General features: G+C 50.5%; 4 protein-coding genes across 8 annotated transcripts; 2 read left to right on the top strand and 2 right to left on the bottom strand.

Moving 5' to 3' along the window:
- Window positions 1–4,707: 4,707 nt before the first annotated feature.
- Window positions 4,708–19,184, top strand: HEPACAM (hepatic and glial cell adhesion molecule). Of its 4 annotated transcripts, none has more exons than XM_054693176.1 (8): window positions 4,709–4,746; window positions 4,882–5,430; window positions 15,373–15,714; window positions 16,443–16,724; window positions 16,982–17,081; window positions 17,602–17,831; window positions 17,975–18,045; window positions 18,882–19,184. In XM_054693176.1, the coding sequence occupies exons 2-8, from the start codon at window positions 5,346–5,348 to the stop codon at window positions 19,182–19,184; spliced, it is 1,413 nt and encodes a 470-aa protein (XP_054549151.1). In that variant the 5' UTR covers window positions 4,709–4,746; window positions 4,882–5,345. The 4 variants fall into 4 exon arrangements, with proteins under 4 accessions (XP_054549153.1, XP_054549150.1, XP_054549151.1 ...); XM_054693177.1 differs by having other exon boundaries at window positions 4,716–4,746; window positions 5,325–5,430; XM_054693178.1 differs by having other exon boundaries at window positions 4,708–5,430; window positions 17,602–17,675.
- A 748-nt stretch (window positions 19,185–19,932) lies between these two features.
- Window positions 19,933–20,723, bottom strand: HEPN1 (hepatocellular carcinoma, down-regulated 1). The gene is given in 3 exon segments (XM_054693902.1): window positions 19,933–19,938; window positions 20,261–20,470; window positions 20,661–20,723. Coding segments are annotated over 3 exon segments (279 nt in total).
- Window positions 20,724–28,513: 7,790 nt separating this feature from the next.
- ROBO4 (roundabout guidance receptor 4) lies at window positions 28,514–42,685 on the top strand. 2 transcript variants are annotated; one of them, XM_037505536.1, is made up of 18 exons: window positions 28,514–28,673; window positions 29,112–29,441; window positions 29,714–29,871; window positions 30,055–30,175; window positions 30,446–30,573; window positions 30,659–30,887; window positions 31,122–31,234; window positions 31,884–32,052; window positions 32,199–32,384; window positions 32,497–32,539; window positions 34,705–34,841; window positions 34,949–35,212; window positions 39,017–39,124; window positions 39,309–39,462; window positions 39,621–39,866; window positions 40,011–40,369; window positions 41,688–41,894; window positions 42,032–42,685. In XM_037505536.1, the coding sequence occupies exons 1-18, from the start codon at window positions 28,604–28,606 to the stop codon at window positions 42,040–42,042; spliced, it is 3,033 nt and encodes a 1,010-aa protein (XP_037361433.1). In that variant the 5' UTR covers window positions 28,514–28,603; the 3' UTR covers window positions 42,043–42,685. The 2 variants fall into 2 exon arrangements, with proteins under 2 accessions (XP_037361433.1, XP_037361432.1); XM_037505535.1 differs by having other exon boundaries at window positions 39,618–39,866.
- A 1,484-nt stretch (window positions 42,686–44,169) lies between these two features.
- ROBO3 (roundabout guidance receptor 3) lies at window positions 44,170–59,956 on the bottom strand. Its single transcript, XM_037504338.1, has 28 exons — window positions 59,797–59,956; window positions 56,270–56,596; window positions 55,813–55,970; window positions 55,253–55,373; window positions 55,019–55,157; window positions 54,588–54,715; window positions 54,211–54,335; window positions 52,886–53,057; window positions 52,374–52,579; window positions 52,074–52,155; window positions 51,612–51,777; window positions 51,237–51,407; window positions 50,619–50,736; window positions 50,227–50,452; window positions 49,902–50,023; window positions 49,490–49,661; window positions 49,192–49,377; window positions 48,220–48,243; window positions 48,096–48,138; window positions 47,781–47,920; window positions 47,264–47,458; window positions 46,921–47,062; window positions 46,552–46,764; window positions 46,024–46,175; window positions 45,787–45,897; window positions 45,427–45,594; window positions 44,714–44,910; window positions 44,170–44,409 (listed from the first exon to the last, which is right to left on the bottom strand). The coding sequence occupies exons 1-28, from the start codon at window positions 59,954–59,956 to the stop codon at window positions 44,398–44,400; spliced, it is 4,176 nt and encodes a 1,391-aa protein (XP_037360235.1). The 3' UTR covers window positions 44,170–44,397.
- Between the last annotated feature and the right edge of the window lie 3,751 nt (window positions 59,957–63,707).

The following is a 63,707-nucleotide window of genomic DNA, read 5'->3' as shown; positions in this document are numbered from 1 at the left end:
TTCCTACTGATGGTGACTTAGAGGTGGAATCCTCGGCTTTGTTGGTGATCAGCCTGAGTTTCTAATCCAAGTTCTGCCACTTCATAGCTATATGACCTTAGCAAGTACCACCCTCTTGAAATTTTAGGTTTTCCTTTTTGTAAACTGGGATTATAGTCTCTACCTAAAAGAGGTATTGGGAGAATCAAATGAATAAATATATATGAAGTGCCCTCTTCTCTCTGACTCAACGATTTGACACATGGGATACCTCCAAGTGAAAGTCAGGCCAGAAATTGGGGGATTCACCTCTCCTTGTCCCTCAGAAGCAGCCCTCAGCCCATATCTGATAGAATTAATTTCTAGCTGCCCATGGTAAAAATTTGCTTCATGTATAATTCATTGTCTTCCTTCCCTTACAAATCTCATCCCCCCAGCATCTGCCTCTGGGGAAACCCAAACTATGACAAGATGCCAGTATTTCTCCAAATTTCTGAACACCTAGATTCTCAGGATTGTCTCTGACTCCAGATTCCTATGTCAGTGGAATTAGTCATTTAAAGATCATATCATGACTTCATTTTTCTCTTGCACACCATGTTGAATCAGACCTGGAACTCAGTCCAGTCCTTTGTCTCAGTATCATTCTCTCTCTCTCTCTCTCTCTCTCTCACACACACACACACACACACACACACACACACACAGAGTATCATTTTCTATGTTGCATAACAAATTTAGCAACTGAAAACAACATATACATATTATCTTAGTTCTGTGGTCTTAAGTGCAGGCACAATCTACTGCATCTTCTGCTGGAGGGCTCCCCAGAATTCAGTTAAGATGTTGGCTGGTTGGCATTCCTTTCTGAAACTGAGAGTCCTCTTCTAAGTTCATGTGGTTGTTGAAAGAATTTGGTTCTTGGGTTATAGGACTGAGATCCCTATTTTCTGGCCAGCTCCTGACCAGGCATTGCTCTCAGCTCCTAGAGGTCACCACAGTTCCGGGCCCTGTGACCTTTTTACAACACAGCAGGCCACATCTCCAAAGCCAGCAGAACAATGTGTCTCATCTGCCAAGTCTGCGTCCCATCTAATATAACCTAATTGGGGGTATGGCTGTGCTATCACCTTTGTCATATCTATGAGCTAGAAGCACGCACACATACTGCATTTGTGTGTAGCAAACTTCTAAACGTTTTGTAGAAGACATGAGGAAGGGTTTTACAGTGAAACAATGTCCTTATATTGAGCTTCTCACCCATTTTCTCTCTCATTCCCTCACCCTACCTTCAGTTCTCTCCTTTCTGCTCTTTCCCATCCCCAATTTCCTATTTATTTAGAATGTGTAGCAATTTGTTTTTAGCTCCTCGACCACTTATGCTTAATGTTTTATCTTCTACTCTATGTGGCATATCTAGATTTTTTTTTTTTTGCATTAATGACAATTCCCTCTGTAATAGGAATTTTGAACCAGTTGTTGGAACATTTTGTTTTCATTCTGCTACTAAGGCTTCTTTCCCACTGAGTGGAGGAGGTAGATATAACTCAATAACAAGAAGTGAATGAAGGGAGGGAGGGGGAGAGCGCTAAATGTGAAAAATCATTGCTGATGTTAAGATATTAGCGAGGCAGAATCTCTCTATGATATTGTCAGTACGTAAGCATTCTTTCTGGTGCTTAGAGACAAAAAAATGGGCTGAGTGGGTGGAAATTCTTAAATCTGGTGATAGAGTTATTAAAGTTGGTTCTTATTGACATATCCTGTGTGTGTATGTGTGTGTGTGTGTGTTTCATCACTACTTACCGACACTATTTAGTAACTTTAGGAGTTACTAAATTATCATTAGATAGCAGTTTAACTCTGAGCAAATTACTTCACCTCTCTGTCCCTCATTTCCCTCCGCTGAAAAATGAAAATGTGAGGTGGGGCCGTTGCTCTGTGATTGTCCTGCCACTCTTACTAGACCTTTAGTCCTTTGAAGATGGAGATCATTTTTATGATCCCCTCAACCCCATCCCCCACCAGCTTTTTTGTCGCCCCAATTCCCATAGAGGTCTGGTAGGGTTGTGACTCAGTTAAAAATCACTAACTGCTCCCTGTTCTATAATGATGGGATTCTTCTGAGTTTAACCTGGCAGGTGTGTGTGTGTGTGTGTGTGTGTGTGTGTGTGTGTGTTGTGGTGTGGACTCCATTCTGAACTGTAGGGGCACTATCTGGGGGTTCAACATGGAGTTCTGAGTATAACAGGCCAGCACCAAGGTGGGTGCAGACATGAGAAGTCATTCCAGAGCCCCAGAGGGAATACTAAATGAATGGCCTGAAGCAACTGCACAGTAGAAGGGCCAAGAGGACTGGGCCAGCTGCTAAGAAGAGGACAATGGCCTTGGAAATGAATTTGTGGAAGTGCTCAGAGGAAGAAGGGTCATAGGTCTTGGCCAAGCAAGGGCATTAGTGCTGTCAGCCAGACAGTCAGCCCGCCTGCACCATTATGTGAGCAGAGCTCAGCACTGGGCCTATGAGGAGACCCCTAAACATCAAGTTACAATCCCTGTCTCAAGAGATTCTCCAGGCTAATAAGGAGATGGCCCTGGTAACCACATTTTCTGATTCAGAAGTCTTACTTGCAGACTGACAAGTATGAATCTACTTTTGAAGTGAAAGAAGTATAGCATTTATAATCAAGATGTCCCTAAAATAAAAATTTTTTAAAGTCTATATTATCAGGGGCTTGCTTGGTAGCCCAGGGGTTAAGTCTCAGATTTTTCAAGCAATCACCAGCCACTGCAGCCTGAGTTTGATCTCCAGCCAGGGAGCTAACCCACATGGCACAGCAGATCTCCCTGTCTTGCCCGCTGCTCCCCTCAGCAGTGTATTTCAGTAGATCTGCCTTGTTCTGCTCCCCACTCTATCTCTGGTGAATCCTCTCACTCCCCGCACCTCTGGCCTACACCCCAGTTCTTCTATGCATAAATAAAAAATAAATTTTTTAAAAAAGCCTATATTGCACACCAGTAGACACACACACAGAGAAAAACCTAAGAAACACACCAAGAGGAGATAAAACTATTGATAGAGAAGCCAAGTCAGCTGAGATCAATGTTAGGTGTTACAAGTAAGAGTAAGGTGTCTTGACCTTATATCTCTGTAACCCAATATTGGGTCTGTAGCCCCCTCAAAGTGAATCCCATTTATTTCTGGGAACTCATCTGTGTTCATAAACTGGTCTATCATCTGCAGTCTTATTGGATACCCTCCCTGCTCTCACTTCTTCCCCCAGGCCCCTTCATAGTGTTCTCTTTTTTACAATTTTTTTTACAATTTTTCCTTGAATTTCAAAATCAATACTTCCCAACTTTTCTCCCCATCCTTTAGCTGAGATGGGGCTATGAGTGAGTCTTCAGCCTAGTGACCTGGTCTACTTAGGCTTTCTGCATTATATAAAAAGATTTTGAGGAGGTCTCTCTGATGGCACAAGTGGTTAAACACCGCACTACGAATCAATCCAACGCCTCTACAGCACGAGTCTGATTCCCTGCCAGCCAGGACATGGTACAGCAGACCTCTCCTGCTTGACCGCTGCTCCCCTCGGCAGTGTATTTCAGTCAGTCTGCCTGTTCTGTTCCCCACTCTGTCGGTGGTGAATCCTCTCACCCCCCGCATCTCTGGCCTATACCCCAGCTCTTGTATGCATAAATAAATCTTTAAAAAAAAAAAGATTTTGAGAGACCACTGCTGCATTTATGAGGTTAGAGATCATCAAGAGGGAATTGTAAACTTTGGTATCACCAAGATACAAAGATTCCTATGATAATGAAAAGAAGAGACAATTAAAAAAAGCTTAATATCAGACAAGTGCATATGAGGTGGACATGCATAATGGAATACTACACAGCAATCAAAAAGGTAAACTCATGCCATTTGTAGCAACCTGCATAGAGCTAGAAGGGAGTGTGCTAAGTAAAATAAGCCAAAAGAAAATGATAAATACCAAATTGTGTGACTTATATGTGGGACATAGAGAAACCAAACAAAGGGTCAGAAAAGGGCAAACTCTAAAACCAACCCTTGATAACTGACCATTGATCTTAGGCTTTCAGAGAGGAAGAATAGGGGGAGAGCACAATGGCCTGTGGTAGAGGACTATGGGTGCTTTGGTAGAAGAAGGGCTGTGGTGACTATACCTGAGGGGAAGAAACCCTATACTGTAAAAACAGTAGCAAGGATATAAAATAATGGTACTTCAATAACAAATATAAATAAATAAGAAATCAGAAAATTATATTAATTTATATTTTTTTAATTTAAAATGTCATCTTTGTAACAAAAAATATGCTAGGTACTGTGCTGTACTAAACTTTCATCAGTCATCCCAGTAATTACCTAATGTTGCCCCCATTTCACAGATGTGAAATCAAGAGACTCACAGAGGTTATGAGTCTGTCCCAAAAGCACACAGTTAGTAAGCGGATATTTCCCTGACAACCATTGTGAGAAGATGTGGACACATTAATCAGGGGTCAGGATAGGGCTAGGGTTTTTTCTCCTCATCAAAGCCTTGAGACAAGAGCAGATGGAGAGGCTGTGAAACTGGTAACAGAACCCCAGAATGCTGGCTGTTAGGAAATTACCTTCATCTTTGCTCTGACATGTTCTAGAAAACTGGTTGGAGGCAGGGGAATGAACACAGTGGCATCTGGAAAGAAGGCTCCAGCATCTATGTGATTCTATGAAAGAAGAGAGAATTCCAAGCAGGACCAGAACAGGTGTGAAAAAAATAGAATTCAAGCCATTTTCCAATCTTCTTTTGGGGTGGAACAGGGGATTTTCAGTTCTTCAGAAGTTCTCTGGACAGCCTCTCAATCCCAGCTTTTTAAAAGCTCCTCTCCCTCCCTTTTCAGAGCTCATTGGAGACTTGTGCTTGGCACACACCCTCCTCCTCAGGAACAAGGAGGGAGAGGTGGCAACAGAAAAGGTTGGGACACAAGGTCCTGTGTAGTGTGCATCCCAGCCCAGCCCCCTCATTAAGCCCAAATCATCATCTCCCCCTGGTAGTGGGGTTCAGCGCAGACAGCGGAAGAACTGCTGGACCTCTGGGACCCACTGGATTGGAACCTGCATTGGAGATTATCTCCTGAGCGGACACCCCCTTCTGAACTAGGGATGTAGGACTTTGAAATTAGAAAATGCCAGGTCTGAAAGAGAGGAAAGAACAAGTCAAGCAACACACAGAGCTCTGTGTATTCAGAGGGAAGTTGGCAGGGTTGTGTTCGGGCAGAGAAACTCCGAGTGGTACAAAGGGACGTGCCCAGAGTGGAGAAATCATGCTAATTGTCTGCACCAGAGCTGGAGAACGCCACCCAAAATGAAGAGAGAAAGGGGAGCCCTATCCAGAGCCTTCAGTGCCCTGCACCTCGCTCCTTTTGTCTACCTTCTTCTGATCCAGACAGGTAGGAGACCAGAAGGGTAGGAAAGGGTCTAGAGAAGGGACCTGGGGCTTTCAAAGGAGAGGGAGGGGGGAGCTGAGGGCCAGAATGCCGTTGGGATGGGAGGAGGGGAGAGCTCAGCTGCCGTGGGAAGCATCTCAGTGAATTCAGGCATTAGTGCTGAATGTATTTCTTCATTCTGTGTGCCTCCCGCCTGGCCCCTTCCCCCTCCCCCAAAAGGCTGCATGACTTTGGAGCTCCCACAGCATTGAGTACATTCGATGGAAGGCAACGAGCCATTTCTTATGGGATGTCTGCTTGGCGTGGGCCCGTCCAGCATTCTTTCCAAGGGATGGTGGTGGGGCTTGGACGGGTGGGAGAAATCTTGCTTTCGTGCCTCCCCAACCCCCCACCCTGGCTTCTCTATAAAATAGCAAGGGAGATGAAAGAAGCTTTTGAGATAATGAGCCTCCTGATTTTGATGAGTAACACCAACCTTTCCATAACTCGCCCCACGCCATTGACACCTTCTTCCTGTACTGCCCCCTACCAACTCCTTGGAGAATCGATCTTATTTTTAAATACACTTATGTGCATGCATACCACACACACACACACCACACTCACAATTCCAAGAGCCTAAGAATTAACAATTTAATGGGGCAGATACAGAGATCATTTTCATAAAAGACAGACAGTGCAGTGAGCCAGATATGCCCAGGATCAAAAAGAGGTCACCTTCCCTATCCAGGAAGCTCGTGCTGGTTGTGCAGGGTGGGGATGGAGGGATATCAGAGGAGGTTTCCTGGGAATGTCTGCACTAAATTTTAAAAGATGGGGAAAATATGTAGATGTGGGAGTGGGCATTATAGTTGGGAAAATGGGCAAAGACTAACAGCTTGAAATAGCCTTCTGTGTTTCAAGTTTCCAGCGGCTCACCCTTGCTAGAAAAGAAGTTGTGAGTTAGGCAAGAGCTTTATAAACCGTACTAAGGAAACTGGAATATAATCTGTAGACAGTGGGGGGGCAAGCAAAATAAGAAACTCTGTTTGCCAGGGCTATTATAACAAAGAACCACAAACTGGATGACTTAACAGAAATATTTTGACTAATGCTTCTGGAAGCTAGAACTTTGAGATCAATGTGTTAGCCAGGTGATGATCCCTCTGAAGGTTCTAGGGAAGTATCTGGACCTATTAGCTTGTCGGTGATCCTTAGCTTCTGGCAGCATAACTTCAGTCCTTACATGGTAGGTGTGTGTGTGTGTGTGTGTGTGTGTGTGTGTGTGTGTCCATATGTCCCCTTAGATTAGGGGCCCATTCTGCTCCAGCAAGATCTTAGTTTACTACATTTTCAATGATCCTTTTGCCAAATAAGTTCACATCCTGATGTACTAGGGGTTACAACTTCAAAATATGAGTATAATACAGTTATTATAATACTCCAGAAGAGAAAAAACAGAGTTATAATTAGAAGAGAGCATAAGGCATGTTGAAATAATGTTTTGGAGGGAAAGTCAGGACCTAATGACTTTTAGGAAGTGGAGCCTTCAGAGAAGGAGGTGAGGTTTCTGTGATGCTTAGTGTAGTGCATGTTGAGACTGAAATGCCAATGGAACAACATGGGGAAATGGTAACGAGGCCACAGGTGGAAGGAGAAAGGGCAGAACAGGAGAGAGATAGGTGGAAGCTATAACCAGAAGGTGAGATTTTAAACAAGGAGGACAGATAATAACAGGGAAAATAAATGAGTTGCAAATGGAACACTGAGCAACCCCAAGATCTGCAGAGAAAAATGAGGGGGGTGGGAGCAGGGGCATACAGAAGCCCATTGGGTAGACCAAGAAGGAACAGTCAGACAGATGGGAGAACTAGAAAACTGTGGTCCAGACAGTCAGGGGGGTTGGGAGTTTCCCAGAGAACCAGCATCACGTGTATCAAAGAGGGCCAGTATAATAAGAACCAAAGAAGTCCATTGGGTCTGGCATGAAAAGGTTACTATTAACCCTGGGGAAGGCAGTCTCAGTGGAAACTACGAGTTGAGGAAGTAATGGACAATGAGGTTTTGGAGACAATGAACTGTGAATAGTATGTGCACAATGAAATATACAGACCTAAATTCTTTCAGGTCATAAAATGTTAAGGAAAAAAGTATAGAAAGAGCTCGTCAGTCAGATCGAGTAGGCAAAAACCAAAGGTGACAAAGAATAGTCTGTGTGAGAAAATGTAACTTAATTAATACAGCAAGGAAAAAAATTTTATGTTAATAAAATTAACAATAATAAGGGATGGGAGCCTCCCTGATGGCTTAGGGATAGGAAGTCTCAGCGCTATCACCACTACAGCTTGAGTTTAATTCCCAGCCAGGGAGCTGACCCACCTGGCACAGCAGACCTCTCGGGTCTCCTCGCTGCTCCCCTCAGCAGTGTATTTCAGTAGATCCGCCTGTTCTGCTCCCCACTCTGTCTCTGGTGAATCCTCTCACGTCCTGCACCTCTGGTGTACACTCCAGTTCTTCTACACAAAAATAATAACAGTAAAATAAGGAATGACCTGTGACAGGAGAGACATCAATGCAGGGTCAGACCATTGTATTTCTGTGGGCTCAAGACCCATAAAGAGCTGAGAGTCTATAAGGACTTTCTGCCATCCTCAATATATTAGTTTGGAAAATGCCAGTTTCTGTGACAAATAAATCCCAAAATCTTTTACGACATGATCATTCAGTGCAGTTCCAGACAAGGCCCGAGATGAAGGACTCTGCCCCATGAAGTTCTTTAGGACCAAGATGATGGAGCTTTATCAACTTTGACATGTGTAACAGGTGATATGGTCACTTCATTTCTTTCAAGTAGAGAATTTAAAAAGAAAGAAATGCTGGATGGAGGTTTGTCTAAAATAGGCCTCTGAGTGGTACTATTCACACCACTGGTTCTACTGACTAAAACTCAGTATAAGTCCATATCTTGGTGCAAGGGAGGCTGGGAAGTGTAGTTTTAAAGACTGACACAAATAGAGGGTCTGAAAACCAAGATTTGCTTGAATCCTTTGTGTTTATGGTATCAACCACTGAGCTATCCTTAGGCAACCAACACATTCAGTCTTTAATGCCCTGTTCCTAGTTTAAACAAATAAATGAGGCCTTCTGAAATTCATTACAGCCCAACTCCTAAAAGACTCAAATAAGGCTTTTCTAGAAGCTAGGATGTTAGCTTACAGATATAAACTAGTGTGCTGGAAATCTAGATAATCTGGCTTGCAAGACTTTATTCCCTGGGATCCTAGAATTGTTCCATCCTCCAAGGCCCAAAAGGAAGAAGGTCCTTCCTTGAGTTCTAGCCTTTTAGCCTTAAGATCACCTTCACATTGTAGGTGCTGATTTTTTCTATTGTAACTGAAGTTTACATATAGGAAAATGCATTTCATATAAGGATATAGTTTAATGAATCTTTAAGATGGAAGCAAAACCTAATAATCAGCCTTCAAGATCAAGAAATAGAACATCTCAGCACCCAGAAGCAGCATCCCCTTACTAATTCAGTTACTATTGCCCTCCCCCCAGGGATACAGTAGTATCCTAATTTCTAACATAGGTTAATGTTGCATGTCTTTGAACTTTTTTTTTTAAAGATTTATTCATTTATGCATACAAGAGCTGGGGTACAGGTCAGAGATGCGGGGGGTGAGAGGATCCACCAGAGACAGAGTGGGGAACAGAACAGGCAGACAGACTGAAATACAATGCTGAGGGGAGCCGCAGACAAGACAGGAGAGGTCTGCCTCGCCATGTGGGTTCCTTTCTGGCCAGCCGGGGATCGAACTCATGCTGCAGAGGCTGTGGATTGCTTCATAGTGCTGTGTTTAGCCCCTTGTGGCACCAGGGAGGCCCTGAACTTTATATAAATGGAATCATACTTATGCATCCTTTTGTGTATGACTTCTTTCACTGAATGCCAAGTTTGTAAGATTCATCCATGGTGTGAAATTATAGTTTGTCTGGTCTCATTGCTGGATACTATTCCATTTTACCAATATAACAGAGTTTATTTATCTGTTCAACTTTGATAGACATGTTGGTTACTTCCAGTTTGGAGCTTTATGAATAGAATCGTCCAACATTCTGGTACATGTCAATTGGTGGACAACATTGTCATTTCCTTTGTCTAAGAGAATTGCTGAGTTATATATGCATGGTTAGTTTTAGTAGATCTGTCCAAATAGTCTTTAAAAGTGGTTATATCAGTGAATAGTAGGTAGTGGACAGTGGCTGGACATTTGGTGGTGGGAATGGTGTGATATATACTATCCCTGACGTGAGAAATTGTACAATGTTACCTCAATAAAAAGGGGGAAAGAAAAAAAAAAAAACACTATGCCCTTTGGAGACAAAAAAAAAAAAAAAAAAAAAATAAAAGTGGTTATATCAATTTGCACTCCCACTAGCAGTGTATGAGAGTTCCAATGCTCCCTATCTTCACAATTATGTTTTCTTTTTCATCTTAGGCATCCTCATGGGGTATGATGTGGCATCAAATTAGCTTTTAAAATTGCATCTCTGTGGCTGTTAATGAAGTTGAGCTGTTTTCCATTCTTTATCAGTCATTTGGATGTCGTTTTTTATAAAGTAACTGTTCTGGGTCTTGTGCCCATTTTCTTTCTTTTCTTTTTTTAAAGATGTATTTATTTATGTATACAAGAGCTGGGGTACAGGCCAGAGATGCAGGGGGTAAGAGGATCCATAAGAGACAGAGAGGGGAACAGAACAGGCAGACTGACTGAAATACACTGCTGAGGGGAGCAGCGGGCAAGACAGGAGAGGTCTGCTGTGCCACATAGGTTTCTCCCTGGCCAGCCGGGGATCGAACTGGCACTGCAGAGGCTGCAGACAGCTTCACAGTGCTGCACTCAACCGCCTGTGCCACCAGGGAGGCCCTTGAAATGTTTTTGTTTTACCTTTCACATTTAGATATACAATCGATCTAAATTTGATATTTGTGTGAAGTTTAGAGTAAGGGTCAAAAATCATTTTTTTCACTGCCCAGTTCTATTTGTTGGAAGAAATCCTATCCCCAAGGCAGTGCTATTCTCCCCATTGTCAAAGTCGAGTTATATATAAATCTGGTTTTGCTGTCTCTATTCTGTTCCACTGACCTATTTGTCTATGCTTGTGCCAATATAGCAAAGTAAACCTCTTGAGATTTTGATTGGTAATATATTAAAGCTATAAATCAGCTTGGGACAATTGACAGCTTAATGATTTTCCAACCCATAAACATGTTGAATGCCTGTGTACCATCTTGATACCTATTAATTTTGTATTCATTACTGAACATCACATTTTAGATACAGATTTAATGGCTACCCAATCCCCTCTATTCCTGGATCCTAAGAGCCTTCTTCACAACTTTTTTTTTCCTGCTTTTCTCCCATATTCCTGGGTAATGAATACTTAAAATGATTTCACACATTATTGGTCCTTGTGGGGCTTAATAGAATGACAATATAAGAATGAGAAACAGTAGCCCCAACAATCAGTGATGCTCCTATACAATAGGAGCAGAGGTGGGGTGCCTATGTATATGGGGGTGTTTTCTTACAGCATCGTTCATTAGTTGGATATTAAAAACAAAAAGTAGAGAAAAATATTTTTTCCTTTCAGAAAACTGAGCTGTCTGCTGCACTTGAATTATTGTATGCAGTTCTGGTCACCACACCTCAAAAAGGATATATAGTTGGTGAAAGTCCAGGGAAGGGTAACTATGATGGCCAAGGGGATTGAGGGACTTCCTGGTAGAGACAGATCCAAGCAAAACAAAGAACCCTTCAGATAAGAAGAGATGTAATTGCAGTCCATAGTGTTGGAGAATGTAAATAGGTGTAGATAGACCAAATCCTAAAAAACACAATTATACAACCTCACTGACACTTTCAAAAGGGAAATTTAAGGTAAAGGAAACACTTGCCCAAAAAGGAACACAAAAATGAGTAGGTGATGGTTTCTTTAAAGGAAGAAACTATTAAGGGAACCAAGGCTATTGACAGGTACATTCTTAGACTTTCATATAAGATGAAAAATATTCTCATACTGTCAAGCTTGACATTCCTTATGTCACAGCAGGTCAAAATCCTAATTGACAAGGAGCCACCCACCTGACCCAGTATGGCATTGTTTAAGTTGACAGGTACATCTTGCTGAGATGTCAATTTCCTTTTGCCCGGCCTCCGGGGGGGAACAGAGACATTCTACATAATGATGCCTCCGAGACTCTGGGACAACGATTAAGTTAATCACTTCTCAAGGTTGAATAGTCCTGGTCCCTTTTATTTCCACTGTGGATCATTGTCGTTAGCCATTTCCTCATTTCTGTGTCCTGTGCTGGCACCTGGCCCAGGTCTCTGTGTCCCGTGAAAGTTGTGGAACCCTGAACTTAATACCAACTCTAATTTTGGCTAGAGTTTTAGGAAACAGTGTTTGTTCAGCTAAATGCTCTCTTTGTCAGCTTCTGAAAAAGACTGCTTTATTCACATCTGAACACACATATATATACATCCCTGTGACTCATGAGCATCCCTGAATTCACGGGCATGAGGAGGATGCCCACCTAGAGGAAGACAAGGCCTGGGTAATCCATATGCTGTAGCTTCTCCAATGTTTTTATCCAAATAGGTCAAGTGTAAATTGGCAGAAAGAGCAGACTTCATGGGGGAAAGACATAGACCCTGTATTGGATGAAAGAAATTAGACACAAGGGAATCTCGAGGATCAAGGAAGACAAAAGGGCGAGTACTTCTGCTGGGGGCTGGGACAGTCACTGTCCAGCCTCACAGAAGAAAGATGAGAACCCTCAAAATTTGGTGCTTGCAGTTAATATACGGATTTGCTGAATCCCAAGAAAGCTTTGCATGAGTGTAGGGTTCAGGATGGGACATGGGGCAGGTTTTCTATGATCCAGCAGACTGGGTAAAGGAAGAGTCAGTGTCCTCAGTGGTTTTTTGCAGGTCTTTTATTGGGATTTACCCGGTACACAGCAGGCAAGGGTGCTGGGGGGCCGGGAGGCTGGCAGGCCTCCCAGCCCCCAGCAAATCCTCACTCTATCTGGGCTCTCCGGTGATCTCTGCTTCTGCTTCTTTGCTTCTCTCTCGGCTTCTCTCTCAGCTTCTCTTTCGGCTTCTGCTGGCGTCCCCGTGACGCCACCCTATAAAGTCCAGTCTCTCAGCCCAGGTGTACCCACTTCAGGTGCCCACCATCAGGCATGCATTCAGGACCACAAGGTTCCCTCATCTATCCTAATGGTGGGGGGCAGAAAAGCCTGATACCTTTTACCTACACTACAAGAGGAACTGCATGTGCATAACCCACCAGTTTGGACTGGTCCTGAGCAAGGTGGGTACATGTTCCCCAACTCCTTGACCATCACCAGCATGGCCTTAAATGAAGCACAATGATTTTTTTCAAGTCACACATATCAAAGCCTATTTGCTCCTCAGGGAAATTTGAAAGCTTGCTTTTCTAAATCAAGCCAATTCTGGGCAGTTAATAAGTAGAAAACGTTACCTAAATAATCACAGAAACTAAGGATTGGAAGAATCATTAATGATCACATGTTCAAATGGATTTCAGTTTCATACACAGAGCTGTAGGGATTGCTGGTAACTTCCCAAGTTTAGGGGGTAGGGGCAGACCCTGGTCCCCTCTGCCTCTTCTATCAAAGCAGAAGTGCTAGAACTAGATTTCATTTCTTTTCATTTTTACATAAGGTTCTGTGAGAATGAAAATATCTTTAGTAAAAAATATTTTAAAATTATTGATCCCCCTCAATATAGAGTATATAATATCCATATATATTGCAGCTTTAATCATTGGAGTAGTTATTTTCATATTTCAGCTTTTATGATTCTGTCATACCTGGAATGTGATGGATCATAGAATTTTAGAGTTCAGAAGGCCCTGGGAGATGATCTTGTCCCACCACCTCAAGGCACAGAGAAGTGAAAGAATCGTTAACTGGCCTTTCTTGACCACTTCCAAAGATAAGGAGATCAATACTTTATTTTTTTTAAAGATTTATTTATTTATGCATACAAGAGCTGGGGTACAGGCCAGAGATGCAGGGAGTGAGAGGATTCACCAGAGACAGAGTGGGGAGCAGAACAGGCAGACTGAGTGTAATATACTGCTGAGGGGAGCAGCGGGCAAGACAGGAGAGGTCTGCTGCGCCATATGGGTTTCTCCCTGGCCGGCTGGGGATTGAACTCATGCTGCAGAGGCTGTGGATTGCTTCATAGTACAGTGCTTATACCCTTGTGCCACCAGGGAGGCCCAGGAGATCAATACTTTAAAAAGAACTTGTCCCCAAGATGGATTGGAGATGTTTAATAGACTGAATTTGCTTTGCTCTACACAACTAACCTTTTTAATAAGTTGTCTCCTTTCAGATAAAAAGGGCTTTGGCTGCCATCCATGGCATAGAGAGCATGGGTGGAGGGGATGGACCCAGGCGTCCAGGTTTGGTCTGGGTCATCTACATGGAGGAGAGGCATAAGGAATGGGGAGGTGTAGCTCAGCTTCCTCAACTCTAAACTGCAGCAGCAGCCAAGTGGGAAATTGGGTGAGAAAGATGGAGGGGGAATTTCAGAGGAAATGACAGTCAAAAGAAAGTGCAGGGGTTGGAGGCAGGTAAAGGAGCAAGGGACCCACAACCTGAAATGAAAGTGCCCATTCAGCTAAATTCAACCCTGTCTCCAACCAACACCTCTCCAGGAGACCCTCCTGTGGGTGGTTGTATTGCTATACAAGGCGACATGAATGAAAAGCATCTACTCAGGCCTCAAAGCATTGAAGAGATATCTGAAATGTGAGGTGTTTCTCCGGGTAGAGCAGCCATTGAACAAGATGATAAGATCCCAGAATTACAGGGCTGAAGCAAATCAGTGAGGCCATCTGGATTACCACTCATTTTCCTGTGGGGAATGGGTGCCCCAAATAAATAAGCAATTTTTCCTAGGTCGTCAGCCAACAATAGGGCACAAATCTCTGATGTTTGATCTCATGATCTCTCCCCTACACAATAACTGACTTGGACATTGTGTTGGCCATCCTGTGACCTGGCTAAGGCAGTTGCTCTTATTACTGCTATTTTCTGAATGAGAAGATTGAAGCCTAGAAAGTTGATTTGTTGAAACCTGCAGAGCCTGTGAGTCGTAGATCCCAGTCTCAGAAGACCTTCTGAGTCCAACCTTTGTTCTACCCATCCCAATTCCTCTTCTGTAGGGCAGGCGAGCTGAGCTGGAATTTGGGTGAATTTCCAAAACCATCTCCCCAATTGCAGGACCCTTCTGCACTGGGCAGGCCTAGGGCAAGATAAGGAAGACACTGGTATGACTGGGAAGTGGGCTGATGGCTCTGTCTTCAGGCAGGGCCCTAAATTTCCCCTTTATTGGCACGGCCTTATGATATACTCCTTCCTTCCTAAGTCTACGTTCCCACTCTTTCTCCACCCTCCCCACCCTCCCAACCTCAATCAAGAAGAACATGTGACAGATTCACCCTGAGTTCTAATGACCCATACACTGCTTGCCAAAGGATGTTTGTCTGTTTTGCTCATTGATGCAACACAAGGATGTAGAAGAGAGCTGGACATTCGGACTCTGCTCAATAAATATTTCTAATAATGGAGCACACAGGGTGTGGATTGCTGGAATCTTCTTCAAGAGGAAGGCAATGGGTAAAACTGTCAGAGGTAGAGGGACAAATAGAAGAAGTATTGAAGGTAACAATCCTTGTGATGAAGGCGCAGAGGGGCACAGAGCTATAGTGGAGGAGAAGATGGCACCACAGGGTAAGAATCCAGGATGGACAGGAAAGGAAAGACCCAGAAGGTGAGGCATGGAAGGGTCAGAGGGCTCACAGTGGGGTCAGGAGCCAAGGGCCTGATGCTGCCTTCTCCCCATGGGCCTCTGTCCACAGAGCCCCTGGAGGCAGTGAACATCACCAGCCCAGTGCGCCTGATCCGTGGCACAGTGGGGAAGTCAGCCCTGCTCTCCGTGCAGTACAGCAGCACCAGCAGTGACAAGCCTGTGGTGAAATGGCAGCTGAAGCGGGACAAACCGGTGACTGTGGTGCAGTCCATCGGCACGGAAGTCATTGGCACCCTGCGGCCTGACTATCGAGACCGCATCCGCCTCTTCGAAAATGGCTCCCTGCTTCTCAGCGACCTGCAGCTGGCTGATGAGGGTACCTATGAGGTTGAGATCTCCATCACTGATGACACCTTCACCGGAGAGAAAACCATCAACCTCACTGTAGATGGTAAAGCACTCTGGAGGGAAAGGACATGGCATGGGGACTGGAATCCAGGCAGGATCTGCCCATAGCTACACTCAGGGGTAAAGGGGAATCCAACACAAAGGCTGGGGAGCTGAGAGTGAGCCAATTAGGCGTTAGAAGTTGGCACAGAAGATTGGCACAGCTATCGTGGACAGAGAGCTTACCTTGTATCAGAAAATAAGTATTCTTTGCTTGTGTTGAATCATTTAATGCTTATACTTCTCTGGGTGTAGAGAAGTAGACCCATCTAGCAGATGAGGAAATTGAGATACAAAGTGGCTAATTTGCCCAAAGTCACATAGCTAGTAAGTGCTAGAACCAACCTTTAAGCCCAGAAGACAATTGAAACTAGGCTTAGCCCAACAAAAATATGCTTCGGGCTGGGTCAACTTAAGACATCTTGGGAAGGTACTTAGGAAAAAGAGAAGGGAAGGTCCATGAGAGCAGGAACCATGGCTGTCTTATACAGCATTATCTCCTCTCCCCCATTTAGTAGGTGCTCAATAAATAGTTGGTAAATAAACGAGAGGATAAATGGGTGGATGGATGGAGAGGGTGGGGATGAAGGACTGGACTGATGATCCCTGAAGGGTCTTCCCAGATGACAAATTGAGTGGTGGGATGTTGGAAGGCAGGGATTTGAGAAGGGGAAGGGAAAAGAGAAGTGTTTTGGTCCATGACTCACATGCTCCTGCACTCCTGGGGCTCAGTGCCCATCTCAAGGCCGCAGGTGTTAGTGGCTTCGACCACGGTGCTGGAGCTCAGCGAGGCCTTCACCCTGAACTGCTCCCATGAGAACGGCACCAAGCCCAGCTACACCTGGCTAAAGGATGGCAAGCCCCTCCTCAATGACTCGAGGATGCTCCTGTCCCCTGACCAAAAGGTGCTCACCATCACCCGCGTGCTCATGGACGACGATGACCTGTATAGCTGTGTGGTGGAGAACCCCATCAGCCAGGGCCGCAGCCTGCCCATCAAGATCACCGTGTACAGTGAGTCTCCCTGACTGCCCTCCCTGGGACTCGAAACACTGAGAGGCAAGTGTCCATAAGGAACTAAGGACATTCCAGACAGAGTGCCCATGCAGGGTTGGGGGTGGGGGCAAAGAGAATGGCCAAGCTCTGAAATTCCACAGCCCTGGTGGCTGGGACTCCTTTTGTCTTCCTTCCACTGCAGAAAGCTTTTCTCACCACACCTGTGGCCCCCTCCAAAGTCTCTCCCATCTCTCTGCCTCTCCCCCTCTTTCTAGGAAGAAGCTCCCTCTACATCATCTTGTCCACAGGAGGTATCTTCCTCCTTGTGACCTTGGTGACAGTCTGTGCCTGCTGGAAACCCTCCAAAAAATCTAGGTAGTGCTCCAAGTTCATTCCCTGGGCATCCTACATCTTCAATCCATTCCGACCCAAAGTTCTTTTCTTAATCTCTCCAAATGCCTTTCCTCCCAGGGCCCTGCGCCTCTTCCCAGGACATCTGTCTCACCATTGTGTGTGTTGTGTATGGAACCACATCCTGCGCACACAACCCCTGATGACCCCAGTACCACTAATAATTGTTTCACTGGCAGGGCACCTTCTGGGGCCCAGCACTGTGGCTGTGGTTAGCATGCTACCTTTCGAATTGTAATCGGCAATTTACAGACAGTGACACCAAGACTCAGATTGGTTAAATTATGGTGCTAGAGACACTCAGGTCAAGAACCTAGATGTGACTCATTCCAAAGCTCTGGGACACCCTCCCACCTCCATCTCTTGGAGTTCATCTTCCTATGACAAGGCCTCTTACTGCCATCAGGTCCCCCTGTGCCCATCCCCTGACCTCCCTCTGCTCACGCTCCATAACTCTGTTCATGGATGCTGGGTTGATATGCAGGAAGAAGAGGAAGCTGGAGAAGCAAAACTCCCTGGAATATATGGATCAGAATGATGACCACCTGAAACCAGAAGGTGAGCTCCCAGCCGCCCACTCACCCTTCCCATCGCCACTCAGATCAGTGGGCTGCTGGGAAAAGGCAGAACTGGGCGACAAGAAAACCAGCTCTGCGGGGCCCCTTCCTCCACCAACTGCACGAAGACTGCAGAGCAGGGAGAGGTGCGGCCAAGGTAGGACCCCAGGTATTCCGGATCCTTTGGTGGAGGTTGTGGTGGGGCCTCGACTGGCCACTTGGGGAGCAAAGAGTGTAGGTACTGGCTGGTAGAAAGGAATCTGTACCTGGGCCAGCCACCCCATTCTTTGCCCTGTGCAGCAGACACCCTACCCAGAAGTGGAGAGCAGGAGCGCAAGAACCCCATGGCACTCTATATCCTGAAGGACAAGGTGAGTGACTCTGAGCTGGGCACTTCCACCCCCAACACTCAATGGACCCTACCACCTGCTATACCCTTAGAGTGGGGATATCCCTTAGAGTACTTAGACTAACCCTGAGAAGTATTTGTGACATTCGTACTTTAGAAATTAGAAAAATAAGGAGCTCCCTGGTGGCGCAGGGGGTTAAGCACCGCACTATGACGCAATCCGCAGCCTCTGCAGCGCGAGTTCAATCCCAGGCCAGCCAGGGAGCTACCCACATGGTGCAGCAGACCTCTCCTGTCTCACCTGCTGCTTCCCTCAGCAGTGTATTTCAGTCAATCTGCCTGTTCTGTTTCCCCCACTCTATCTCTGGTGAATCCTCTCACTCCCCGCCTCTCTGGCCTGTCCCCCAGCTCTTGTATGCATAAATAAATAAATAAATCTTTTTTTAAAAAAGAATTTCTAAAAAGAAATTAGAAAAATAAGGTTTACAGAGACTTAAGGTCCTTCCCAGGATCAACAAATAAATAAATAGCAGATCCAGTCTTCCAATCAGGTCTTTGAACACCAACCCAGTGATTTCACCCCTATTCCACAGCCAATTTATCCCAGGCTGTCCAAGAGAGGAGGAGAGAGGAGAAAGGGGGTGCCTCTGCACTCCGGCTAATGCATGTCAGCATGGACTGAGCACCCCTCTCGTGCTCGGCACGGGGCTATGTGTTTTGTCTTGCAAGAAAAACCAGGTCTAGAACTATGCAGCCTTCTGGGAATTGGGAATGTGGAGGTGACGGTGTCTCCTTCGCCTGGGTTTTCCCAGCGCACTCCAGACTGAGCGGGCTCTCCGCTGGTACCCGACTTTGCAGGACTCCCCCGAGCTCGAGGACAACGCCGCCCCGGAGCCTCGCACCGCGACAGAGCCTGGCCCTCCCGCTTACTCCGTGTCGCCGACCGTCCCCGGCCGCTCGCCGGGCCTGCCCATCCGCTCGGCCCGCCGCTACCCGCGCTCGCCCGCGCGCTCCCCCGCCACCGGCCGGACGCACACGTCGCCGCCCCGGGCCCCGAGCTCGCCCGACCGCTCGCGGAGCGCCTCGCGCACACTGCGGACTGCGGGCGTGCACCTGATCCGCGAGCAAGACGAGACGGGCAGGGTGGAGATCAGCGCCTGAGCGGCCCCGGGACCCCCGGGAGGCACCCGCGCTCTGCGCCCTGGGCCCGGGGAGGGCCTGGAAGCCAGACCGCCGGCCCGCGGCGAGGGGTGGCCCCGGCGGGGAAGCGGGGGTCTGGCGAGTGTGCAAGGGTGAGCTTGAGCACTTGGGGGTTGGGGGCACGCAGCGGGGCGGCAGGGAGCCCATCTGGTGGTGAAGCCCGGTGGTGTTTGCTCTTGGTTCACTGGCTGTGTTCTCAGTGGGTATGGGGTGTGCCCTCTTAGGACCATATAGATGATTACATTTCCAGCCCAATCCCCCAAGGGTGGTAAGAAAACTAACAGCAATAACCTAATTCCTGAGACTATCCTCTGCCCTTTCCAGGGAGCTCTCATGCTTCTCACGCACCTCTCTTGCCTCCTAACCGGTTCCTGGGGCACTTTTCTGGCAGGCCCTTGTTAGAGAGGTCACGTACCCAAAAACGCACAACTGCCCTAAACTGAGGGGAAGTCAGATGCCCGTTACTCCATGCACAGGGGCTACTCCCATCACCAGGAATCCTTGGGCAGGCAGTGCCTGGAAGTCCCCTTCTCTGCACACCTGATACTGTCTACCTTTCAGTTGGTGAGGGGGAAACTCAAATACATTCCTTTGCCAGCTGAGTAGGGGGTGAGGGGTGGGCACTTAGCTAGGGCAGAGAACTCAAGCCTCCCAGCCTGGCCTCCTCCCAAAGCCTTCCTCAGTAGCATGCCAGGCATTCCTCCCATCCCTATTCCTGTGGAGAAGGGGATTCCACTCCCTCCTCTGGCCCAGAAAGCTACAGCTAGTGAAGAAGTGGTTTGTAACTCCTCACCCCTATACCTTCTCCCTGACTTCCTTACAAAACAAGCCTTTCAAACAATCATTATCCCCAGGAAAGGTTGTTGAGCTTCCTTCAAATGTAAGAGCATAAGGTTCCACTCTCCAGAGAAATGGGGATTAGGGGTAGGGGGTGAGTTAGGCTTATTACTCCCCAGCATGTCCTCAGTACCCCCAACCTGCCATGCTCCCAGATGCTTGGATCCTAAGAGAGGGGAAAGGACAAGCTCTCTAATCACACAAACAGCAAATGCAGAGAGGCTGGGCTGCTGTGTCTCCAGGCCATGCCCATCCCACTGCCTCCTGAGCAGTTAGCAGGAGAAACAATAACCTACTGTGTGAGGAGAGAGGGCAATCAGACAACTGAAAGAGGAGGCCCTCTGTGTGTTCTGGCCTCTCCTCCCTCATGCCTCTAGAGGGACGTTGTATGCCTGTCCTCTCCCCACCTCCTAAGTTCTGACACCATCCCACAGAGCAATTCCCAAGGCCCCTGCTCCCAACCCACCCTCCGCCCTAACCCAGACAGCATGCCCCTCCCAGGTCCCTGCATCTATGCATTTCTCCAGGTTCCCCTAAGCAGGTGTGCCTTTGCAGCTCCCCTTAGGTTAGCCAAAAGTGGTCCCCTAACCCCCCAAGTGCCTCATCCTTAATGAGATAATGCCCAGGCAGGTGGGAGATGCAGGGCTTGGAGAAGGGGTACATGCTGGTCAGCCTTGAGAGGCAGGGTGAAGATTAGGTGAGGAGAACATGCCACACGCCATATGCTGGTGCTGAATCCCTGAGGGGCCGGCTTCCCAGGCTCAAGCCAAATCTGCCTTAAATGGGGGGTAAATAAGGAAGTGGGATATGTTTTTGTTTTGTTTTGTTTTGATCTTCATCTTTGTATTACCAGCATCTAGCAGAGTGCCTGGCACATACTGGATGCTCAATAAACTTTTGATGAAATGAAATGACAGCTTTTTTTTCACATGAACAAGGAGAACAAAACAGTTTAAAAGCACTAGCCATGTCTCTTTTCTCTTTTTTCCCATCTTTCTTCACCATTTTTCTCCCTCTTTGCAAACCCCAAATTTACCACTGCAAAATCATCATTCACTCATTCATCCATTCACATGTTCACATGTTCTTTCATTCATTCAGCAAACATTTGTTAATGTACCACAGACCAGGGCCTGTGCTCAACACTAGGGAAATTATAATTATGCCATGACCAGAAGTCAGTCTCACAGATGAATCAGGTAAGCCAGATTATTATGACATAGCATGGAAAATGTAATGACAGAGGTGGAAACAGAATGCTCTGAAAGCTTACAGGAAGGTAGGCCCAGATTAGGGGTTGTCAGCAAAGGAAACTTGGAGAACAGGTCTCAACTTTGTCTTAGAAAGATGAGTTAGTTGATCAGATGGGGCTGAGGGCAGGAAGAAGGAACACATGTTCCAAGTAGAGGGAGCAGCATGCATAAAACTTTGGAAATAATAAGACACAATGGGGAATTCAGGGCACTGAGCCCATGGCAGTGGGTAAGATTATTCTAAGAGGTGTATAGAGTGAAAAGGGAAGAAGGCTGAAGAAATCAGTGTGAAGATAGGGTAAAAGGGCCTCACCAAGGAGGCTAACACAAACATAAACAGTGGGGGAGGAGCAAATATAGAAGAAAATGGTATCATACAATCAAAGGAATATGGTTTTAAAAAGAGGAAACATCCAGATTGCAGGGGGTGTCACATATGAAAAGGAATTTAAAATGTATGTTAAATTTTTTTAAAGATTTATTTATTTCTGCATACAAGAGCTGGGGTGTAGGTCAGAGGTGGGGGGGGGGAATCAGGGTGAGTGAGAGGATTTACCAGAGACAGAGTAGAGACTAGAACAGGTGAATTGACTGAAATACACTGCTGAGGGGAGCAACAGATGAGTCAGGAGAGGTCTGCTGTGCCATGTGGGTTAGCTGCCTGGCCGGGAATCGAACCCCTGCTGCAGTGGCTGTGTATAGCTTCATAGAGCTGAGACTTAACCCCTTACACTACCAGGGAGGCCCCAAAAATGTGCATTAAATTTGACAACAAGGAGACCACTAATCAACTTGGTATAAGTAGTTTCATTGGTGTAGAGGGGTTAAAATCAGATTGCAATAGGTGAAAAGTGACTGATATGTGGGACTTCAGCTAAATATCTTAAAGAACAGAGTGAGGGAATCTGTATAAGCTTCAAACCAATAAAGGGAGAAATAATATAATGAAACAAACACACATTCAATCTATTAAGGGGAAAAAAAAACAAGAAAGAAGGATAGAAAAAAGTAAGACAATGGAAAGCCAAAAATAAGAGAGTAAATACAAGAATAAATTATGACTGTCCCAAATTCATCTGCTAAAATACAATGTGTAGGAATGTATTTTTTAAATTCAGCTATATGCTATTTATTTTTTTAAATGTGTCATATCATCACCTAGGAATAAGAATTTTTATTTATTTTTTTAAAGATTTATTTATTTATTCATACAAGCACTGGGTACAGTCAGAAGCGCGGGAGGGTGAGAGAATTCACCAGAACTAGAGCAGGGAGCAGAACAGGCAGACAGACAAAGGACACTGTTGAGGGGAGCAGCGGGCGGCAGGAGAGGTCTGTCCCGCCATGTGGGACCCTCGCCTGGCCTCCGGGGATCCAACCGGTGCTGCTGAGGCTGTGCTCAGCTTCGCAGCCCAGCACTCAACCCCTGCGCCACCAGGGGAAGCCCCCAGCTATACGCTATTTAAATGAAGTATAACCAAATCAAAGATTTGAAAGAGCTGAAAGTAAAATAATTGAAAGAGATATACCAGGCAAATAATAAGTGAAAGGAAGCTGGGGAGACTGTTAGCATAAGACAAGTGAATTTTATGACAAAAAGCCTAATTAGTAAAATAATCCTATACCCCATTTGTCTGAAACAGTTGGTTTACTTATGTTATCCTGGCAATGTTATTACTAGTATGTCCTTTGACTCCTCAAAAGGAACCCAATTAAATAGATCACCACCCTTATCATTAGAAATAAATAAGGTGTCTTGATACTGAGTGCAGAAAATTTATTTCAGGAAATAGCAGCAGGGTAGTAAGGAAGTACAACAGGAAATAGATCAAAGACAATAAAGGATGTGTTATCAAACCAGCTCATGCTGTGGGAAAATGGAGCTTGGTCTTGTGTGAACACTGGGAAAAGGTGTTAAATGGTCTAAGAGTCAAGGAAGCTGGAATACTGATGTACCAAATTCCCATCCATCATTAGCTTGGGCTTCTTCTAGCCCTTAACTCCCAAAACTGCCATTTCACTGTACATGTGTCCAAATCAGGGTCCCGGGGGTACATGTATTCACAGGAGCAGCCTTCTATGTAGAGATACATCCTGACAAGTTAGATGGACCCTCAACAATGTCTGCCACAGAGTATAACTACATAATGTTAAAATATCTACTTCACCAAAAGATATTAAAATTGAATTGTGGGGCCTCCCCAGTGGTGCAGCAAGTTCAGTGCTGCACTGTGAAGCTGTCCACAGTCCCTGCAGAGCGGGTTCAATTCCCGGCCAGCCAGGGAGAGTCCCATATGGCACAGCAGACCTCTCCTGTCATGCCCACTGCTCCCCTCAGCAGTGCCTTCGGTCCGTCCGCCTGTTCTGCTTCCCACTCTGTCTCTGGTGAATTCTCTCACCTTCCCGTGCCTCTGGCCTGTACCCCAGCTCTTGTATTAAGATAAATAAACCTTTAAAAAAATTGAATTGTGTATCTAGTTAATTAACTTCAAAATATGTGATGTAGCAAATTATTTACTCCACTCCCTGCTGGTGCAAGGGGTTAAGTCTCAGCAATATGAAGCTATGGGCAGCCACTGCAGCACTAGTTCGATCCCCAGTGGGCCAGGGAGCTACCCACATGGTACAGCAGACCTCTCCTGTCTTGCCCACTGCTCCTCTCAGCGGTGTATTTCAGTAGATCTGCGTGTTCTGCTCCCCACTCTGTCTCTGGTGAATCCTCTCACCCCCCACACCTCTGGCCTGTACCCCAGTTCTTCTACATAAAAATAAATAAAATCTTAAAAAAAAGATAATAATTTGCTGATTATTGAAGTGTTACAGGGAGAAAATTACAAGTCTACTCACACCTCTCTCAATTACTGATTTTTCAGACACACTTATAATAAAGATTTATAAGATTTTAATAACAATATAAAACTTTGTTTTTCTAACATATGTAAGTCTACACCAATTAAAAAGCATGTGTTTTCTGATGAACACCTGAAATGTTTTCCACATACTGACCAAATCCGAGGACATAAAGTAAGGCTCAAGAAATTCTGAAGAATTAGCATCATAAGACTACATTCTTTGACCATGAATTAAATTCAAATTCAATACTAAAAAGTTAAATAAAATTCCATTCATTTGTATGTTTAAGATTATACTTGTTAGTGTCATGTGACACTCAGAAAAGAAATTATAAAAGAATTTTAAAACAAATCTACACAAAACTATAAAACTCCTAGAATAAAACACAGATGACCTTTGTGATGACATTTAAGATACAACCACCCAAAGTGCCATCCATGAAAGAAATCATTGACAAACTAGAACTCATTAAAATTTAAAATTCTAGAGAAATTTTTTTTTTATTTTTTTATTTTTTTTAAAGATTTTATTTATTTATGCATACAAGAGCTGGGGCACAAGCCAGAGATGCTGGGGGTGGGGGTGAGAGGACTCACAAGAGACAGAGTAGGGAACAGAACAGGCAGATTGACTGAAGTACACTGCTGAGGGGAGCAGCGGGCAAGACAGGAGAGGTCTGCTGCGCCATGTGGCCTGCTCCCCGCCTGGCTGGGGATCGAACTCAGAGGCTGCGGATTGCTTCATAGTGAAGTGCTTAATCCCTTGCACCACTAGGGAAGCCCTAGAAAAAAATTTTAAACAGTTTTTAATTCTGCTCTCCAAAAGACAAAGTTGAAAGAATGAGAAGAAAGCCCACAAATTGGGAAAAAATTATTTGCAAAACACATATCTGATAAAGGACTGTTATACAAAATATGCAAAGATCTCTTAAAAACCTCAATAATAAGAAAATAAACAATTTAATTAAAATAGAGTCAAAAGACCTCAACATCAACCTCATCAAAGCTATACATTTGATGAATATGTCTATTGCTGTTGTCAGGTCTAATGACAAATAAGTCATTAAATATCATCAGGGAAATACAAATTAAAACAATGATGAGACACTGCTACACAACTATGAGAATGGCCCAGATTTGGAGCACTGACAGCACCAAATGATGGAAAGGATGTGGAGCAACGGGAACTCTCATTTGCTGCTGGTAGGAGTGCAAAATGGTGGTCACTTAGGAAGACATTTGGTTTCTTAGTAAACTTCAACTAAGCAAAGTTTGGTCTAGGTGTTACCCATACTCATTAATGATGAGAAGGTGAAGAAATGGTTAAATGTTATTCCCCTATGGAGCCTGAAATTGCCCCTGATGCTAATGAGACCAAGCTATGGAATAGCAGCTGTACCAGAGAAGTAACATCAGGGAAACTTCCACTCAAGTCATTACTAATGTCCTCTTGACTCAATTTCCCTCCAGCTATTGGCAACTCAGAACAACAATGAACATTTATAGGTTAGGACCTAGTGACCCAAGAAAGGAGGGGGGAAAACCCAAGAAGTTAAAAAACACAGATCTCAAGGTCAAGAGTACCCAGGAGAGGTTGGGTCAGGCTGTGGCTGTTTGGCTCAGGAAGGGGTATGCCATTCCCAGAACACTCAAGGAAAATTAACCCATATCTAGTGTTTAAAAAGTGCTTCCAAATCCACCATCTATAAACCCCACACATATTACAGATGAGGAAAGTGGACTCAGGCTTTGTGACTTATTCAAGGTCTCTCTGTAAAAGGTAGAACCAGGATCCCAGCCCAAGTGTCACTGACATCAAATCCCACCTGAATTCCTGCCCTTTCCCCCACCAACTTGGTCAGCAGCCAGCCCCAGCTGCATCTTCAGAGAACACAGAACAGGAAGCTAGAAAAGCCAGGGGCTAGAGGTTAAAAAAAAAAATTCCTCTGGAGATCTTGGGAAGAGCACCTGACCCCTCCCCTCCCTCTAACAAGCAACTGAGATGTTGCAAAAACACAAAACTCTAGAACCAGAGGGTGAAGGAAGGAACTATCTAAACTGGTCATGCAATCCACACCTCACAGAGCCCCAGAGCAGAGTTTGCTTGAAATAACAAGGGGAGGCTGCTCTCATTGACTAACACCATCCCCATGACTCATGCAGTCGGCTCTTCCTCAGTGCGTGGAAATGAGACAATCAGGATACTGGTGGCCAGGTTGCTGGAAATGAGCTTTGTGCACTCTGGGGGCCGTGCAGACAGACCTCACTGGAGGGAAATCTGCTTAGCCACCACTCCTGGGTAGCCTGGACTGAGCAAAAAGGAGATGCATGTCCTCCTGGAACACCTCAGAGTCATTGGCCCCACCAGTTCCCATCAGGTCTTAGCTTTTGGCTCTCCAGAGTTCAGGACCGGTGAGAGACTGTGCTGTGGGCAATGTCCATCCCTCAGGCTGTTGTGGCCCTTGAGCTCCCGCAGCCCTGGGCTTCCATTCCCTCAGCACAGCACTGCCCCCTCTCCTCATGTGTCACCTGCCACCTGTCAGCTGTGGACAGGGTTAATCATGACTCTGAATTCCTTCGCCTCTTTTTTTTTAAAAAGATTCATTTTATTTATTTATGCATACAAGAACTGGAGTGTAGGCCAGAGGTGTGGGGGTGAAAAGATTCATCCGAGACAGAGTGGGGAGCAGAATAGGCAGATAGACTCGAATACATTGCTGAGGGGAGCAGAGGGGAAGACAGGAGAGGTCTGCTGCGCCATGTGGGTAGCTCCCTGGCTGGAGAGATCTGAATAAAAGCAAGTTGGCATTAAAATATTGGCAGAGAGCATTGGTTAGTCTCCCCAAGCTCCCAGTGTCTAGCATAAGAGATTAAAGAATGATGCTGTTAGCAACGGGCATTTGGGGGATCAGATAGACTTGGGGACTCTGTAACCAGGACATCCCAAGTGAGCTGTGTATGCAGCGGTAAATCCATCTGCCCTACCAGGTCCTTTCATGTCTGATCCTTGGCTGCCGTCAGTGTCCACATGAATACCCCCTTTGTCACTCTGATCACGATCTCTCCTCCACCCTGCCTGGTACACACACACCCATGTGCATGCCATGGGCTTTGTCTCTGCCCTCAGCTCCTCTCTGAAATCCAGAAATGCCTGGTTGGGGAAGACCATGGTATTCTCTTACACTGTTGGTTTTAATCAGTATGAGAGGAAAGAGAAGGCGTGAAGGAGGTCTTTCTCTCAATAGGCTTTCTGGGCTGGGGCTGGTTCTGAAGCCAGGCTGGGAATGGGGAGGAAGGGAGGGGCTCAGCTGAATTAGGGGCCCCTCAGAGTTGCTGGCCAGGAACACTTGGGAACAAAGGTTGGACACTCTTCCTCTGAGCCCCCAGAGCCTGGCCTTGGCCTTCCGGAACAACTCCAGGAAGTGGCTGAGATTCCAGATTTGGAAGGAAGAGACCTGTAAACAGGAGCTGGGCTCTGAAAGGGTAGAGCAAATTCTGGGGGTGGGGTGGGGGTGACAGCAGAATGAGCACTGATGTGGCAGGCTCAGAAGCTATGAGACCTGTCTGCTACGGAAATACTGAAGTCACTCCAATCATCTTTCTAGAATCTGAAATGCAGCCTTGCCAAGGATGTTCAAATAGTTTAAGTGATGGGATGTGCCTAAAAATAAATAACAAGACTGGTGAAGCATTACAGTTCATTTATAATGCAATAGGTGCCGTAATGAGTGGTTTTATGCTTTATCTCATGTCATTCTTACTCCACCTCTCAAGGTACGGACTATAATTATTATTCCCACTTCACAGAAAAAGAAACTGACTTGTGGAGTTAAGTGACTTGCTTAAGTTCTCACAGAAGTGATTTTCTTATCTCTGAACTGAAAGGGAACACACTGGGAAGCTCCCAGCTTGTTCCAGAACCTCTGCCTCCTTCCTATCCACTAGCCCAGCCCCCAGCCCCACCTCTCCCTGGGCAGTGACATTCCACACCTGCTGCCCCCCACTTAGCTTCCTCAACCTCTCATTGCTGTACCCTGAGATTCCTCCTCTGCATTTCCACTTTGGCAGAGGGTTGCCTGGCAGGAAATGGACAAGGTTTGGGATTCAAGGCTTAAACAGGTTTAGTGTTCAAGTTCCAAGGCGGTGGTTGGAGTTCTGGTTGCTGTGAAGATGACCCAGACTAGATGCAAGGTAGACCCTTGAGCTGTGGTAGTGGCTGAAGGATCAAGGTCAGAGAGTTTCTCTCCTCTGGTCTCCTCCCAGTTCTCCAAGGCACGGAGGGCCAGGCAGGAAGCATCGGTTTCCTCAAAGCTGCTTCCCTCCTGGGGCAGAGTCTCGGTCACAAACAACCACCCCGCCCGGCCCCTCCTTCCCTCCGCTGTGAGCTCAGAACAGTGGGACACAGAGCTGGGGACAAGGACGGAGGCCTGGAGCAGACATGGGCTCTGGAGGAGCGGGCTTCCTTGGGGCCGGGTGGCCCCTGTCTCTCCTGCTTCTGCTGGACACGGGTGAGTAAGGCCCTCCCTTCAGCTAGTCCAGGCTCCCTTCATCCAGGGCATGGCCGAAGGGAGAAGGCTTTGCTTCTTTGCTTTCCTTTGGCAGTAGGAGTCCCACAGACAATGGTGGTGATGACGGTGATGATGATGAGGAGGAGGAGTGTGTGTGTGTGTGTGTGTGTGTGTGCGCGTGTGTGTGTTTGTGTGACAGAGACAGAGGGACAGGCAGAGCGCTGCGGGCCCTTGCCTAGGTGCGGAGCATGCTGGCCCTCTCCCCTTCCAGCTAGTTCGTTATTGGGAGTTGATCTTCAGGCAAGAGAAGGCTGGGGAAGCCTGGGAAAGGAAGCCTCGGGTGAGGACACCTGGGATGAGATGCCTGAAGAATACAGGGATTTGGGAGCCCTGTCAGTAGTCAGACTGGACTGGGCTCTGCCTCTCTTTCCATCCCAGGAGGCATGGCTCAGGACTCCCCACCCCAGATCCTCGTCCACCCGCAGGACCAGCTGTTCCAGGGTCCTGGCCCGGCCAGGATGAACTGCAGAGCCTCAGGCCAGCCACCTCCCACCATCCGCTGGCTGCTGAATGGGCAGCCCCTAAGCATGGTGCCCCCGGACATACACCACCTGCTACCTGATGGAACCCTCCTGCTGCTGAGGCCCCCTGCCCGGGGACACGCCCATGACGGCCAGGCCCAATCCACAGACCTGGGTGTCTACACATGTGAGGCCAGCAACCGGCTGGGCACGGCAGTCAGCAGAGGCGCCCGGCTCTCTGTGGCTGGTGAGGCCTGGGAAGGGGGCCGAGGGTGAGGCACATGTGGGGGTGAGATGTCTGAGGGGAGGGAGGTTTGAGGGACTATCTGGGAAGGGAGGAGGACTGCCTGGGTTGGGGTGGCCAGTCCCCAGTTGGGAGACCTGGGAGGTGGGCTCTGAGGAGCCAACACAGGCTGAGGAAAGGTAGGTAAAGCAGATTGGGGCATGAGGTAGGACAACCCGGGGGGCACCTCTGAGGAGGTGCTCTGCTCCCTGCCCACCCTCTGTCCTCCCCCACAGTCCTCCGGGAGGATTTTCAGATCCAGCCTCGGGACACTGTGGCCACTGTGGGCGACCAGGTGATCTTAGAGTGTGTGCCCCCCTGGGGCCACCCAGAGCCCACAGTCTCATGGTGGAAGGATGGGAAAGCCCTGGTCCTACAGCCAGGGCGGCACATGGTGAGTTTCACTGCCCCCATCCTGTCCTGGGCTTAACTGGGCTCCCCTGAGGGGCCAACCCAGCCTCCAGTCCATGTCCCCTGCAGAATTTGAGAAGCAGAAGGCAATGAGGCCTTAAGCATCCCCTCCCAGTAAGAGCCCCTCCCCACGTGAGAGACTTCACGATGCGCCTGGCCCTGACAGATGACCAGGGACTCCCTGCGGATGGCAAGAGCAGAGAAGAGTGACGAGGGGACCTATATGTGTGTGGCCACCAACAGTGCAGGACAACGGGAGAGCCGGGCAGCCAGGGTGTCTGTCCAGGGTAAGGGGAGGTGTACAGTCAAGGCCAAGGTGGGGGTCTGGTTTGGGCTGGGGGTAGGGTCTATGGGGCTTAACCTGGGATCAGGGGCAGAGTGGTGGGAACCCCATTTGGGGGAGGTTCCCCCATCCTAGACTAGAAAGGAGTGCTCCAGACCTGGGAGATGTGGGAGCTTGGCTCTTCCATGGTGGGAGTTCCACTTCCTCACCCTGTGAAGTTCAGTTCCTACACTCTGGCCTGTAGGCCCCAGCCAAGCCCTCTGCTCCCCAATAGAACCTCAGGACTACAAGGAGCCTCTAGAGCTTCTAGCTGTGCGCATTCACCTGGAAAACGTGACCCTCCTGAACCCAGACCCCACAAAGGGCACCAAGCCCGGGCCTGCTGTGTGGCTCAGCTGGAAGGTAAGGCCTGGGACGCAGGGGTAGGAGCAGGTCCAGAGTCAAGTGAAGGCTGGTCCTGAGTTCCCTGCCCCCTCGCCTTTCCCAGGTGAGCGGCCCGGCTGCACCTGCTCAGTCCTACACAGCCCTGTTCAGGGCCCAGACTGCAGCAGGAGACCAGGGAGGCCCATGGGCAGAGGCCCTGCTGGCTGGTTGGCAGAGCGCAGAACTTGGGGGTCTCCGCTGGGGCCAAGACTACGAGTTCAAAGTGAGACCATCCTCTGGCCGCGCTCGAGGCCCTGACAGCAACGTGCTGCTCCTGAGGCTGCCTGAACAAGGTCAGCAGTAGATGCCCTGGGGACCTGACAACATTCCCTCTGGATCGCCTCTGGGGACTCCTAGACTATCCCAGGCCAGTCTTGGGAATACTGGATCTAGCTCCTGGATACCCTTCTGCACTCCGAGGAGCTCCTATTCTCATTAGTGTGGCCTCTGACCCTGGGTCCCCAATTTCAGCTCTTTTTCTTAGAGTTCCTTGGCACCCCTTATTGTCTCTCTCTTCCCCTCTCCAGTGCCCAGTGCTCCTCCCCAAGAGGTGACCCTAACACCCGGCAATGACAGTGTCCTTGTGAGCTGGGCCCCACCGCCTGCTGAAAACCACAATGGCATCATCCGTGGCTACCAGGTACTCCCACAACTGATACACCCCTTCCTTGTGGAACAGGACATCCCTCCTCCCCTGCGTCCTTCATACCCTTGCCTTGGGCACTGAGAAACAAAGGGAACTTATGGTAGTTGAGCCGGACACTGCTAAGAACTTTCCCTACAGACCCTCACGTCATCTCACCATCCACCCTGGGTTATTATCCCCAATTTACAGTGACGGACGGTGAGGCTAAGGCCGCAGATGAAGGGAGTAAAATGGGCATAAACCGGACTGTCTGACTCTCTAAGGTGGTGTGTCAGTGTGGCTCCTGGACCAGCAACATCAGCTCCATCTGAGAACTTAGAAATGCATCTTCTTGGGTCCTTTCCCAGACTGGATGACTCAGCCACTCAGGGCTGTACCTGGCAACTCGGATTTTAACAGACCCTCCGAGTGACCCTAAAGCACACTGGAGCCCAAGAACCACTGGTTCATGCCTATTGTAGTTGATTACATCTGCCCAATCTCGGGGAGAAGGGACTAGAAAGTATGGGGAGAGTACACCCAGGTGAAGGCTGGGCAGGATGACCACATGCCCAGAGTCTGATCTGCAGGTCTGGGTTCAGCTGCTGTGGTGGTACCTGGGAAGGGGTGAGGGTGGGCGCTACTCACCTCTGCCTTGCCTCAGGTCTGGAGCCTGGGCAACACCTCCTTGCCCCCAGCCAACTGGACAGTAGTGGGCGACCAGACCCAGCTGGAGATCGTCACCCGAATGCCTGGTTCCTACTGCGTGCAAGTGGCTGCAGTCACTGGCGCTGGGGCTGGGGAGCCCAGCAGCCCTGTCTGCCTCTTTTTAGGTGAGGGCACTGTGAACCTGCCCCACCCACACCCCTTCAGCCTCATTCCCACCTTCTCCTCCCCCTCCTACCGCCAGCCCCTCCCCCTTATCTGCCTGACTCCTTGCTTTACCCGCCCCTCCCGCTGAGCTCCAAATCCCATATAGAGCAGGCCATGGAGCGAGCGGCCCGAGAACCCACTGATCATGGCCAATGGAACCTGGAGCACCTGAAGGCCATCTTGAAACGGCCAGAGGTCATTGCCAGCTGCGGTGTTGGGCTCTGGCTGCTATTGCTGGGCACTGCCGTGTGTGTCCACCGCCGGCGCCGAGCAGGAGTACACCTGGGCCCAGGTGAGAGGATGAGGTGGAGCCCCAAGTAGTCAGGTCTGCCCTGGGGCCAGTCAAATGCTATGGGCCTGGTGCTGGAGACTCTGGGTTTAGCCTTCCTTCTGTCCTCTTCCAGGCCTGTACAGGTACACCAGTGAGGATGCCATCCTAAAACACAGGTGAGGGGTGAGGGGGGGGGCCTGGGTGCAGGAGGGGCAGATGGGTCAAAGGACCATGGAGCTGGGACAGAGAATTGGGTGACGTTCTGGTCTCTTCCTACCAGGCAGTTTGGAATCCTAGTACCTGACTCTCTCCTGAATTCCAGGAGAGAACTAATTTCTCTTTCATTAATGTTCGTTCCTATCACACCACTTTACAGGTTTGTAAACTGAGACTGCTAAGGGTTCTTGTCTTGCTTTATGGATGTGACAGAAGGAGTTTAGAGAGAAAAACAATCAGATTCCAGCAAGGACTGTTTATTGGGGGGGTCACACAACAGAGGAGGGGCAGGAATGGCCCCGAGCCATATTCTGAGCCTGACGGCAGTGGGGGAGAGGGAGTATTCCTGCTTTTGAAGCTTGCTCACGAGGGCAGGGTGGCAGGAAGACACCCTGGTCAGGGTTTTGTGATTTTCAAAACAAACAAGGACCAAGTTAATGCAACAGCATGAAGGCAAGGTGACAAACAAGGACCAGTTTCCAGGGGCCCTGTAACAAGCAAGATTTGTATTTTAATTGACTTTGCCCAGGGCTAGTAGCTAGTAAGCTGGCCTTTTTAACTCCTAATGCATGCTCTTATGTGTGAACTCTAATACTTACCTCACTCTCCCACTGACTCGCTCTGCTAGGTGGAGAATAACTAGCACAACGGACCAGTCTGATTTTTAATATCTCTGCCTGCACAATGTCTATGGAATTGTGCCTTTGCATTGAATCACCTACCTGAACAATTTCCTTCATGGCAGTCCACCCACAGTTCCAGCAGAGGGCGCTCTGCCCCCGCATCATAGAGTCTTACTGGTCCTCAATAACAGGGCCAGCTTGCAGGTACATCTGCAAGTGTTTGGCTGCCAGAGTAAATCGGCTGTTATTAGACAAGATGCTAAGAAAGAAAACATCCTTTTTCCTGCTTTCGGCTGAGTTTTACCATTTCATCTCTGCCCACCTCCTGCTCTTTATCCCATTACATTTCCTCTGGAAGGATTTACATCCTAGATGTGCACCTTTCAACAAGGTGATCAGGCACCGACTATGTGTCACACACATCCAGGCCTTGGGCTATCATTTTACTGTCAGCCTCTCAGCCCAGAGCCAGGTTCCAAGCTGGCTGGAGCTTCTGCATTGTTCTATGCTCACTGGCCTTTCTCTTCCAATTGCTCTGGATTTTTGTCTGCTTTATCCTGAATTTTCTCTGGCTCCTCTGGGATTTTATCCCCGTCCTTATGGGAGATTCCATTCTGATCATTTTGTTTATTCATTCCTTTAGAACAGTCTCTACCAAGAATTCTGTCTAGGCAGAGACAGCCATGCTGGTGTGTGAACGTGATCCTGTGGTGGAGGGGCAGAAAGGTGAACAAGATACACAGAGGGAGGGCTTGAGGCAGAGAGACAGGGAAGGAAGATCTCACAGTGAGAAGGTAAAGGGCAGAAAGAGCAGCAAGAAATGTCTGCTGTGTTCATAGAGCAACACACCACTTGGTCTGGCTGGGGCCTAGGGTATGAGGTGGGTCAGAGGTGAGGATAGGTTAGTGAGCTGAAAGCTAGCCCAACGAGTGTCCTGTGAGTCATGCTCGGCAGCCGGGCCCTGTTTTGGTAAATAGGGAAGCATTGAAGGTTTTAGGCAGAGAAGAGCTTTGATGTGATCCTGTTCTTGACAAATCACTCAGGCAGCCAGACTAGAAGTAGAGTGAGCAAGATCCAAGGAGCAAGCTCCCACCCTGACAACTGGATGATCTCACGTTTCCTCACGCCAGCACACAGCATCATCCTTACATGGAAAGCCTTCTGGTGGCCATTTTTCACAAGCAGTTCACTCAGGGCTGCACAGCTAGGTTGCAGTAGATGGGGATTCTCAATCCAGGGCTGCCTGGCTCCGCTTCTATGCCCTCTCTTTTGTCCTGGTACAACTAGCTGTCTCTCTTCACCGCCTGCTAGGGCTGGGCAGGTAGGACTTCCCCCAATTCCAAAATCAAAAAGGAGCAGTGAGTTTGGGACTCTGGATCACAGGTCTTAAGGAATCTGTGAAGGGCAGGAATATAGTGAGAACAAAACTGGAACCACCATCTCAACTCCTCTGCTATGAGCTGGAGTTTCTCACTTCACCCCATTTCTCCCCATTGTCCCAGGATGGATCACAGAGACTCCCCCTGGCTGGCAGACACTTGGCGGTCCACCTCTGGCTCTCCAGACCTGAGCAGCACGAGCAGCCTCAGCAGTCAGCTGGGAATGGTCCCTCGGGACCCACTAGACTGCCGTAGATCTTGTGAGTGTGCCCAGTGGGGGCCTAGGCAAAGGGGAAGAGCAGGACTGTCCTGGCTGAGAATGGGCAGGACATGCTAACTGTAATTACTCCTATTATTTCTACCACAGTGATCTCCTGGGATCCCCGAAGCCCTGGTGTGCCCCTGCTTCCTGACACCAGCACTTTTTATGGCTCCCTCATTGCTGAGCTGCCTTCCACGCCCCCAGCCCGGCCAAGCCCCCAGGCCCCAGCTGTCAGGCGTCTCCCACCCCAGCTGGCCCGGCTCTCCAGCCCCTGGCCCAGTTCAGACAGCCTCTGCAGCCGCCGGGGACTCTCTTCTCCACGCTTGTCCCTGGCGCCATCAGAGGCTTGGAAGGCCAAGAAGAAGCAGGGTAAGCATGGGCAGGCTACACAGAGCCTGAAGTGGGTGAGAGAGGGACTGGAGAGGGAATGTGGTGAGAATGTGACCCACTGGCCTGGAAACAGGGTGCAAGAAGCTGTTCCCATTGTCGCTCCAGTTCTCCCATCCTGTGGACACTGATCTCCACAGCACTCAGCTAGGAGGGTGCTGGCCTCAGCTTTTCTTCACACTATGCTCTTGTTTAGATTTGGCCACACCAGTAATGAGCAAACATTTAATAAGCACCACTGTATGCCAGACCAAGGGGCACAAGAGATAAAAGATACAGTATTTGCCCTCTAAGGGTTGCAAGTCTAATGAAAGCATATGACCAGCAGACAAGTAATTCTAGAATCTGGTAGAATAAGCCCAACGCAGTATGAAGCCTCACACCCTAAGCCCAGACAGACCAAATGCCTGTCTTTCTTTATGAACAGAACAGGATATTTTTTTTGCCCTTCCCCTTCTTACCCTGGGTTATTGTGAAAACTTCCTTCACCCCTATACCCTCCCTTCTACATATCTTGTTCACATTTCTGCCCTTCCAACCCAGATTGCATTTCTGAGAATTTCTGCTAGACAGAGATTGTTCTAAAGAAATGAATGAGCAAAACCATCAGAATGGAATGGACTCAACTCCTTGTGTACTATATACAGGTGTGCCCAGCAGCAACTCCCCACTCACCTCCCAGAGAAGAATGAGTATTTCCTTCCCACCTGGATTTCTCTCCTGACTTCCAGTTTCCTCCTTTGGCTTTCTAGAGAGAAATTTTTAGTTTTTGTTTCTTTCAACTACGATATACTAGGTGCTTTGTTTATATGTCATTTTGCTTAATCTTCACAACATATTGGCCAGGAATTATTTCTCGAATTTTACAGGTAGGGAAGAGGATCAGAATTGGGTAACTTGTTCAGAATCAGTAAGCTTTCTGAAGTCAGTGAACTGCAGAACTTGAATTTGAAGCCAGAATGGTCTGCTTCAAAGGCTGTCTCTGTGTACTCCCTTGGGGAACCTCATTATCTCTTTCCTCCTGTTTCTGAACATTGGCCTGCACTCTACTAACCTTCATGAACCTTCTACACTGATCAGTAAGACTTACAACTGTTCCACGGCCAATTCTTTTATTCTTAGTTGGCTATCATCCAACTTTTATTAAGACAAAGATGGATTCGGAGTAATTAAGAGCTTGTCCAATATCCAGAATTTTATGACTTTGAATATGAACAAAGCTGGCATTCTTTCCAGCTTTGCCTCAGAGCTCCTGCATTATAAATCCTCATTGGCAATGCAATACCAGCTAAAATGAGATTGCGTAAGTCTCACTTAAAAACCAGCTTTACCATGGAGAACAAAACTGACTTCAATATAAGGTGCAGTCCCTCTTAGAGCACTAGTATACTGGGGGAAAGTGAATAGTTTTCTACAGCTACTTCTTAAGATGCCAGTTTTGAGATGAGGCTTTTTAACCTCACTCAGAGGTTAGGTTCTTATATTACCCCATTTCTCCTCACCCTAGACCCACCTCATCACTGCCCCAGGATGGGTTGGCCAGCAACCCCCTTGCTCTGGACTAGTGGACGCTTGGCCCTCAGCCCACTTCTGGCTTCTAGAATCTCAGCAGCAGCAACAACAACAGCAAGTTCATGCTATGGTCTTGTCCACAGCCACCGCTGTCGCCTAATCCCAAAGACGACACTTCTTTGTCTTCTTCACCTGGCAGGCTGCCTCAGTGGCCCTTTTCCCTTGAGCTGCTTCTTACTTTTTCTTGTTTTTTGACCTTTCTTGGGTTTTTCCTCCAAGCTGTGTTCTCATTCCTGTACTGTCTTGTCCCATATCTTAACCATTATAGCAGGTCCTCTGTCCTCACTTTGCAGATACATTGAATATCCTCATTTATCAATTCTTTCAAATGAATGTTCATTGCAGTTTAGTGAAATCTGATCTAACCTTGTTAGCACTTTTATTGTATCATTTAAATAAACAGCATAGAAACTAAAAATCCACATTATTTCAAGCATTCTCTCTTTCCTCCTATTTCTGAACATTGTTCTGCACTCTACCTGCTAATCTTCATGAACCTTCTATACTGATCAGTAAGGTTTACAAAAGGATAGGATAAGGCTTTTGGTTACCAGGGTCCTTTAGAAAAAAAAATGAAACATGCTGGAATGGATATGGCCTCTCCCTTCAAGGGAAGGGAATGACTTTTTCCCTTCCCTTTCCGCACACTCCAACCAACCCTCATGTGTCCCCATTTCTGAATTTAGTCAAGAAAGCAGGCACTAGGCAAGATGAAGCTAATGGTGGCAGATTTGGAGCACCTGAAATTGGCCTCCCAGACTCTGTAGGTCATAGGACAACTAAAGGAAATGAATAAAATCCAAACCAGCCAGGCAAGGTACAAAAGGAAACTTTGGTAAAGTCAGCCATTGTGTGGGTTTCTGTCCCAGCAGCTAAGAAGGTCTGGCCACTCGTGCTTGGATCCCTAGGGCTCAGGTGGGTGAAAACAGCCTACGTCTATTTTCTGCTCTGAACCTATCCTGGAGTCTTTGAGATTAGTTTGATTAGACAGCTCCGCCTCAATGGTCCTGCCTGATCTCTGGTCCACCAGGGGGAAACCCCTTTCCTAACTGGGCTTCTTTGTAATGCTAAACTGAAGGTCATTTTTTTTTTCCTTCTTTACTTGATGTTCTGCTGTTTCCCAGTCTTGGGAAAATGTCTTCCCTCATTACCATGTTCCTCTCTGGTTTCAATTTATATCCATTTGGGTTTTGGCCAAACTAAGAAGCTGCTCACAGCTCATTGCACACAGCTGGGCCTGTTCCTTCAGTTACCCCAGCTTCTGTGTAGTCGGAGACCTCTCTATGCAGTAACCTGTGGACCAGATGAGAGCTGCCATCTTGCAGGGAATTCTTCTCACCTTGTGTTTATACCTCCTTTTCTAATCCATTCACTTATTCAACAAATACCACTGAGTATCTACAGGCAGGGCATGGCTTCCCTGGGTAATAGCAACACATCTTCTGATTCTAAAGTTCCTCTTCCTTCCAACTCTTTCTCCTGTCATACCTGGTGTGCTCTGGGTTACCTGGTTTTGTCTTTCCTGCTCAGCTCAACCGGACAGTCCAAACCATCTCCCCGAGTGAGGGACACTCAGGTTTCTCAGTACAGGGCTATTCAGAACCATGTGAGATATTTTCAGTGTGAGAAATGAAAATGAACAGAGTCTCCAAATCGGATTGGGGTGAGACGGTGAGGTGAAGATTAGTGAAGCTCTTTAAGCCCCTGTCCATACCTCCCCTAGCTCCTGTCCAACCTCAGCAAACCACCCCCTCCACTCCCAAGTCCCTAGTCCTGCTTCTGGATCCCGTGCCTCTCCAAATTCTGTGACAAGAGTAGCAAAGTGTGGGGTTAGAGATCAGAAAGGTTGAAATATACACGTGAAGGATAAGAAAGGTTTGCTGCTGTTGTTGTTTTTAGGTATCTATTTGGCACCAGGAACTTCTCAGTCTGTATTTAATTAACCAAACCATCCTTTTTGCAAAAGGAAGTTGAAGCTCAGAGAGGCTTTTGGATTTACCTGCAGTCACACAGCTAAAGTATGGCTGAAACCTCACTGCTCCTACCCTACAGCTGTTGAATGAAGGTGGAGAGGGATGAAGAGAAGTTCTTCCTCTTTTCTCTGGGTCAGGAGACCCTACAGCTTAATTGAATGACAGGCTGAAGACAGAGCCTGTGGATGGGTTCTGAAGGACCCACCCTGGCTTGTCCCCAACCACTGATTTTCTTTTGCAGAGCTGCACCAAGCCAACAGCTCCCCGCTGCTCCGGGCCAGCCACCCTATGGAGCTGCGGGCCTGGGAGTCCGGCCACAGAGGCTCCAAGAAATTTTCCCAAAGCCCAGGTGAGAAGAGTGTACTGAGATGGAGGAGAAACAGGATATAGGGCCACCCACCCCCCACAACTGGTTCTCCTGTCCCTGAGGAGGCTGGGTGTGTGGGTTGTGGGATCAGGTAGCTGCAGAGACTGGAGGACAGACAGGCAGGCTGGGTCTAGGGCTCATGGGGCTCTGCCCTTCTCATGCTCAGACTGCCGTTCCCCGGGAGCTGTGCCCCGAGCTCTGGTTGCCTGGAGAGCCCTGGGACCACAGCTCCTCAACTCTTCAAATGAGCTGGTCACTCGCCCTCTCCCCCCGGCACCCCTCTCTCCTCGTGGAACCCCCACTCAGAGTCAACAGACCCAGTAAGAGTTATGGGGTCAGGAAGCAGGGCTGGGAGTGTGGGTGGAGGGAGGTTGTGGAGAGAGGGAGGTTGCTGGGATTGGACAGAGGCTGGGGAGGTGTGGACAGGGACTCAAAGACCTGCACTCACCATCCTGCTGTCACTATCTCACCCTAGCAGGTCCTCCGTGGAGCCCCACACTCCCTCCTCCCTCCCACTGGCAGCAGCCCCACTCCCCATTCTTATCCCCTCCAATCCCCCTAGTCCCTCCAGCCCCCAGGCCTCTTCCCTGTCTGGTCCCAGCCCATCTTCCAGTCGCCTGTCCAGCTCTTCACTGTCATCTCTAGAGGAGGACCAGGACAGTGTGCTGACCCCTGAGGAGGTGGCCTTGTGCCTGGAGCTCAGTGAGGGGGAGGAGACCCCCAGGTGAGTAGCCAAAGAATTACTGAGAAGCGTGCTGCAGGGGTGTGCTAATATCTACCTGATTCCACCCCTCAACAGGAATGTTTCCACTGCTGTTCTTCCTGAGCCCTCTCAGCCATGGGACGGTCTCACATTTGTGTTTTCTAGAAACAGTGTCTCTCCTATGCCGAGGGCTCCTTCACCGCCCAGCACCTACGGGTATATCAGCGTACCAGCAGCCTCAGAGCTGGCAGACATGGGCAGGGCCGGAGGAGGCGTGGGGTCCGAGGTGATGGGCTTGCTGTGCCCACCTCGGACCTGCCCCACCCCCACCCCCAGTGAGGGCTCCTTGGCCAATGGCTGGGGCTCCGCCTCTGAAGATAATGCCCCCAGCGCCAGAGCCAGCCTCGTCAGCTCCTCCGATGGCTCCTTCCTGGCTGATGCCCACTTCGCCCGTGCTCTAGCAGTGGCTGTGGACAGCTTCGGTTTGGGTCTGGAGCCCAGGGAGGCAGACTGCGTTTTCACAGGTATGTAAGAGCATCTTGTCTTACTCATGCCCGCCCCTTGATATGTGTACAGCTCCTAAAAGACTCCCCCCCACCACACACACACGTGCACACACACACACACACACACACACACACACTTCTCCCCAACCATGAGGCAAGTCTTGCTAATCAATGTCTTCCTTGTCCTCATCCTTAAAACAGTTCATTTTTATGGGTTGTTTACTATGTCTCAGGCACTGTGACAAATTACACATGTTCAATGTTAATGAAAACTCAGTGAGGACTATTCTTTCTTTCCGAATGAGGAAATTGTCATTTAAACTGGTTTTTAACTTGCCCAAGATCACCCAAGAGAATGAGAACCAACTGTTTGATTCTAAAGCCAGGAGGCAGCCAGTTGTATGGTCTGACTCCCAACCTCCAGACACGGGTCTCCTGGGTCTCTGGCTCCTCAATTTATGTTAACCCAATGTGTCACATTCCTCATGATGGGAAGCTGTTTTCTCTCTTACCAGCCCAGCTTTTTCCTCCATCCCATCTACTCCTCTATCTCCTCCATCTCTGGAGCAGACCTATCTCCTGATCTCTCCACCCACTTGGAGCTTTCTCTTTTTTTTTGCATAGAAGAACTGGGGTGTAGGCCAGAGGTATGGGGGGTGAGAGGATTCATCAGAGACAGAACAGGAGGATTTGCTGAAGTATACTGCTAAGAGGAGCAGCGCAAGACAGGAGAGGTCTGCTACGCCAAGTGGGTTAGTGCCTTGGTCAGGGATCAAACCGAGACCTTAGTGGTGATGGCGCTGAGACTTAACCCCTAGGCCACCAGAGAGCAACCCCCCAACCCCATTGGAGCTTTCAAGTTCTTCCTCTTGCCTCTGTGGCTGGGGTCATGAACAAGCTCAGCCCTTCACAGCTAACAGAGTGGAACTGTCACCTTCAGGTTTGAGGTGGCTCAAAGCTCCCTGAGCCCCTTTGGTGTTCCCTACCCCAGATCCCCACTAGGCTGTGGCACATAGGAGAGTAAGGATACTCCACCACAGAAGTGCCCACAATTGAGGGAGAAGGATGCCCAGGGAGTGGGAGAGTTTGCCTAGAAGGCCAGAACTGGGCTGAGAGAAAATATTTCAAGTTTCTCTCTTTAAAGAATCAGTGGGCCATCTTGTTCTGAGGACTGGGCCTGCTGGGATATATGGCCACCAGGACCGAGGGGCTAGCTGGGACTGAGTTGTGTTTAGGGTTGGGTGTGTGCCTTAAACTGGCCCTAGGATTTCTGTCCTAAATTAGCCCTTGGGGGTGAAGGTCAACTCTCCACAGACATCTCTGCCCTACCCAACAGATGTCTCCTCACCTCCTTCCCCCCGGGAAGACCTCTTCCTGACCTCTGCCCTCTCCCTACCCCTGTGGGAGTGGAGGTCAGACTGGCAAGAGGACATGGAGAACCACCACACCCAGCATCTGGGTAGGGGCCGGCCTCCCTGGCCCCCCAACTCTCGGACCTCTTCCCAGAGAAGTCACCTCGGTCGTCCTGCCCCCAAGGGCGGCAGTAAGTATTTGTCTGCTCAGCTGATGTGTCCATCTTGAGCAGAGGGGAACTGGGGAGGAGCCAAGAGGGAGCCTGGGGTCTGGCAGGAGAGAGGAGGAGTAGGTATGGATAATTCTACTCTTCACCTCCTCCGACAGACTCCTCCTGAAGTGTGTTCCTGAGTCTGCCAAGAAGAGACTCAGAAAGACTCCCATCAATCACCAGCCTGGGCTGTGCAGTGTGGGTCTTGGCCTATGCTTCTCCTCGGTTGGGGTCCACTTTGGTCAGCCTCCAGGAGAGTTCTCCCCCCAGGATTGTGGAAACAAATGAGAGCAAAGCAGACCTGGATCCCTTGGAGAGCAGAAAGTCATCCCCACCTGACTGCCAGCTCGGTTTTCTCCTCTATTCCATCTACTCCCACAACCAGGTCTCCTCTATCTATGAAAAGCCCCATCTCCTGGTCTCCCCATCCACATGGACCTTGGGAAGTGGGGGAGCCGGAGGCCTTCCTGGAGGACAACAGTGACTTATGGGTGAGGGCTGCAAAGGGAGAAGCTTCCAGAACTTCCCTCTCACCCTCCTTTGGACCATTTCTACAATTCTCAACTCAACACTTTTTCCTTTAGACCATGTAAAGGAATGAAAAAGGAATGCACTGAGCAGAAAGGCTGCCTCAGTACCAAGGCAAGGGGTTCAAGATGAACCTAGCGAAGAACCTGAAGGAAGGGAGACATGAAAATGTGGGACACAAACACCCTCCCCACGCTGTTGTCACTCTAAGTTTAAGGAATTTGATACTATAAAGTTATAATGACTTGAGTTCTGTGAGGTTGTTTCCAGAACACTATGGGGGGAGGGCACCAGGAGATTTGGGGAGAATGATCTGAGTTAGAAAAGGATCAAGAGTTCATTGACACTCAGAGGGTGTCACTCCTGTCTGTCCTGTAGTTGAGGGGAGAATTACATGCAGCCATCAGATTTTAAGAAAATCTTGGCAAGGGAAGGGTGAGGTATTTTTCAGGGTCTGCTGGTTTTAACAACTTGTCCTGAGAAGACATCTCCTGCTTTCAGGGGTCTCAGTTGACCTCCCCAAGACCAGTTTCAGATGATTTCTTAAAGGAGATAAAGTAGCTATATTCCACGAGTGGGAGAACCACACTGCCGTGGTAGACAAAAAAAGCGTGGGGCAAGATTTCCAGGGGCTGAGCCCCAGAAAAGCCTGGAGAACAAGGGGTGCCACATCTTTCTCACTAGGTAGGAAAGGTCAGGGGCAGAACCACTAGTTGGGGAGAACCAAAGAACTTAGTTATCTGAAGTCACTGAGCCTGACCAGGCCTCAGACACCTTTAGGGAAGGCCCATTGGGAAGCAGGCCCTAAAAGCTCTACCAGGAGGCCACTCTGAGTTCAGAGGCTGAGTGAGGCAGCTTGGGCCTGGGAGCTTCCAGAGCTCCTTCATCAGCCAGTCTGGCTGCGGTTTCATGATCTTAGGATAAAGACTCAGCACTCAAGATACCTATCCCTTCCTTTCTAGTTACTTTTCCTTTTGGGGATTTGGCTTTTCTTTTAGCTTCCCAGTAAAATTCCTTTTGAAAACATTCCAATTCCATTTGCCAGACCAAAGGAGAAAAAGGGATTTGAACACGCATAGGTGAAAGGGGCAGGAAAGGTCAGAGTCTAGATTTGGGGCCAGCAGCCATCACCCCCCCTCTCTCCCCGCCCACCGCCAGACTCCAGGGTGGTTAGTGCCTTGTGGGTAGAGCAAGCGAGGAGGAAATAAAACCCCAGCTAACCAGTAAGTGGGACAGAATGATGGGGACCATGTCATCTATACTCACGATCTTTTAAAATTCTGAACCAGCCAAACCAATCACACCTGGGCCTAATCCAGCCAAGAGGTGCCCATTTACATGCACAAAACTTGGTTTTTTCCTTTTTTACCCAGGGTTTTCCCTCAGCAACTCCATTCTTTGAATTTAGACAATTGTTATTATTGTGAAGGGCGTAGTTCCTCGTGGGTGAGTGGTTGTATACCCAAGAGGGGTCACTAGGGAGGCCGGGCTGGGTTCTCCAAAGGAAGGACAGTTTCTCATTGTTGGTTATTACACCCCCTGGGTGTAACTGGGCATGTCAGTTCCTTCTGGAAACAGGACAGATCAGCCCTGTCCTCACCCTGGGTTTTTGAGGGAAGATCCAAAGTGAGTGGAAGTAACCCCCATGCACCGGGACACACACCCTCGCAGCGCTCATCTTCCTAAAGCCTGCGCAGAACCAGACAAGCAGGGCCCAGTGGCCTGATCGGGCTCTTTTATTGTCTTTCTTACAAATGGGTCTCAGAAAGAGATGGAAAGGGAAGAGCAGGTTCTCTGGCTTCTAAGTCAATTCCTCAGGGGCCCCCAAGCAATCATTCCTGGAAGGGAAGTGCCCCCCTGCTCCTCTTTGCTCTCCCCCTCATTTGCCTGGGGAGGGACTCCTGGTCCAGGGGTAACGCCTTCCCTGTGGCACTCCTGATATTCTCATCAAGGGTCATCTTGCTTCCTGGAGAGAGAGAGACTGGTTTGCAGGAAAAAGGAGAAGGGGCCCCTTTTTCCATTAGCTTCCTCCTGACCCAGTACTCTTGTAGGGATCCCTGGGCCTCTGATACATGTCTTCTTGTCTTAACTCTTTGTCTCTAATTCTACACTATGTTCCCCTTCCCCCTTTCTCACTGGGCCCCTTCCTTAGGACACTTCCCCCAGGCGCCCCCATTCTCCCACTAAGTTCTTTTCTAGTTTCTATTTTCCTGTTTTCAGTCCCCCTCACCCACCCTCTTTGGCACCCCCACCACCCCCCCCCCGCCAACCTCTCGACGTTTCTGTCCTGGCCTTTGGTTCTGGTTCTGGCTGTGGCTCCGGCTGTGGCTCCGGCTGCGGCCAGGGCCCCGGGAGCCCCGGGAGCTGCTGGAGCCCCTAGAAGAGTTGCTGCCAGCCGTGGAGCAGGTGCTGGTGCCCTGGCCCCGCGACAGGAAGCTTGGTCGGTTGTAAGGGAGCCAGGCCTCCTCTGCAGCACAAAAAAGGAGGGCAGGCTGGGGGCAGAGCACTGCTGCTCACCCACATGCCACCCACGTGCCACCCACCCACAGTCCCTGCTCAGGAAGAAGACTGGAGGGTAGGCACAGGGCTTAAGCCATCCAGGGGGCAGAGGAGAGGCAGAGCATCCTGCGCGTGGCCTTGCTGTGACAGGCGCTCAGAGATGGTGGGGAGCCCCCAAGCCCAGAGAACCTTGGGAAAGGCGGGACAGAACACCCAGCAGCCTCCTCCCCTCATTTGGGCTTTGGTCCAGGGAAAGGATGCAACTTGGGACCATTAGGGGATTCTGCTCAGACAGGGCTACAGAAACAAGTGGCCTTTGGTCCATGATGTGGATCAAATGCGTGAACCCAGCTGGAGGTGATGGGTGAGCTGGGCTAGACCTCAGTCCACCCATGGCACCCATCTGCCTTGCAATATTAGCCTCCAGTCTGGGAGCCCACCTTCCTGTGTGGCAGCAGCACCCTTCCAACCTGGGCCCCCTTACCATCTGGGTGGGGACCCCGCTGGGCCCCCAGGGGCCCCGCCTGCACCATCTTCCTCTCCCCACTGCGTTCCCGCTCTCGCTCCAAGGAGGACATGCTGCCTGCGGCTCTCAGCCCTAAGGCCCAGGCTGCCTCTTCCTCCGGGGGCGGCAAGGGTGGTGGTGGCAAGTCTGGGGAGAGACCTATTTTCAGCAGAGTCTCCTGTTTCTCTTTCTATTTCCATTCCCTGGCACCTGGAGGGTGCGTACAAACAGCCCAAGATTTGGATTCATCTGCTTCCTCCTCCAGCCCACAGAGCTCACCCGTGGTTTCCGGCCTGTCCCCCCTTCTGTCGCCATCTCTCAGGCCCGTGGCCCCCTCACCCCCAGGACTGTGCTCCCGCCTATAGGGAAGAGCCTTGGGTTTCTTCCGGAGTCTGGCACGGGCCCCTTGAGGTGGGGGAGTCATCTCCCCAGCCACCTGCCGGCTCCTCCCTGGAGCATGGGGAGACAGGGAGAGGAGCCGGGGAGAGAGAGGACAGGAAAGGAGGTTGAGAAGAAGGGAAACAAGCTTCAGGGGTACAGGGAGGTGGGGGCAAGCTGAGGGCTCTACAGACTCACCTGGGGCATTGCTGGCTGCGCTAGGGACAGGGCTGAGGCTGAGGTGATGGGGGGCAGTGGAGCCCACACCTGGACCAGCAGGCCGCCCTTCGTGGCTACTCAGAGTGGGCTGAGATACATTGAGAGGGGAACTTGGCCTCGGGGGCGCCCTCCTGCAATGATGTGAGGTCTCAGCATTTGTCCACACAACAGACCCTAAGTGCCCATGAGGTGCCAGGCACTGCAGTAGCCACCCAGCCTACCACTCAGGCGAACGGGACACAGCGCATCCCCACGAGGCTCCCAAGCTACTGAGGCAGCAGGACAGCCATACTTTGAAATGCCCCAGGAAGCTTGTAGGGTCTCCCAGTGGAGAAACTGTCTGCAGGGAGTGAGACCCTGTCAGCCTCCACATTCCTCTCCAAGTCACACCTCCCCCCTGACAGGCCTGCATGCCCCAGATTCACCCAGCCACCCACGCACCCCATCAGCCACTCAACAGCTATGTATCAAGGGACTGTCATGTGCAAGGTCCGCTGAGCCCCCTACCTGGGCATGTGGTGGAGATGGGGAATGTCAGTGGGAGGCTGAGGAGGGTCAGGAGGAGAGGGGGTGAGGGTGACTGTGGACTGCTGTCCATAGGAAGGTGTGGGAGAGGGGGTTTCCCCTCGGGATGGGGGGACCAAGCATCCTCCACTGGAATCAGTCTCTGCCAAATGGCTCCTCTCAGGCACCGGAGGGCACCACTCCTCAGACTCAGAGCTGGGAGAGAGAGGCAGGAGGGGAGCAGTGACTAGCAGCCGCCATGCCTCCCCCTTGGCTTTCCTGTCACCCCCCCTCTCCCAGCATCTCTGCCTCCCCCGCAGGCCCAGGCCGGGCCCAGGTATACTGGGCTTCTGCAGCCTGGCACGTCTGTACCCGGCCTCCTCCAGTTCCTCCTCAGTCCCCTCGAGGCAGCTCAATTCACAGGATGGGGGAGGTGGTGGCAGGGCTTCTGGCCAGTTGAGAGAGGGCATCTGTACGGCTTTTCCCAGAAGCTTTACTTTGCCTCCCCTGGCTCCTGAGGAGAGTAGGGTGGGGGCAGGGGACATACCCAATAAGATCAAGAAAGACAGAAATGAGACAGTTGAGAAGGAAGGGCTGGGCTAGGTCCCAGAGGGGCAGGCTGGTGGATGCTCTTTGGAGATACTCTGCTAAAATGGGGGTGTTAGGAACTGGAGATACTCTGCTAAAATGGGGGTGTTAGGAACTGGAATCATACCACTGTCCCCCTGGCTCCATTCTGGAGGGGCATACTGGCTCCAGGTGCCTAGATCCCCTGAGGGGTATTGGGGGAACCCCCCATGGAAGGTCTGCAGCTCTTCTCCCACTGGGTCAATGGTGCTGTAGACAGGACCCTCGGCAGGGGCAGCAGCACCCCGGGCCGTCTGAGCCAGGTATAGGGAGATTCCTGCTTCTGAGGAGCAGAAAGAGGGAGGCCCAGGGGAGGAGGCAGGAGGGCAGAGACAGGGAAACAGAGGACAACAGGAGAATGGAGGGCAAAAGGAAGTCCCCCCAGGATTGATTTTTTTCTCCCACCCCAAACCTTACTTCCCAAGCCAGGGTAGAAGCTAGGCCTGAGAGAGTCTCCCCCCAACTCACATGCTCCCCAAGGACTGACCCACCTCAGGAAGACCTGGTCACCTCAGCTCCCTTCAGATTGCCCCAGTAGGTTGAGAAGGAGAGAAGGAAGTGTGCTGGGGGGCAAAAGTGCCCCTGAGGGAATTATAATTCCTCACCATTGTAATATCTGTCATCTGGGTCAGGATTGCTAGGGCGGCAGCTTCCCCTGGGTTCCTGGGCTGAGGGGCTCCGGGATGGGTGCGGCCAGGAGTCTGCCAGCCATGGGTAGGGAGCAGGGCCAAGGCCCATGGACGGCCTGAGGGAGAGCATGTGAACTTGGGGAAGGGAAGGGAGGTAGGGGTCATTGGGAGCTGGGGAACAGTGCTGGCGAGTGTCAGGATGGAGGCTGGAGACAGTCTGCAGTGAGGCCCAGAGAGGCAGAGCAGTCTCTCAGGGGAGGGGAGTGTCCTTGGGAGATGAGTTTAAGTTACCTGGCACTGGCTCCAGAGAGGCCCTCTGAGTGCGGGAAGGACACTGGGAAGATGAGGGGGAGACTGAATTGAAAGAAGAGCCGGTACTGGGGGTGTGAACCCCACTGGGGCAGAGATGACTTACCTGCTGGTGTGTAGGCAAAGGAGGCTACCGTGGGAAAAAAGGAACCATGGGAAAAAGAAAAAGGGAAATGAGAAGGGTCAGAAATACCCCAAATCATGTCCAGCTGGTCCAAGTGCCAATTCCCCCACAGGGGCCATCCTGGACCAATTTCATCGGGATTTCTAGGGGGGAGACTCAGACATCAGTATTTTTCTCTAGCTCCCCAAATGATTCCTGTGTGTAACCAAGCTTGGGAGTCACTGAGATCTCAAAAGCTCCTTAGATGTGCCCCTTACCTGCGAGCAGAACTCAAGCGGCCTTTCAGCGGGCTCCGCCTTTCCATCCAGACCCCGCCTCACAGCTCAAGGTCTGGGCTCCTGCCACACCCGCTCCTGGCAGGCCCCACCCCCAGGCAAGCGTTTTCTCCCTTCTCCGAGACTCCAGACTAGCCCGGTCTTTGCAGAGACTAAGAAGCTCGCCCACTTCCCAAGACAGTTAAAGCACAAATCTAACCCAGGTCCCCAGACTCTGGTCTCTCCCCGTTTTGTCCCTCCCCCTCCGGGCCCCGCCCTTCCACGCCCCAGTCCCCGAGGGCTCCCGGCTCCACAGTGCAACACCCCGACTGTCTTCAAAAGGCAGAGCTGCAGCACGAGTTCGATCCCCGGCCGGCTGGGGAGCTACCCACATGGTGCAGCAGACCTCTCCTGCCGCGCCCGCTGCTCCCCTCAGCAGTGTATTTCAGTGGATCTGCCTGTTCTGCTCCCCACTCTGTCTCTGGTGAATCTTCTTACCCCCCACACCTCTGGCCTGTACCCCAGCTCTTGTATGCATAAATAAATAATTCTTAAAAAAAAAAAAAAAAAAGCAGAGCTCCGGGAGCGGCCCCTCTTCTCTCTCCCTCCTGGAGAGCGGGGTCTCCAGGCTCCGTCCACTCCCAAGCCCTCCTCTCCGTCACCCAGCGCCCAAGTGGGCGCCCCAACCCGCGGCTCTCACCCGTGTAGTGACTGAGCTCCTTGCGCTGCCTGCGGCGCCGGTAGAGCGCCCCGCAGAGTCCCAGGAGCAGCGCCCCGCAGGCCGCGCCGCTGCCGGCCAGGAAGGCGGGCTCCCGCAGCACCCTCGCCAGCCGCTCAGCAAGCCCCGGGCCCACCTCCGGCCCAGGCTCCATCTCCGGTGGAGACGCTGTGGGGGTCAGAGAGGTGAGCAGCGTAGGGGTGTAGAAACCCAGTAGCTAGGAACCCCCCTCTCCCCACGACTCCCAGTCGGGCCCTCCCAACCCCAGGTCCGGACTCACGCAGCTGCACCAACACCGGGGCACTGGCCACCCCCACGCCCGCGCTGGTGGCTGCTGCGACCAGAGTCTGGTAGAGAAGCCCCGGCAGCAGTCCCCAAAGCACCGCGGAGCGCGCCCAGCCTTCCGCCGACCGGTTGAGGTGGAAGCGGCTCTCATTGCCCAGGCACCATATCTAGGAAGGCAGAGACCCGGGTGGGAGAGTCAAACAGGATTCTGGCCTCCCAGGGAAAGTCGAAGCTCTGAATGACAGGGGGCACTTAGCCAGGCCTAATGCAGCCTGGAGACAGACAACACTCCGAAACCTCTCTCCTCTCCTGACCTCATCCCCTAGCCCTCCTCCCTAACCCTAGGCCCTAGGTCCTCCCTCTGCTTCCCTCAAGTCCTCCCACTCAGTCCTTCTCAAACCCTGTACCTGGTATTCCTTGATGACCCCATTTTGTTGGGAGGGAAGTGGAGGTTCCCAGGACACAGTGATACTGCTGTTGCCTTCACCCCCCAAGGCCACTGCCACTCCCTGGGGGGGACCACTGGGGGCTGGGCCAGGGCGGAGCACATTGAGAAGGACACAGACAGTTATTGCAAGCTGTCCCTCATGGCCCAACCTTCCCCCTTCCGGTTTGGAAACTGCAGCCCACCTTGTCACCCATCCACTGGACTTGCTCTCCCCCAGTAATTTTCATCTTCACCCACCCACCTCTTCCCTCTTGTCCATCCATCAGCTCTGCAGCCTCCCTTACCCTCTTCCGGAATGGTCCTGGTCACCAAGGGGCTTTCAGCCCCCAGCCCCTCCTGGCCTTGGGCTTGCACCTTGATCTGAACCTGGGCCCCTGGGGGGAGTCCTCTTAGCACAGTGCTTTGGTGGTTTAGGGACGGTAGGTCCAGCACTGTCCAGCTTCCCCCATCAGGACCTGCTACCATCCAAGACACCCGGTAACCTTGCACCAGCTGGACAGGGCCATCTACCTATAGGAGACAGGACAAAGTGTACCAGAAGGGGACACGTTTTCCCAGCCAGCCCCTGTTCCAGTCATCTAGCCACTCACCTGCCATCCTCCCAAAACCATACTTTGGAGAACCCTAGGTTCCTAGTATCACCCCGGCCTTCACCTGGTCCCTGTGCAACACTCACAGTCCAGGCCACCTGCAGGGTCCGGGGCCCAATGATCACGGGCTCCTGGATACGCACAGCCACTTCAGCCAGTCCCTGCTGGCCTCTCCATGGGTCCTCCTCTGGCCTGGATGGGCTCCTGCCTGTTGACCAAAAAGTTCACACAGCAGGGGCCATAGGGACTCAGGACTGAGTGTGCTTGTGTCCTGCCTTGCCCTGACCCGTTCCACCCCAGGGGACACAGGTCAGGGAAATAGCTTCCAGAAGGGGGCGTGGGCCTGGAGCTAACAAGTGTTATTTCTGCATAGCTACATATGCATCCTTTAAAGACCTCGGTTCCTCACCTTCCTACATGAAGATGACCCCCAGTCCTAGTAATCTACATGATCTGAAGTGAGGAGCTACCAAAATGACTGCCATCAACCTCTATTTATCCACTTCCTACCTTATTCCAAGCTACCCTATTCTTTGATTTCTAGAAATAGAGAGCCCCAGCAGGTATTTGTTTGAGCTGCCATGGCCATGTCAACCACGTGGCCATTCTCAGTTACGTGGCACAGCCAGACCTAGTGGCCATGGTGCCACATTTGGGTGCACAGGCAGTGTGACATGTACCCACGAGCCAGGGACTGGCCTCACTCACCCTGGGTGCGGACAGGCTCCGACACGGGGCTGGGCTCACTGAGACCCCAGGCTCCCACCGCCCGTACCAGGAACAGGTAAATGGTGTCAGGCTGCAGGCCGCCGACTGTGTGTGTCTCCAGCTGCACACCATCTGCCACTGTCCGCCACGTGTTGCCAGCTGCTTGACTGCACAGGGAATGAGGTGGCAGAGTTGTCTTAACCAAGGCCGCTCAACTGTGTATTCCATCTCGTCATTCTCTATGGACCCCTACTACCTCCTCACCCCAGGAGAGGGCACTGGCAAAACTCTCCCACATTAGCAAAGACCCTAGGGATATAGGGTCCCCTCATTTTAACTCTCTGGGTTTGTCTCCAGAGCTTCCTCCATACCTGAAGGCCTCTATCACATAAGAGGTGACTGTGGCCCCAGCCTCTGGGTTGGGCTTCCAGGTCAGGGTAATGCTGTTCTTGGTGATCTCAGTGACCACTGGCTGAGAGGGAGGCCCCGGAGGGGTACTGGGTTCTGTAGGGGGGTCTGGTGATACTCCCCAATCTTCTGCAGTGAGGAGATAATCTTTAAGTAGAAGGACGGGAAAAGGGTGGCCCCAGTGAAGCCTGCCTCCTTCCCAAGTGGCACCGTGACATCAGCGATGATGCAGAGGGGGCCTAGGGTGCTAACCCCCATTCACATCTGCCTCTCAAGGGCACCACTGCTGCCCTTCTCCTACCCATCATCATGACCATGGCACTTTGAAGGTAAAATCAGTCCTGGGGATGGATGTAAAATCAATCACCTCTGAAGCAGTTTTGGACAAAGATATTGGCAAAACAAGGGGAAGGGGAAAAACTCACCACGCCTCCTAAGCCAGCCACTCCATGTGGCCTCCCCCATAGAACTCCGGGCCACACAGCTATAGAGTCCCAGATCCATCTCCTGTAAGGGAGGGCAGAGGATTGGCAAACTGAACACAGCAAAGTAGGGCAAGAGGGTGGAGGCAGGTCTACAAAAGGATGGGAGAGGATGTTGGACTCTCGGGTGGTCTGAGAGAGCTGATGGGTAGCAGTGGAGTTAGAACCAGCAGCCACTGCCTAGAGACGGTACGTGGACCTTGTGGCCATTCTCAGTTGCTCAGCGTCTAGGGTGAGACTTACCTGCACGGTGGCAATGTAGAGAGTACCGTTGGCCATCAGGTTGGGCTGGAGGTAGTCCCCCTGCAGCCACTGCCCATCCTTCTTCCACTGAACACTAGGCTGAGGGTTTCCAGTCACTCTGCATGGCAGCCACACAGAGGAGCCAAGCGCCAGTGTCTGGTTGACTGGCCCCTGGAGGATGATGGGAGGCAGCCCATCCAAGGAGGCTGAGAGAGAAAGAACATGGACATGTCAGGGGAGGATCCCAGGCTTAGGTAAACTGAGCCTTTGTCCTCATTCTCTGCTCCTTCACATAGCCCCCTCCCCTGGAGAGCACAGGGGCTTCCATAACCATCCGCAGCCTTTGCCTGGAACCAGCTTTCTATTAGTGGCTTCTGCGGCTGATTTCCAAACTCCAAGGACATGTCTCAGGAAGGTGTCCCCAGATTACACAGAATTCAAGAAAGCAGACCTTATAAAGCCATTATCCCTTCCTGGGCCGTGGGTCCAGCCCTATCTCCATGAGCACGTACCTCCTTTTACCTCCAACAGGGCCTTGGCCAGGATGCTACCGGCCACGCTGACAGCCTGGCACGCGTAGTAGCCGGCATCCCGGCTCTGCACTTCTCTGATGCTTAGCTGGCCTCTGGGAGAGACTGAGAAGCGCCCAGTGGGCTGAAGTGACTGACTGGGGAAAAGCAGGACCTGGGGACAGAGCAAGAAACCCAGGTAGGGAATGAGCAGGCACACAGCCTAAGAGAGCTCCCCATTTCCATCAACTCCCCAATCCACATAGGTTCTAGTTCTTACTCTGTGCCCAACCAGTTATGTGATCTTGGACAAACTAGTTAAAGTAGTTAAAACAGTAAAATGGAGGGAATGTTATTAGGTGATTTTGGGATATACTTCCTAGCTCTGTGGGGAATTCTGAGCGAGCTGTTTAAACCTCCTGAGGCCTAATTTGCCCAAATTTGACCTAGAGCATAGTTATGAGGGTTAAATAATCACACAAAAATCTTTTAATGCATTTTGTGATAAATGTTACATAGCTTCCCCTTTCTGGTTTAGTGTTTTACAGTAACTAAGAGAAGGGAGGAAGGAGGTTTGGGTCTCAGGATAAATGAGACTATGATGAGTCCCACCCTTTACTACCATTAGCATTTGTATTCATTTAACTAAGTAAAGTGCAACAGTCCCAGAAGCAAGAGATGTTGGAAAATTGTGACTTTGGATTTGCAATGAGGTAATGGGTGGCCTGGTTTCCCTGTGGGAAACCCGGGTTTAGTCAACCTTATTTTGTTAACCTGAGGCTGTGTCATAGAAGCAAAATTCTCACCCTTCCCTGGGGGTATTGATTTACTTTGTAACTGCCCTTAAAGTCATTTGGTTATTCCAGGGTTTACTAAAGTTGAAGAGGGGTAACTGTGAGCTCCTCCTAGCGGACATCCCTGTCAATAGACGAGCAAGTCCTGTTCTATTCTGGCACCTTTGCGCAGGACCTACTTTCCAGGGCACTGTGTTAAATAAAGCCCAGGCCCAAAGGGCCTGAGGTAGGAGGGATCTGATTGGATTTGCTACATTCTCAGGACATCTTTACCCAGAAGAAAAAGACTCCAAGGAATTACCATTCAGGGACTGTTTCCTATCACTTTACTGTCTTTCACTTTAAAAGGGTACAATATGTTCCAGACCTTTTATATTCATTATTTTATTTAATCCTCCCAAATGGCCTGCAAATGTTTCTGAGAGGGCCAAAGGTAAAACAGAATCCAGAGAGAAGCTTGCAAAATGCAGAAGGAGGGAGAACTAAGACACAGAAGAGAAGGTGGTGGGGAAGCCCTGGGAGGTGGCCACCTACCTGACTTCCCTCCTTCTGCCAGAAGATGGCAGGCGGGGGGTTTCCTTTGGTCTCACACTGGAAAGTTACACTCTCTCCAGGAGCTGCCATCTGGTCCTGGGGCTGTGTCACCAGCTGGGGTGGAACTGGGAAGGAGAGGGGAGATAAAGGAACAGCGAGTCAGGAATGCTCAGAAGAACTTGGGAGAGAGGCTCCAGTTTGGCTGGGGTAGAAGCTTAAGCCCATGCAGCTCTTGCTCAAAGCTGTCAGTTTTCTCTCTCTCAAATGACCAAACCCACATAATTCCTTCTGTTTTCTCTTTCATCCTCCGTTTTGACACACCCTCCACCTCCCCTCCTGTTACTCCCCATTGCAGGCAGTTCCAGGTGGGCGCTCACCGTGGACAGTGAGGGAGCCAGATGCTTCAGCACGTCCAATGCTGTTCTCCGCCACACAGGTGTACGTCCCCTCATCTTCAGCTCGCACATGCCCAATCCAAAGGCTGTGGTCGCTCCGGATCTCATACCTGCTCCACTCCCCACCCCCAGGCTGGGTTGGCCACAGCTACAGAACCCCTTTATCTCCCCCAGGACAACACCAGAATCAGGGTACATGAAGACAAGGCAGCCTCAACAGGGACAGACACTGGTACTCATGGGCCTATGAATGAAGGTGGTAACTAAATAGGGCAGGGGCTGTAGGCTCTGGGGGACACAATTCCCATGCCACCAAGGGAGAGGGTGTCTGCCTTCTAGTTTTCTAACATAATGTAGGGAACACTCTTGGGCTGGTTGGTTCTCCTTACAGGCAAAAGCAAGGGCTTTCTCACCTGCCTCTGGGCAGTTCCCCATCCTCCTTGCGCCACTGTAGACGAGGTGGGGGATCCCCCTGCACTTCACATGGGAAATCCACAGGGGCATCCGCCAGGACCACCTGATTCACTGGTCTACGCAGGAATGATGGACGCTCTATGGAGTGAGTGAACAGACAGGAGGGGGGTGTCAGCCCAGCTGCTCACTCCCAGGCCACCCACTCCCTTAACTCCGAAAGTCCATGTGCCTACCCAGCACCAGCAGCTCCGCTGCCCCACTCTCCCGTTCTCCTGCCATGTTGGAGGCCACGCACACATACATCCCTGCATCAGTCTTGAGTGTATATGACACCATCAGCTTCCCGCCACGGATCTGCAGAGTGATGATGACAACTTTGGTCCTTTATAGCCATGGAGGCGTATTTACTTATCTGATCCCCAAAGCAAACCAAAGAAGACAGGTGAGGCTGATTTATTTATTAGATGAGGAATCTTTAAATGATTTGCTCAAGGTGGGGTTCAGGTCTATCTTTTTTCCCACTGTCCAAACTGCCTTCCACCAGGCCGCAGGGCAATAGGCTTTCAACTATCTTATCCGGTTACCAGTTCCATCCTATCCACACTTATTTATCCCTCACGCATTAGCTGACTCTCAGTCTCTGGCCAGCAAATGCCCAGATCTCACCTCTAGGACATGATTCAGGACCCTCCAAGATAGCTTCAGGCCTTTCTCCTTTGAAACCCGACTGGGACCACTAGCCTATGGCTCCGCCCTCATGCCCAAAACTTGGGTCATAACCCCCCTCCCTTACCGTGATCCTGCCCTCCTCCTCCTTGAGTCTAGCTTGGTTCTTCTTCCAGGACACAGAAGGCTCTGGGTGGCCCCGTGGGGGCACGCATTCCATTACGGCTGGCTCCCCCACTGCCACCACCACGTTCCCAGGAGACTGCCGGAAATCATCACGGAGAACTGGAAAAGGCAGAAGCGCGAAGGAGGAAGAGGAACGTGACTATGAAGGTGATAAGTCAGGAGGATGTGGGGTGAAATAACCATCACACAAGGAAAGTATTCGGGGGAGCGGTGCATCACCGAAGACCAAACGCTTCTCCAGGTGCGAAAATACCCGGCCCGCAAGACTTGCGCCTTTAGGTCTTGCTCCCAAGGACTGTACGGAATTAGCTGAGACGGGGACCGGCTCTGGATCGGGTTACCCGGCGCCCTCCGCCACCCACACGCTCGGAAGCAATCGCTGACGACAGGACTCTCACCTGCCACTTCTAGCGAGGCGTTCCTGCTAGCCGCGGCTCCCAGGTAGTTGCGCGCCACGCAAGTGTAGACGCCCTCGTCGGGTCGCGCGCGGCGGCCGTGAACAATGCGCGGGAAGAAGAGGGCCCCGCTGGGCAGCAGCAGCCGGTGCGCGCGGGGGTCCTCGCGCGCCGTGGCCACGCGCGCCCCATTCTTGTACCACTCGATGTTGGGCCGGGGTCGGCCTTCGGCGCGGCAGGGCAGCGTGGCGGGTTCGCCCCGGGACACCAGCAGGTCCGGCGGCTGCTCCACGATGCGCGGCATGGCGTCCTCCGGTCCAGCCCTTGACCCTGCGGATGGGGGGTTGGGGGGTGGCGGAGCATTCAGACTGCGGGCAATGGGGGAGAGGTTGAGGCTCCAGAAAGAAAAAAGATCTCCACCTGTCCACTTTCCCTCTCTGCGGGGGCCAGTATCTCCCCTTGGTCCAGGAAACGCCTACACACTCGGAGAACAGTAGCGTAATCAGGGCACAAACTCCTTCCTAAGGTCGCCTAGACACCAGCCTTTTGCCCGGCCAAGTGCAAGTGGGCATGATGGACGGGGCTTGGCGAGCGCACCGCCCCTCTCCTGGACAGGCTTGCAGTGCCGCCCGCACTGACTAGCAGGTCGTCTGGCTGGGTTACCAACCACAAGGGGTTCACTAGAACCATCACTTGTGTCTTCACCTCTTTGGCCCCCAAGCTGGCAAAATAGAGAATGTGGAATTGGGGAGGGGTTCCCAAGGAAAAGGCAGACGGGAGTGAAGGCACTGGGGCTGGGACTAGAAGGCGTTCTTAACCTGGAGGCCTTTGGGGCTCTGTGAAGTGACAGGACCTGAATGCAAGCAGTAGTGGAAAAGGGAGGAACTTTTTTTCTTTTTTGAAAGGTGTATGGTTTCCAACAGAAAGTTCTACAGGTTGCTGAATCCAAGAAAGGCTAAGAATCACTGGATGGGAAGAGATTCCTTCCCTTATTCCCTCAGATCTGCTCACCCACATGTCCTGCTCCTGCCCCTCCCTCAGCCCACAGACTTTTCTATGGTTTTGTCTGTAGCTGTTGGTTGGGATCCAGGATCCCAGAGGCGGTCTTGCTCTGACATCCCCCAGCTTCATCCGAAGTGAAATTGTAACTGGTGGTGGCCAGTAGACGCCGCTGTCGCCTCGCTTAATCTCGCACTGGGATATGCCACCTACTCATAGGTCCCTACCCCTTCCACCCGTTTCCAAAATCTGCAAGGATTCCAGGGCTTTCCAGCACCGAGGGGGGGGGTCATTAGCCCCCCCGAGGGTGGGTTTTCAATAGCCCACCCAGACTCTGAGAAGTTATAATGGAGACAAAGCTGGACCGGTTGCCCATGCTGGGAGAGTTAATTTAATTGTTTGGGAACACACAAGGAAAGGAATAATTTCCCCAATTTCCTCCCATCAAGATGGAAATCTCTGCTTCTCGCCTGCCTCTTCTTCATCTCATCCCAGTCCCAGTTTAAATAGACCCCAAGGTGAGCAAAGCTGGGAGAGCTCAGGGATTGGCATGGAACCAACCAGGGCTGAAATCTCAGACTTGGACATGCCCTAGCCATAAGAAGTTGGGCAAAGTATTTAACTCTTCTGATTCTCTCTCTCTTCCTCTGCAATGTGGGTGTAATGATAGGGTTTTCAAAAGATCATAAGATATGTAAAGCACTTGGGGGAAAAAGGCTCAATAAACACAGTCATTCTGCCATTACTAGGGTGCTTCCTCGGAGGCTTACCTTACCTTATCTTCCCCACCTTACCTCATCTTACCTCCTATAGTCTCTTCAAATGAGATTCTACCACATCCGAACATTCCACCACTGCCACCCTGCCCCCAACTTCACATAACCTCCAGGTGTAATAGAAGTAGAGCTGTTATTGCCAAACTTTATGCTGTTTTTGGGACCACTGGCTCAGTATTTATCCTCTCTAAATGTGTTTCTCAGTGGCAAAATGAGACTCTGATCCCTCCCCTACATACCTCATTCAATTCTTGAGTTTAAAAGAGACAGTGGGGGCCTCCCTGGTGGCGCAAGAGGTTAAGATGCAACCTGTGAGGCTGTCTGCAGCCACTGCAGCACGAGTTCGATCTCCGGCAGGCCAGCGAGCCACCCACATGGCGCAGCAGACCTCTCCTGACTCCCTGCTGCTCCCCTAAACAGTGTATTTCAGTCCTTCTGCCTGTTCCGTTCCCCCACTCTATCTCTAGTGACTCCTCTCTCCCCCACACCTTTGGCCTGTACCCCAGCTCTTGTATGCATAAATAAATCTTTAAAAAAAATAAAAGCGACTATGTCTGGTGAAACAACCGTGTGAGTGTTTGGTGAGCAGAGAGGTCTGGGGCTCTGCGGGAAGGGGGTCTGTACTTAACATCTTGGCAATCTAAGAGACTTGGGAGATTGGAGATTCCTGCTCAGTCCGCATCTTCTTCCTCCCCGCTCCCTCCATCCTACCGCATCCTTCTGCTCGGCCCTTCTCCCCTTAATTCCGGTAGACACAGCTGCTGGCGCCCTTTCTCTGGAATTTCTTCCCTGTCATTCCCAGTCTCTGGAGATGCTCCAACAGCAGCTAATGAATAGCTAATGGCCATGCTAATGAGGCTCTGGGGCTCCTCCCCCGGCATCTGGAGAACACCACACACAAACACACACACACACACACTGCCCAGGTCTTCTTTCTCTTCACCTTCGGGTCTCCAGCACCGTGATTACTGCTAGATTCCAGCGGTTTGAGTCAGAAAGATGCTGGTGGGGAGCAACCGGGAATCCCCGGCAAAGGCGTCCGGGATTTGGCAGTTCCCGCTACGGCCGGCAGAGGGCGCGCGGGGCCTCTGCGCCCGCTTCGAGGGGACCAGACCCGGCCCCTCCCCGCAGCGCAGGGGGAGAGCGCGCTGTCTCAGTCATTTATTAATCACCGTAATTAGCGGTAACGACCTCGCCGCCGGCACTGCCCGCCCGCCGCAGGTCCGCTGGGGGTGGGCCGGGTGTTCGTCCCAAACTTTTAAGTTTCCCCGACACGATCGCCGCCCCAGTCGCCCTCTGTAGTAAACACATCCAATATTTTCATTTCCTCACCCTCGTCCTAAGTGAGTTCTTGAAAAACTTCGGGTCCTGAAGGAAAACCTGCAACTGGGCGAGTCCTTGAGTGGCCCAGCTTGACCCAGACCCGCCTGCGCCCGCCCTCCTTGCAGTGGGTCTCAGTGTCTCTTAGCTCGGTCCTTGCCAACCAGCCTGGGGGTTCGTCTCACCTTCGGGGTCCGATGGGGCAGGTGAGGGGTAATGGGGGCTCAGTCAGCAGTCATCTCCTCCCAAGCCCTCGTCTTCCCTCTGATACCCCCATGCAGGTGCTTAAACCCTAATTTATCCCTTGGACCATCTACCGAGCAGGTGCCGCTGGGTCCAGGTCCCTGGGGCAGGAGCGCTTGGGTCTGCCCAACGCGTCACCCTCCCATCTCCCCCCACACCTGGACCGCAGGTCCCCTTGGGGCTGGGTCTCACCGTTGAGGGAAGGCTCGCCGGTGGGCAGCAAACTGTGGTTGAGCGCCGCCGTCGAGGAGTTGAAGCCGAAGAGCAGCTCGCTGGAGTTGGCGATGTCTCCGGCCAGGGAGTCCGCGAACAAGTTAATCTGCAGCAGCGTCTTGAGCAGGTAGCGCAGCATGACGCGACCCGGCCGGGCCCGGGGCGGGGGGCTCGGGGCCCAGGCCCTGGGTCTGAGACCCGTGGGCCGGGAGCCGTCCGCCCCTCCGCAGCCCCTGCGCTCTGCCCCAGCCACGGTGCCGCTCGCCGGCCGGCGCGCCTGGGTACCGCGCGTACCTCCGCGCGCCCTTCTCCTTCGCTCGCGCTGCTCTCCACCCCCCAGTGCCGGGGTCCCCCGGGAGCTGGGCGGACTGAAAGCAGGTGCCACGCCGATCACGGCGTAATTACGGGATTAATCCGCCTCCCTCCACCCTTCTACCCCCACCCGGACGGCCGCTCGCAGGGCAGGAGACAGGAGTCTCGCAGCGCGCGAGTTGGAGTCTCCGCCCCACGCCCCGCGTCGGGTTCTGGACGCCGCAGGAGTTTCCCTCCTTTCTCAAATCTCCCAAGATAGTGAATGAGACTCTGTCGGACTCAGCCCTACTGCCAGACTTTAGAATAGGAATCCCGCCTCTCTTTCCCCAGTCCTTAGTGAAACTGAGCCAAGCACAAGCAGGGTCGTCCAGTTCTGGAAGCCTCCATTCTTTCCCAAGTTCTGGGGTTTAACTGAGAAGGTGCGGGGTGAGGGCCGGGGAAGTGGGGGTTGTGTTGATTTGGGAGGTGGGTGAAGAGTAATTCCATGGTGCGACCACCCCTTTCGCTCTCAGATGCCTGCGCTGCAGCAGAGAGATCAGGGGAAGTGGTGGAGCGTCTAGACCCAGCAGCCCTGCTCCAAACGCCCTGATGTAGTAGTTTCTGCAGGAGACTCGGGACGGGAATAAAACTGGCCAGAGTAGGTAACTTACTTCCTCTCTCACACTTATTTGCACACTTTGATATTGCTGTGTTCTGGCATGTTTTATTAAATTGTTTTACCTTTTAGAGGAGATCGAAGGGAAAACCAGGAGTCCTGGACAAAGACAGGAGAGCAATCCCGTCTCTGTAAGGGCAAGTGCAGAGAAGAGGCAAGTTGATGCAAAACTTGTGCAAATCTGCTCATCCCTGATAACAGGAGTCCTAACCAAGAAAAATTAAATCCATGATTTTATGCTATGCTGCAAATAGCATTAAGGTGCGAGGGAGAAGAGAGAAACCAAACTTAGGGTGAGGATCCAGAGTTGCAGGTTCTGGCTCAAGCACAGGTTGGCTGTGATGGGACAATCTTAGTGAAGTGGATGCTTTTGCTGGGGAAAGGCAAGTGAACAGGTGGAGACCCAGAGGCGAGGGTGCCACATAGGGGCAGACCCCAGAGGAAGCAGAGTCAGTGGGAGTGTTTCAGGCAGACAGTGTTCATTTGAAAGGGAGACTGTGGGGACTAGGTGGTTTGTCCCAAGACTCCTCCCTCAATCCACGCCTGCTTTGGAGCCTTGAACTAGGCTGTGTTTTGGGGTCTTCCTACCTCCTAGCCTCAACTCTGTGCATGATTTTGCAAGGAAGCAGGGAACTTAAAGTTTCCCAGGGGAAAGGGACCGAGGGACGTCCTCAGAGAAGCAGCACCTTGGGAGTTGTTCTTTTAGCATCTGGTCTGCCCCTTCTAGACCAGGGGTCTGGTACCTCTTAGACAACTTAACTCTGTAGATCTTGAGGCTGAGATGAGTTGGAGGAGATAGGTGAGGGGCTAGCGGCACCAGGATGCTAAGAATTGGAAGTTTGTCTCTTGCGTCAGGCTGCATTTAGGTAAGAGAGATGGTAAGGTATGTTTCCCCAGGAGCGACCCACCCAGAAGTAGGTCCCAGTGCTATATTGGCCAGTAAAAGACTATCACCTTGGACCTCTGTTTGCTATCTGTTCCAGAGGAACCATACTTCCAGCTCTGTTCCCACCCCTCTGCTCTGCAGCTTCCGCTGTCCATTTCCAGGGTCCTCTGCTCTGCCTCCCGCTGGCCCAGGGTCACAGGGTTCCTTCACACCAGAAGCCAGGCCAGAACAGAAGCCCAGCTTCCTGGCACTGGGCCCTGGTGTGGGTTTGGGAGGATAGAACTTCCGCTGGCTGCCGGTGAAAGCACATCTCACCATGTGGCTCCTGCCCCATCCTAATCCCCTGATTTGCTCCCTGTCGGCCTCTCAGCAAACACAGGGCCTGCCAGCGTCGAGGGGCTTGTCACCCTGTTAGCGGATTTGTTCCCAGAGACGGTGAAGTTAATTGGCCCTTTATGTGGGGATCAGGGTGTATTTGCTCAGGGCTCCCAGAGCGGAGGCTGTAGCTCAGCTCCTGGGCAAGGCTGCTTCCTAATCCCTGTCATCCTGGGTTTGGAGGCTTGACAAATAGTGGGGCCACACTTTCCTTCCAGGACTCTCTAGGCCCAATGCTTCTATCCCTCACCATTCCTAGTCCTCACTTTTTCTTCTTGTTTCTTTTTGCTCTTTCTTTCTTTGTGCTTCTCAGCATCTCTGGACAGCACTCTCTTTAAACCAGTTCTGACCTACTGTCTAAAGAGGGCAGGTGTCTTATGATGACTACCTCCCAAGCATAACATTAGCTCCCTTCACCCCAGTGTTCCTGGAGCCCTGGGCCTGGCCTCCCCTCCTTCCCTCCCTTTCATTTTTTTAAAAGATTTATTTATTTTTATACAAGAGCTGGGGTACAGGCCAGAGGGGCGGGAGAGTGAGAGGATTCACCAGAGACAGAGCAGAAGCAGAACAGGCAGACGACAGAAATACAATGCTGAGGGGAGCGGCAGGTGCCACAGGAGAGGTCTGCAGACTTAATCTCATGTGGGATTCTTGCCAGTGGCTGGGATTGAACCCGCACTGAGGAGGCTGTGGACAGCTTCACAGCATGGCGCTCAATCCGCTGCACCACCGGGAAAGCCCCCCCTCCCTTTCTTTACTTGAGCTCTGATGGGCAGCCTGGGAACTGGCCCATGCCTTTTCAAGTCCAGGTTCTTACTGGATTGTTCCCTGGAAGGAATTTACTTCTTACTTGTCTCCTTACTGCCTGCCCCTCCCCACCTAGAAGTCATGACACACCCCTGGCTTCTACTTCTTGCCTAGAGAGAGGAGATAACTTACTGCATCCCTTTCCACTTCCTAACTTGTAAACTACAGGTACTTGTACAGCACCTAGAACACTCTGTGTGTGTATACTGTAATTAGAGTGTCCTCCTTGGGGATCCTTTGGATTGGTTGGTAACTTCCCACCTTAGGCTTAAGAAAGAATCGGAGCTGAGATCAGGGCCCTCCCTCCTACTGTGTGAGGAGACTGCTTCTTTTCCAGCATTTTATCAATAATGTGATCTGTCCTTTGGAGAAGAGGATCTGAAGGGGAGTTGACAGAAAGAAGACAGAGTAGCTGGAGGCAAGAGAATGGGTGAGTGTTGTGTCTGGAGTTGGTGGGTAAGTTTGTGTTTACATATGGTATGGAGTCTTGTGGGAAGAGGGGTGTGTGTGTGTGTGTGTGTGTGTGTGTGTGTGTGTGTTTAGAAAACAATTCACAAAAAGCCATAGAAACGAATCAGGGGGTGATAAGGTGGGTGTGGAAGAGGACTATGTCTTTCCCAAGGTGGGTTTTTTTTTTAAGATTTATTTATTTATGCATACAAGAGCTGGGGTACAGGCCAGAGATGTGAGTGGTGAGAGGATTCACCAGAGACAGAGTGGGGAACAGAACAGGCAAACTGACTGAAACACACTGCTGAGGGGAGCAGCGGGTGAGACAGGAGAGGTCTGCTTTGCCATGTGGGTAGCACCCTGGGTGGGGATCAAACGTGTGCTGCAAAGGCTGCGGATTGCTTC

This window comes from Talpa occidentalis, unplaced genomic scaffold (assembly GCF_014898055.3).
Source record: "Talpa occidentalis isolate TD23 unplaced genomic scaffold, MPIMG_talOcc4v2.1 talOcc4.12, whole genome shotgun sequence".
Taxonomy (NCBI): Eukaryota; Metazoa; Chordata; class Mammalia; order Eulipotyphla; family Talpidae; genus Talpa; species Talpa occidentalis.
The sequence above is the reverse complement of the archived record's forward strand: the minus strand, read 5'-3'. Positions and strand labels throughout refer to the sequence as shown.

Excerpts from the sequence above, each read along its gene's own strand:
- ROBO3 (XM_037504338.1), bottom strand. The coding sequence starts at position 59,956 with ATGCTGCGCTACCTGCTCAAGACGCTGCTGCAGATTAACTTGTTCGCG. Across the intron at positions 52,156-52,373 it reads TCTACATTGCCACCGTGCAG|GAGATGGATCTGGGACTCTA; the intron begins GTAAGTCTCACC and ends CCTCCCTTACAG. Across the intron at positions 48,139-48,219 it reads CTTTGCCTACACACCAGCAG|TGTCCTTCCCGCACTCAGAG; the intron begins GTAAGTCATCTC and ends TCATCTTCCCAG.
- HEPACAM (XM_054693175.1), top strand. The coding sequence starts at position 5,346 with ATGAAGAGAGAAAGGGGAGCCCTATCCAGAGCCTTCAGTGCCCTGCAC. Across the intron at positions 5,431-15,372 it reads CCTTCTTCTGATCCAGACAG|AGCCCCTGGAGGCAGTGAAC; the intron begins GTAGGAGACCAG and ends CTCTGTCCACAG. Across the intron at positions 16,725-16,981 it reads CATCAAGATCACCGTGTACA|GAAGAAGCTCCCTCTACATC; the intron begins GTGAGTCTCCCT and ends CCCTCTTTCTAG.
- ROBO4 (XM_037505535.1), top strand. The coding sequence starts at position 28,604 with ATGGGCTCTGGAGGAGCGGGCTTCCTTGGGGCCGGGTGGCCCCTGTCT. Across the intron at positions 28,674-29,111 it reads CCTGCTTCTGCTGGACACGG|GAGGCATGGCTCAGGACTCC; the intron begins GTGAGTAAGGCC and ends TTTCCATCCCAG. Across the intron at positions 32,385-32,496 it reads AGGAGTACACCTGGGCCCAG|GCCTGTACAGGTACACCAGT; the intron begins GTGAGAGGATGA and ends GTCCTCTTCCAG.